Genomic DNA, 72,089 nt, shown 5'->3' on the forward strand with positions numbered 1-72,089 from the left:
ACAGCGCCTATGGCATGAAGTGCACCTCATGAAGGCTACTCTGAGTCCACTGCATCCACAGTGGCACAGTTCCAAATCAGGCTGTCCACCTCTGCTCTGCTGCGCACCTCCATCTAGGTGCCGGGCTGCTGGGTGATCCTCCTTCTCCGATGCTCTCTCTGGGAGGACATATGCAGTGCCCAGGCAGCTCCAATCGTGGTGGGTAGCCTGCAGCTCATGCAGAGACGGAGACAAGGCTGTCTCTATTTCTGAAAAAAACAATTTGGTCCATCAGGGGGGATTTATGGGTACTCAGAAACCACCCTGCGTGTGCTACTGCCCTGACTCAGTAAAAAGCAGGCAAAATAGATAACATTATCACTTTACTTAGGGTATCAGAACGTGCTTCATTAATGTGCCATCTGACTGCACATATGTAAGCACAATTTATCAAAAGAAGGTGGAATCTAAGTTGGACATGTTCCATTTAGCATAGAAAGCTAATAGACCGCTTCTAAAAATGTAGAGAGAGAGACTGCAGCAGATAATTTTGATATCTGCTATGGTACCACTGTTAGAGTAATCTTCCTGATACTCAAAACTATGGCATTTCCCCGAAAACAGAGATTTGCAGAGGCCTTGGCTTATCTTTATACTTGCACTTAGTCTAGACTGTACAGTTTTAGTATGTTGTTGTATCTAACTAAAAAGCTGATACACAAGTGGATTCTACAGTATAAATTATTTTAGTGTATACCCAATAAATAGTTTGTGACTATCCCGAAATGCCTGATTTCCAGAATACTATTTTCTCTGTCCACTCTTCTCTTTCCACTTTCAGCAGAATTTACATAGAAATCTAATGTATCACAGTAAAGAAATGTAATGATAGAGACAAATTTCTGTATACTGAATGTTATTCTCTGTGTAATGGGGATATGAATCTACACCCCTTCATTAGTAGAGTTAGAACATTACTTATCTGGTGCTTGTTGCTTCTGCTGAGAGATTAAGGGGAATTCAGATTCCATTTAGACAGAAGTTTGGAAAAGTAAAGTCTTCTGGGTAGAAATATACTTGGTAGAAAAATTAAACCTGCATAGTGTATATTGATATTTAATGTTTCTGCAGTATTTCAAATTGGATACTTCCACAAAGGTGAGGTTCAAATAGATGGTGCCTAATATGCAATGGGACCACTCTTCTATATTGCAGGAAACAACTCAATAATGTATTCAGATCCAGCAATTGTTGGTTTCAGTACTCTATTGATGCATAATATGTAATAATAATCTAATCAACAGCTGGCCTATGCAATGCACCAAGGCCTATATATATAAAAAATGTTCAGATTATCTGTACGATGTAGGAGTTGCCTTCACAGGGTAAAGTAGGTCTTGTGGAGGTTAGAACAGGAATACCAGTGTCCAACAATGAAGAACTCCCACCTGTGTAATGGATTATGGGATCAAAGCCAGGAAACAACCATATTAGTGTAGTCAATCACATATGAAGATATTGTGCAAAAGTGTAAACTTGGAATCTCAGGAAGTGCTTTAGTGCAAAAGGTGCAATAAAAGTGCATTAGTACTAAAAAAATGAGCAGCATACCGTATGAAACATTAAAGTGTTTATTACTTTGAAAAGTGCATGCCAGCCTGCCTCATGGAGCTTGACTCTCATTACTTTGAGGCAGGGTGGCTTGCACTTTTCAAAATGATAAACACTTCAATGCTTGAGGAAAAGATTGGTGAGATAGTCATATAGTGTAAAACTATTTGCACACAATTTTATTCAAAAACAAGAATATTGAATGAAGGCTTATCTGAGCAAACAGGAATCCAACAAACCATATTGTAAATAACAGTTTGAGTACAAATGCAGTTGATTGAGAAGAGGAAACCTCCAAGTCTCAACTCATTTTGTCTAAATTAGACATCTTCAGGGAATGAACCAATGTGTCTGAGGCCTATTATTTATACCTATGGATATTCAATTTTAAGTTTCATGTAATAGCCTAATTGGCTTAGTGACTTACGGTTGCATGCTTACCCACTTCCTGTTTCCGGCTGTTGCTATAGAATTGGTTGTAAACAGTATATCCAAGGGCTTCTATACTTGCGGTGCAAAACACCAGTGCACAAGTGCATGCTGTGCATATCAAAGTAAATAACAGCAATAACGCATGCGCCAGCAGATTGCCAGTACACAAGTGCCCATTTTATTTCTTTGGTATAAAAAAGGTCCATGGCACATGAGCCCACAAAGTGTGGTTTCTCAGACCATGCATCCACCCATTATATCTCATTGTATGGCTTCAATAGGGCTGTGACCAATTTATGGTTGAAACATAAATAAAACTATAGCAATACAGCAAGTACCTGCTATAAATACATTACTATAGCGACAGCCATGTGTAGGTTTAATTTCACAAGAGCATCAGCCATTTTTTAGGTTAAAACAAACATACAGAATGTATTCTGAAAATGGCACCTATAAGGCGGCGGCCATGCTTTTGGTTTGATTTTACTTTATATATGGCAATGTAATAGTGGTGGCCATGTTTTTGGTTAGATGGCAAAGTAATATGTTCTCAGAGACAATGTAAAATAAACAGTTATACAATGGCAAACAAGTAAAAACATGTTAAAAAGTATTTTTTATACCTAAAAATAATACGTTAACCTAATATGACAAGATTAAATAAAACACCAATGACCTTATAAGTCAATTGCCATATTAAGCATCTAATCAATACACCAATAATAATAAAATTATATAATATAATTAGTGACCTCTATAAAAATAGCGGTAAAAAACAAAAATAAGATAGTAAAGTTTAAGACTATGATTTAAACCATATAATATAGAAAAAGCAGAAGAAAACCCAATGTTTTATTTAAAAAAGAGTATCTAATGTGAATATCCAGTACTTTTCATGTTGTGATAGTTTCTTCATAAGGTCCTCACCTCTAGGGCCTAATTCTATCTGCTCTTTACTCTTGAAGCTTAACCAATCAGGGTTAAAATTGTGATGGCTGTGAAAAGGTCTTGAGATGGTATGCCTTTGGACTTTACATTTAATATTTCTTATATGTTTTATCTTGTATTCTTAGTTTCAGTGAGTGTTTAGTTTCACCAACATATTTAGACCACAGTCAGACTCAAGTAAATAAATGACTGATGTGGTATTGCAATTACTAAAGTTTTAATACAAAAATGTTTAGTTCATTTTTCTGGCTCTGCCTCCTCTTCATTACCTCTATCAATTGGAGTACCGCAAGGCTCTGTTTTGGGTCCCTTGTTATTCTCAATCTATACCACCTCTCTTGGCAAACTAATCCACTCTTTTGGATGTCCGTATCATTTGTATGCAGATGATACTCAAATCTACCTATCCTCCCCAGATTAATCACCATCTGTATTGGTCCGTGTCACTGAATGTCTTTCTGCCATTTTATCTTGGATGTCATCTCGCCACCTGAAACTTAATATTTCTAAAACAGAATTAATTATATTTTCACCGGCCAAGAACAGTTACCAATCTAATCTCTTGATAACTCGACAATCCATCCTGCTCCACAAGTTTGCTGCCTAGGTGTCATCCTTGACTCTGAACTGTCTTTTGTTCCCCACATTCAATCTGTCTCAAAGTCATGTTACATACATCTAAAAAACATATCCAAAATTCGACCATATCTCACACAAGACACTGCAAAAACTCTGATCCATGCACTCATTATTTCCTGCATTGACTATTGCAATAGTCTCCTTACTGTTCTTCCCAAAAACAGACTATCGCCATTACAATCCAATATGAATGCAGCTGCAAGGCTTATCTTCCTTGCCAAATGTTCATCGTCTGCTGCCTCGCTCTGTCAGTCCCTCCATTGGTTGCCGGTCTTCTACCGTATTCAATACAAAATACTTTTACTTACACATAAGGCCATTAACCAAACCACACTAACATACATCTCTTCGCTCATCTCAAAATATCTCCCAACCCGACCTCTCCGCTCAGCACAAGATCTGCGTCTCTCATCCACATGCATTACTTGCTCCCATTCACGGTTACTGGACTTTCTTCAGGCAGCACTGACTCTATGGAATGCCTTACCATGCACAATAAGACTTACATCTAGTCTCCAATCCTTCAAGCGTTCCCTGAAAACCCACCTCTTCAGGCAAGCTTATCATATTCCAGAACCACCCACATAACCTTCATAGCTTCCATGTCTAATTACATCCCCTTTCACAGTCCACACATAACCTCACACACTGTCTTTCTTCACATCCTCCTGCCATTTGGCCGACATTCCTGTGTGACTGGATCATGCAGCCCACCAAGAAACTCTGCAGCCTGGCTGGACAAAATTGGAATATATAGCACCTATCCTTGTGTATCAATGCCTATTTCCTTATAGATTGTAAGCTTGTGAGCAAGGCCTTCCTACCTATATATCTGTCTGTTATTACCCAGTTTTGTTCTATTAATGTTCCAATTGTAAAGCGCAACGGAATATGCTGCGCTATATAAGAAACTGTTAATAAATACAATAAATAAAAATTGTCAAAATTAAAGAAGGATTTCCTATTAGGACGAACAATAAATTTACATGTATTGCAATGACCACATTCAAAAGAACCTGTACATTTAGGAATTGTAGTGTCTTTTGAATCCTCTTCATCAATAGTTTTTAGTTGCTTAGAGGCAAGTATATCTATCAGGTTTCTGAATTTTGTATATAATAACAGATTGATCTGGAAGGACTTCCATTGAAACTTGATCCATTTTCATTAGATACCAAATGTTTAGAAATAGATTGTTTAATTTTCTTCTCATATCAATTGTATTCATTGACTAAGGTATTCTTTAGCATTTCATGGATGACATTCTAAAAGACTATTATCTAAGAGATCTCCATTGTTGGACACAAGAGTTCCAGCTATATCTTCCTGAAGATCTACTTTATCCCTTTGAAGGAAACTACTACATTACACAGATAAGCTGGACAGCTTTTTTATTTTTGGTGTGCATTCATTATATATAACAAGAGTGACTGTTACCATAAGGAGACACTGTTCCTCATTCCTTGAAAGATATGCTCCATACACCCGTGTTTCAATTTTGGTTCTAAATTATCATTATGTTTTGGTTTTGGCAAAACCACCTTCAAATCTTTTGGTTTTTAATTTGAATTATATTTCAAAAATTATAAAAACTACTTTAGTCATGTAATTTGGACACATTTTTGTTCCTTCATTATTATATCAGTAATTTTCGTTTTCAGTCAGTTCCAGCCCATTTTGACCAGCTCACAATATTGTTTTCACCAATATTGGCCAAAGGCTACAGCAAGCTATCTGGCTAAACTGAGTGACAGAGCAATGGCACAAACACAAGGCCATTTAAAAGAATATAGGACATCTATGAAACATAGTGGCACAGCAGTGGCAAAGAGGAAGGCAGTTTAATAAACATTATGAACCTATAGAATGTTTGTATTATTATTTATCAATATCTAATAGCCTAATAGTAAGAGCCTTGAAATAAAGATATAATATATCACCAACACACTTCTCCAAACAGTAAAGGCTAATAGGCAAGTAGAGGTGATTGCTGCCAGATTAAATTCTAGTACAAAACTAGATAATGATCAGACTTACTCCAGTCCATATAGCAAAGAAATGTACAGGTAATAGGAGGTTGAGTGCTTAGTGGGAAGCTAAAGCATTGAGAACTATAAAGAAAAGTATTTTGGATGCATGAAACAAACTATTAAAAACCAAGCTTTGAAATGTGAGATTTCATATGCAAACTGTATCCACATAGCAAATCACAGGCCTGAGGCCAGTATAGGTGATTGCCACTGGATAAAAGTCGAACATAAAACTAGATCATCATCAAAATTATTCCAAACAGCACATCATAGGCCCGAGGCAAATACAGGTGATTGGAGGTATAAAAGACACAGCAGACTATTTTTTGTCCAGCTATGTGTGAAAGCAGTACTGCCTCTGCCCTCAAGCACAATATATACAACAATACTCTGTAGATTAATACTCTTGTGAAAAACATTTGGAAGTACAGTAAGAGCAGCTCACTTCAAGTCCAAACAAACATACAAGGAGCTTGTATTGCAGATTGAAGTTGCTAGTTGCTAAAAAATATAACATACACGGGACTATTCCAGCATAGCTACAGCTCACAACCCTGCACTCTACCGTGTGAAATGTCACCTGAACTGATGAGGGAGGAACTTATAAGCAATCTAAAGCATGCAAGATCTGAGATTTCTGCGAAAATTATGTTTTGCCACACTTTAAGAACTAAATTTAGTGGGATGAACAGAACCAGGACTTGGTTTTCCTCTGAAACTCCAAATTTGGTTTTTGGATCTCTCCAAATCCAAACCACTGACCTCTTTTATATGTCGATTAGAGATGAGCAGTGTACTATTCATACAAGTATTGTGATACTGCAGGCCAGAAGTGTATCTTCCTCAAGGCAGAGGAAGAGACACTTGTCTTGAAACATGTTATCTGTGCAGTGATTGTAGACACATCTACACCAGTGGTACCAGGCACTAACAGAATGAAATAATCCTCTATGGGAGTCCAGTCCCACGTCGTACCATGAGTACTGGTATGCTAACAGCATAGTTTATTATTTTGCCGTGAATACTTGCATGCATTTATGCTGGGGGATATAAACCATTTTCCATCCACATCGCACCTGTAATCAGAGTTTAACACAAATTTAAAGATATTGTTATATACTTGAAAAGGGTGATAATATTGATAAGATCCCTTTATTGGTTAGATATCGTAAATGTTTTAAAACATTTTCAGTGGGAGTTTGGGTATGCCCATTATCCTTACCACATTGGTGTTTTAACCTGACCTTGGTTATTTTGAATCAGGCATCTTTTATTTACACCATTTACTTTTTATGGTATTTTCGTGTCCATACATCTAAGGATGGGAGAAATATAAAAGATTCAAAGCCAGGAGAAGACATCGCTCCCAATAATCAGGGATGTATTTTTCCTTCTATATATTGGTTTTATTTGCTTTGTGGGGGGGTTTAAGCCACCTTTTATATCACATTTTATCCCATTAAAGTACCGGGGAAGACCACCAAATATGTACACAACGTCTATATTTTTATATTATTTTGGGGAATGGAGACCCTTTTCGTGTTAATTTTAGCTGCACCTCATCATTTTTTTATATAAATTTGCAAACATCTCAAAAAAACTTTTTACACGTTGTCATTATGGGGTATTGTGTGTAGAATTTTGAGGACAAAAATAAATTTATTCCATTTTGGAATAAGGCTGTAACATAACAAAATGTGGAAAAAGTGAAGCATTTTGAATACTTTCCGGATGCACTGTAAATGCAAAATGTAAAAGAACAATGCTTTTAATAGCTAAAGAACCCAAATTTTGCTATTAAAAGCATAGTCCTTTTAAATTTTAGGCTTAAACACACTGGGAAGCCAACACTGTGACATCAACTATAAAACATTGAGGACAGACAAAAGCAGTTGCAGCAACAGCGTGGTTACTGGTTGCAACATTTTGCTGCTCTTGGTCACATTTAAAGAAGTTTTTAAGTTTGTCTGACCCAAGTGTGAGACACCAAATCCATGAGAAGGACGAAACATGTATGGTTGGGGTGCCGTTTATAATGTTCATGTTTATGTTCAGCCTAGGAATCCAAAAATCAAAGGATAATCACCAGGCTATCTCTATACCTTCATATTGGCATTATCAACGACACCTCTTTTTATACATTTGATGTAAGCAATTTCTTTTTATGCAAATTTTTTACATTTAATCAAGAATAAAACTATTCTGACATACTAATATTTGGCCATCCTTAATACATTCAATATTTTGGTGTTGCTCCTCTAAAGAACTAATTCCAAATAATATCCAAAGTATGGCAATAGCCAAATGAGGGTGCTCACTATTTTGCAGTCAAAAGATTTATTGGGTCACAATCATCAGAAAAAACGGTTGACGTTTCCATACCTCTGGTGCAAGAGAGGAGATCAGCACTGCAGGAAGCCAGGAAATGGCACCCTAAGAGATTGCAATAAACTTATTATTTTATTTAGTTGCTGAAGTGAAGTTTTGGATCTAGTAGAATCCTTTCTTGAAATATAAATATATATGGAAGAATCACACTAGATCCAAAACATCATTTCTGCAAACAAACACATATGTATATGTGTGTGTAAATATATATATATATATATATATATATATATATATATACACATACATATATATATATATATACACATACATATATATATATATATATTTAGCATTAACTCTCCGTTATGACTGCTACAATTAGAATTAAAAGAAAGCATACTGGCTTGGGTTCTTCTTTTAGAAGATGTTATGTATATAGTAGACTGTATTTTGTGTGTTTTTCCAATTAAGAATGTAATCTTTAAGAGTTTTATGTATGGTACAAATAGAAGTAATGTTTAATTTTGCAATCCTTTTCTATAGCTGTAGATATGCTGTACTTAACATTTAAAAACTATGAAACAAATGCCTGGAGGCTAGAGTTGCCTTTTTAGCTGCTATTTCCCATAGAATGGAGGACATTTAAAAGGTTTCACTCTCGGTACTTCCACATGGGTCACTAATGCTTTGACTAATTGACTTTATTTATCCCCAAGGCTGAATGTATCAGTTCTGTTGGCAAGAAGCCCAGGATGCAATGTTGCCCTTGAATTTTTTTGCAGAGAACAACACATCAGTAGACATTGACCAGATAGAATCAGACATCTCGTTCAAGCCACTTTGACCTATAATCCAATGCCTCATCAGTTCAGTTGCATTCAGTTATACATACAGAGAGTGGAAGTTGGCAACTTCAGTACAATGAAATATCATATGTTTAGTAATTTATAGGCCATAAAATGGTCTTGATTCATCCAAAGTCACCAAAAATTATTCCTACACTTAGGCTATCTTTTTAAATCTAGATCTTTAATTGGGAGGGGTAGTTGTGGATTGCCAATCATTTTAATTAGTCCCTTCTGTACATATTGATAAGTATTGTAATGAAATTGCACGTGATTAAAATAATAAGTGTTTCTTAGTAATCATAACCTAATGTTTGTATTAATTTCATGAGTAAATTCCAGACCAGTCACCACTGTGACTGCCAAACATCACTGTTGAGAGTGTTAGAGGAAAATATTATTAACACAAGGCTCAAACAACTTGAACACTCCAAAGAATGGCACTAATACAATGAGCTGTGAATGCATTCTCTCACATTCTTCCACATATGCTAGGATCATCCTATTAATTTCAAGAGGGTCATTTAAAACTTAATTCTTCTATGTTATATTCCCATGTATTCCTAGGCATTGCTAGTGCTAGGCACAAACAGTGTAGGGAAACACATTAGGTTAGAAGCTATGATAATCTAAGGACTTTTTTATACAGTTGTTTTTTTTAACTCTTTTCAAATGTCATGAAATACAAATAATTCCATTCTACTTGAAGTATATTTTACATATATAAATACAATACTGTACAAAAGTTTTTGACAGGTGTGGAAAACAGGCTGAAAAGTAAGATTGCTTTCAAAAATAGAAGTGTTAATAGTTTATTTTAGTAATTAACAAAATGCAACAAAAATAAATATAAATCAAATCAATATTTGGTGTGACCACCCTTTGCCTTCAAAACAGCATTAAATCTTCTATATACATTTGCACAAAATCAGTCACTTTGTAGGATTATAGTTTGGTGTATGATTAACCAATAATACCAAATAGGTGATAATGATCATCATTTTCATATGTAGGTTGAAAAACAGTAATTAACTGAAACAGAAACAGCTGGGGAGAAGACTTAAAACTGGGTGAGGAATAGCAAAACTCTGCTGCAAAGGTGAGGTTGTGGAAGACAGTTTCATGTCACAGGTCATACACCATGGCAATACTGAACACAGCAACAAGACACAAGGTAGTTATACTGCATCAGCAAGGTCTTTCCTAGGCAAAGATTTCCAAAGCTGACTGGGGTTTCATGATGTGTGGTTCAAGCTCTTTGGAAGAAGCACAGAGAAACAGGCAACATTGAGGACCATAGATGCAGTTGGCAGCCAAGGAAACTTAGTGCATCAGATGAAAGACACACCATGCTTACTTCCCTTCGAAATTGAAAGATGTCCAGCAGTGCCATCAACTCAGAACTGGAAGAAACAATGGGACCCAGGTACACCCATCTACTGTTTGGAGACTTCTGTCCAGAAGTGGCCTTTATAGAACAATAGCATCCAAAAAGCCAAATGTTCACTGTGGAAACAAGGCCAAGCAACTTAACTATGCATGAAAACATAGGAACGGGGGTGCAGAAATATGGCACCAGATGCCCTGGATGGATGAGTCAAAATTTGAAATGTTTGGCTATAACAGAAGGCAATTTTTTTAGCCAAAGGGCTGGAGAGTGGTACAATAATGAATGTCTGCAGGCAACAGTGAAGCATGGAAAAAGTTCCTTGCAAGTTTGGGGCTGCATTTCAGCAAATGGAGTTGGGGATTTGGTCAAGATTAATGGTATTGTCAATGCTGAGAAATACAGGCAGGTACTTATTTATCATGCAGTACCATAAGGGAGGCATCTGATTGGCTCCAAATTTATTCTGTAGCAGGACAACGACCCCAAACATATAGCCATTATCATTAAGAACTGTCTTCAGAGTAATGAAGAATAAGGACTCCTGGAAGTAATTATATGGCCCTCGCAGAACCCTGATCTCAGCATCATCAAGTCTGCCTGGGATTACATGAAGAGACAGGAAGATTTGAGCAAGCCTACATCCACAGATGATCTGTGGTTAGTTCTCCAAGATTATTGGAACAACCTCCCTGTCTACAGTAGTTCCTTTAAATACTGTGTGCAGGTGTACTGTACCTAGAAGAATTGATGCTATTTTGAAGGCAAAAGGTGGTCACACCAAATATTGATTTGATTTTGATTTCTGTTATGTTCATTCACTATGCATTTTGTTAATTGATAAAAATAAACCATTTACACTTCTATTTGAGAAATTATTCTTACTTTGCAGCATTTTTTTCATACATGCCTACAATTTTTGCACAGTAGTATATATACTGTATATATAGTTGACAATCAAAAAGGTCTTGGGTTGTACATTGAATAGAAGAAAAATAATGCAAGGGGAGAGCTAAAGGAAGATTTACATATTTTAAGGTGTCTAATGTAAGATGTTACAAGACTCTTAATGTGGGTATGACTAATGGCCTGATTCAGAGATGTATGCCAACCCAATGGTTAGTGCAGATATCCAATGGTGAGTGGTCTGTGCTTGCACAGGACCTGTTCTGCACATGTGCAAAATGGGTTCTGCAATGTCTCCTGCAGAACCTCTCAAGCCACTGCATATTTGACAAGCTGAGCCATTTGGGGGGGCAGGGACATTGCTGGCAACCATTCCTATAAACAGGGGCATGTCTTCCCCATTGTCCAGGAGGGATGAGGTCACAGCCTGCGTCAGTGGATTTTCCACAGGGTTGTTGGAGTTTCCAAAGGGTTGTTAGACACTGGAAAGTAAATATCCAATTTTCATAACTAATAAGGATGTGCTATACCAAATAATTTGATCTTGCTGCTGTCAATATCAGTTAAGTAGATGATACTCTTAAGAACCATGGTGAGAGGAGACATTTTAGAGACCATAGCTGCAGATATAAAATTGCCAGCTTCACTTTAGTCCAGGAGGTAACTTAACCATTGTCATGATAGAGGATAACTGGGGTAGTGAAGCTAGTAATACAAATTAAAGATAAAGAGCAGATGGTAGTGTCTGAAGGGACCTTTTCTTTTGGAGTTTTCCAAATGATTGGAGTAGGATGTAAGCAAAAATCCCAGTTTACCACAATGCAGGCAGAAATTATATATTTATTTGCTTCATCTTTCCCTAGCAGCAAATATAGACATAATACAGTACAGGTATCTACTCTCAGGGTAAATAGTAATTATAGCAGAAAATAAGAAAAAAAGAGAACAATAAAGAGACTTAGGGGTATATTTACTAAAGTGCGGGTTTATAGAAGTGGAGATATTGCCCATAGCACCCAATCAGATTCTAGCTTTTATCTTCTAGAAGGTGCTAGATAAATGATAAGTAGAATCTGATTGGTCACTATGGGCAACATATCCACTTCTATAAACCTGCACTTTAGTAAATATACCCTTTAGAGTGGGGAGAGGGGGACCATCCGAGAAGACATTAGGGTACGTATTGAGACTGATAAGCAGATTATCGACCACTGTGAAGTTCATTGAGGTCGTAGAGACTCTATGAACAGAAACCAAGGTCCCCAAATGTTGATAAACACTCTTTAGTAGCTCTGGACATCATTAAGTCATTCATGGTCATATAAAATTTCAGACCATTCTACTATGGTGAGAGGAACCATAGATTTCGATGTTTCAAAAGTGACTTTTTGTAGGATGACACAGGGCAAGTAATCTTATTTAGAAGCCAGAAGGCAGGTTTCCAGCTAACCTCTTTAGACAGAGATATCACCAAATCCCAAAATGGGCATAGCACTGCACAGTCCCACCAGATATGAAGTGGGAAACTACAGCTGAAGCACATCTCCAAAAATTGGCAGGGACTCCTGGTAACATTTTTGCAAGCACTGAATGGCATCTGTACCAACAGATCAGGATTTTAAACTGAGTCTGCATGACCAAAAAGTTAACCGAGCATGACATACCTGTAGTGGTCTGAAAGAATTTGTACCATTGAATGTCAACTGTGAAGCAAGGTAATGTGGAGAAAGTGTCTTCTATGAGAAGTGTTTAGCCCATGGAGAGAAATTGCTTGGGGTAAGCTGGGTATTGGACAAAGTGATTCAAAAAGGGAACACCTCTATAAACTTGCACTTTAGGCTATCATGTCCAGGTGGTATCAAAGTTCCTGTGAACAGTATGATTCCAGGAAAAGTGGCTGTTATTGGTGAAAAGCTTCTTGCACCATTGTTGTGCATAGAGTTTATCAGCCACTGAGAGTGAGGTACATAACAATGAATGACTGTCATTCATCCAGTGTTTAGGAGGAATGAGATAGATAGATTTTGTTATGTATATAGGATTTAAACAGACACACACACACGCACACAGCCTGGGCCAGCATACATAATGTGAGTTACCAACCATTCAGGGTTGATACTTGGGGCCCTCCTACAGTTTTGCTCCTGTTATAAATCACAAGTAGATCCAAATGTTTGTTTATTTAGGTAAGGCCCTACTGAGCTTCCCCGAGGATATGATTTGATTTCATATATCCATCTTTAGCGTGCACGATTACAATATAATCGGTTTAGAATGCTGGAATTCTGGCATAAAATAAAATATAGATGTTAATCCAAGAAACAGGTACTTTTGAAAATAGTATTTGCTAAATATTGCTTGGTATTAATATTACAAGGGTGAGATAGTAACAGAATATACAAAACATTTTTTTTAAATTAAACAATTAGATATGTCCAACCACACTTTCAATTGAATGGGTGAGGCTCCATTTAAAATTATATCATTTGAAAGTATGAATAGATTTACTGTATACTGGTATAATATTACTATTTATTTAGTAAAAAAAAAATTCAAATCTGTCTAGTATTATTTGTGTGAACTTAAATATAAATAGTATATAGGGAGCACAATTTGAGCACATATCCTTTGAAATTAAGATCTGACATTAGTATTCAAGCTGCTTTAGGGCATGTATCTGACAATTATTGTTTATCTATGATTTTTTTTCTTCAGACAACATGCACTGGAATATAAAAAGCTGACCTTAATGTATTAAAATTACAGTATATTATTTTCCATTGCAAATAACTGTAGGCCTGTACAGAGATGTACGCTAATACAAATGCAACTGCATTCTCTCACAGATTGCAGTTGCTAAAAAATGCTAATGCTTTCCACAGCCAAGCATAGGGATGCCCGCTGCTGCCTTATCATATCCATCTGATGATGTGCAACAGCATAAACATTGACGCACATCAGCCAGTCACATAGCATGTAAGTCAAGTCTGACCAGCAGCAAAAACTGCAGCTCTCATGCTGCACAGGACATCACAATGTGTAATTAGGAGATAGAAAAATGTATACCCAGATAAGAAAGATGGTCAGACTTCCAGACATATTTATATTTGATCTAAGTATTTGGAGCTTCTGTACTATGATAGATATGGGAGAGTACTCTTAGTTGTGTTCAATTTAATTTGAAGCTTCACTATAATGGAGGAGCATGTGATGCAAGGTCGGTAACGAGGTCTTTGGGCTGGTAACAAATGATAGTAAATTATCAAAGGGATATAGTCTATGTTAATCATTACCATAACACCAGGGAAATCAAAGGACATTTGAATCTTAGATGTCAACAATTCAATAGCCAGGAGAGCAGGCATCCCTGTCGGGTACCATTTGTAATGGAACAATCAATATAGGATGTACAAATCTTAAAAGCACTCTCCAGGTACCATGATTACATATATAATCACCAAGTTGTGAAACACATAGTATTTAAACAGTAACCACCCTTAGTCTTAAGACCACATATAAATCATTTTTCCAGTCTAAGAGAGTATTGTAGTAAGTTCACAAAGATCCTCTGTAATCAATCAGGGAGAGTTCCAATTCTCCTGTAGATGACTTCTTCTAATTATACTTGGACAGATCTGTAATACAACTGTGCCTTCCTGCCTTATGTACTAACTAAGCCAAATAGGACATACTGTAGGAAGACACATAGAAATAGAAGAAAATAGTGCAGATTCCTTAAAAAAGCAGCAATTTTAATCACAGGTTGCACTTACAATGTATAGAAAGATAAAAGCATGTAACAGGTCCCCACTGGCAAAATACAGCAACAGGCATCAAATGAGTTATAGTCCCAAGTCCCAGATGAATCAAGGGCTGGTCTGGTCCTTAGTCTGGATATTCAGGTTCACTATAGGGAGTACACCACCAGCGCTTCTTATACCAGGAGCCCACAAAAAAATGAGCCATGCTTACTGCGTTTCAGACACTGTGATCCTTTGTCAGAACGTACTTGGCTCAAGTAGATCCCTCCTTAAATACCATAACTTCTCAGACTCACAGCTGCTGGCACTTGCCATTAATCGGCGTCTTCTACTGGCCGTGGTGTCCCATTCAATACCGGAAGCCGGAAGCTAAGATGCTTTCCACGGTACCTGGAAGTTGTGCACTGCATTCAACTTGCAGTGCTCAGTGCAGTTACATGATAGCAACTTAAAGTGCCGATAACTTTATTAACAAAGCGGTTTAGCAGCCAGTTCATTATGTGTGAGTATCAGGTGTCCAAACATGTTCATACTGTAACAATAAGTCCAATCTGCAGAGACCCACAAGACAAGAGAGAAACATCTACAATTACCACATATAAATCACCTATACTAAACAGCAGCATCAAAAAATCACATCATAAATATTATAATATTAAATACTTAATCATAGAGATGTGTACAGCATGCATGAAAAGTGCAGATAGCAGCAAATAAATAATTTGAAATCCAATAAATATGGGTTAAAAGATAAATACTAAGATAAATGTGCATACAAATTATTTGATCAAACTAAACTATAATTTAGGTCAGAAAACATTTGATTTCAAACTCACCATTGAGCCCCTTGGGTACAAGGGTCCCCAACTGGTGAATCCTCCTCATTCCAGTTTAAGAGAGTCTCTTCTCAATGTCACGTGTCCTCCATTTGGGGAGGATTTGTTGGATGCCAAAACAGTTTTTATATTTTTCTCTTTTCCTGCATGATATTTCTTCAAATGTGCAGAGACTGTGTGTGTCTCCAGACCCTTACAGATATTAAGACATGTTCTGCTAGTTGAACCTTCAAGTTCTTACTTGTTTTTCCCATGTAAATGAGGCTACAATTACACTCTAAGATATAGATAACATTCCTGGAGTTACATGTAATAAATTCCCTAATTGGCTAATTTTTTCCTTTTACTTCAAAATCCATAATTTTATAATTAGTCAATTTCATAGTCCCCACACCATTGAAACCCTTTTGATCTTATACTCTGTCTAATTTTGTAATCCAGACTGCTATAAACAAGTTGATTTTAAAGTGTTGAGACTTCTTCCTTATTACATTTAAAAGAAAATTTGATAGAGCAAGTGTTACTACTTAAATCATTACAAAAGTAGATAGTTCATCTTAACTACCTCTATAGAAAAAATAATATCATATATAAAATGCTGCCAGGACACTAGGTTCGCCAAGAGACCACCACCTTTCCATATGTGGTGATCTTCCCAGTACGCCATAAATAAGTTTGTGTAACTGGGGGTGAATCTAGTGCCCATGGCAGTGCCAACTTGCTGTAAGTAAAAAGACCTGTCGAAATAAAAATAATTATAAAATAATAATAATAAAATAAACAATAAAATAAAATTGATGCTTTTAAGAATAAAAGATTTCATAATGTCTTCTAATTCACTTAAGTTTAAAAAAATAGGATACCTCTATCCAGCTTGATTATTGTATACAAAGTACTACCATCTGCTGTACAGAAAAAATTGCCTTGTTGCCAGGTATACCCTGAGATCTCACGTAAGACACCACCTGTATCTTTCAAGTAGGCTTTTGAGGTTTGCACAATTGGCTGGAGGTGATAGTCAACCATTGCTATAAGGTTACTAGTTAGGCTATTGCAGCCTGAAATGATAGGATGGCCTGGAAGGTGGAGGGAGTCCTTATGAATTTTGGGGAGGATGCACTTAGTGGTAATGAATGGATTCTGTATATTCAAAAAGTCACATTCCCTTTTAGAAATTACTCCCTTTTCAAAGGCCTTTGTAGTTAATTCTAATAAGGCTTGACTCATATTTAGTTTTGGATGACTCTTCAATTTTTTGTAGGTAATCCCATCATTTAATTGTTTATAGATCTCATCCATATAGTATTCTATTTTCATAAGTATCACCCCTCCACCCTTATTGGCAGCTTTAATTTTCAAATCCTTATCTCCTTTGAGACACCTTACAGCTGTGAATTCTTTTTTTCTCAAATTCAATTTTCTATTAGGATTTCTCTACTTCTTGACAGACTACAGTACTTTAATAAAGCAATCGATGTTACTTAGTTTCCATTGTAAAGGGTAAAAAGTGGAGGGAGGACTAAAACCCATTTTACTCAGGGGTCTCGCTACCATACCTGTATCATTTTCCTTGTTTAAAAAGAACCAGTTTACTGTCAATTTGTGATGTAATGGTAATGGGAAAAGGGACAGATAGGAAGCCATTGCTAAACACTCTAGGAGAAGGGCCCATATAGAGTGCACAAATAGATGTAAAAATATCCACATGAAAACCAAATTTATCTAAGACCTCATAGAGTAAAGACCAGCAGGTATGGACAAATGCCTTCTCCACATCTAATCAAAGAAGCAGCAAACTTTTATTAGTGTGTGATGCTATCTATGTAAAAGAAATATGTTGGCATTGTCAGAGGCCTGTTGTACAGTAAGGACCAATTTAGCATAGAGTTTAATGTTCATGTTGAGGAGAGCAATAAGTTTATAGTTTTTACTATCTACAGGATCTTTTCTGGGCTTGGGAGTAGTAATTACCATTGCTTCAAGAATTTCAGATGGAATAAGCCAATGGTCTGTGGCTGCTTTAAATAGACATGCAAGGGTACTATTAAAACATCTTGATACTTGATGACATGTCATTAATAAAACCCATATGGGCCAGGGGCCTTGTCTGTGGGCAGTGACTTTATAGCAGTCATGACCTATCCTTCAGATCAAGGATAGGTCATGAACCCAGAATAAGGTTTCATTGCAGGTACCATGAGAATGATGTCCCACTCCACAAGTAGCTTGACTTTCCATAGATGCTATAACATTTGATGAAAAATCATAGTAAACCAAAAGCTTGACTGGAATTCCCCACCTGTATGGGATGTTGTTGGAGTGTAAAGCTGAGGTAACTAGGTTGAAGGATCATCATTTAGCCAGTGTAAATGTAGAAAGGTCTAGAAAAATTAATATCTGTATCATGATCCACTCTTGCCTCAAGGATTGTCTTTTTTATATGAAAGAAATGGACCTGTATCCATATTTCCCTGGGGTAGATATCAGATGCAAACCAGGGTTTTCTTAGTTGTTGGATACAATCAATAAGCAAATCACAGACCTCGACCTTCGGGAGAGCCCTGCGGAAGATAGAAAGAGCATAGTCTTGTTGTTCAGCATTATGTGACATTCAGGCACATAGTGAGAAGATAGCAGCCAGAAATTAGAGTTATTATATTATCCCATGTACCTCTCATCCATACAGCAGAGCAGTCCAGAATGGTGGCCTTCACCTCCAAGGAGCAGCAGTAGGTGTTGTCCAAATGTGTCTAGCCCAAACTGCTGGCACTGTAGAGGATGAAGGAAGAGCAGTGTAAACAGCAGGAGCAGAGGTATAACCCAGGTAAGGCACCTTTACCGCTTGTTGCACCTCTACGGATATGGCTGCTGTCTCCATACAACGTTGTAGGCCTCAAGCACCAGCCAACATCAATCAAGCCTGGGGATGACACAGAGGTGTACAGAGGCAAAATCAGGTAAGGCACCCTAATGATGCCACGGGAGAGCCTACTGAAAGCTCACAGAAACATCATCTAGCCTTGGCTGCATCAAGTCTATGCACCACTATGGGCCATCTCTAGAAGCTGTATTCTGCAAGAAATTGTTGGTGCACACTGAGTGGAATGTGGCTGCACTAACTTTAATTAAAAGGTATGCCTCCCTTATACACCCTGGCCCAAAATGGACCCAAGGCCTGTGTACTTCAGTTTCATTCACCAAACCTTGCCACCACTGCACACCACAAATAACATTCACTATATGCACATCCATTCAAAACAAATCAGCCACCAGTCACTTGGTGGGACAGAGCAGGAACAACCATCGTGGCTTTAAACAAGTGCAACAACAACATAGAGATAACATCCAGCAGATGCTGTAGATTGCAGAAGCTCATATGATTAGTATTGTGCAGCAGACAAGCGCTATCCTCTGTCAATGCATTTTGTTCTTTTTGAGAAGTTTTTCAAGACATACTGTAGTTTGACTCCCTGGACCATCCTTTACTTATAGTAGCTTTACTGTCAAATTCTGATCAGTTTGGTCCAGTTAGGTTGCTAGCATTTATATTTCAGTCCCAGGTTTCATATTATATTCTTAATTTGTTATTTGATAGTATTATCATCAAATACTTAGGGAAATATGCAAGATATATCTAATTGATACACAAGGTATGCGTTCGGCATCCTGGTGGTCTGGATGCTGACACTTACCTTACTGGTGCCAGAATTCTGACCCCCAGGCTGCCAAAGGTAAGTAGTGGGGTGGGTGAAGGTTAGGGTTAGGTTTAGGGGTTAGGCTCTATGGGGAGGGTTAGGGATAGGCACTACGAGGAAAGGGTTAGGTTTAGGGTGCGGGGAGGGGGAGATTACATTTTAGGCACTAGGGGGAAGGTTAGGTTCAGGCACCAGGGAGGGTGGGTTAGAGTTAGGGTAGGGAGAGGATGAGGGTTAGCATACCAACCACAAAGTGTTGGTATGTTAACCTTGTCAGGATTCTGACTGCCTGTATCCCATCTGTCGATATCACATACTGATTCCCTACATAATTACAACAATATATTAAATATTTACATGGAATATACTAAAACACATGTATGATATATGTACACAGATTTGGTTTGTATCCATATACACATATATATATATCCCAGATTGTACAGGTAAACTAAATTCTATATATCTCATATGTGAATCCATATTTACATCATATATCCACATTTCTTATGTCATATACAATTATTAATTATATTTGGTTATATTTATTCCTTGAGTTCCCCGTTGCACTGCAGGGCACAATATTTAAAAAGTGCAGAGAGATCTTTCAGCTTATTTATGACTCAAATTGTGTGGGAAATCTCACAGAAACATGTATTTTATCTTCTGATATCTTCTGTGGTTACTCCATTTTCCGATCACAATAGCAGCCTCATAGATTTCGATGGGTGCTGCTATATTGTAAAATTTATCAAGCTCTGAAACGCAAAACATTCCACAGCTTTGTCCTGGTGGCTAAATCTATTTTTACAAGGAGAGGGATCAATATATTGATAACATAATTATAACTTGTAAGGAGGCAAGTACTGTAGTAAGCATCATATCACAAATTATATGTACTAACAATGGTATACTTTACTTCTTAGAAGGACAGGCTAACATAACCTATAACTAGGGGTCAGAATCACCACTTTGCCAGGTGGGTCATCCATTAGACATTAGCTGGAAACCATTGTTGGCACATTTGGTGTATGAGAGGCCAGTGCTGGATTGCAGGGCCTCAGAGCTGAAGTGTGATCTGCTTGTTTCTCCTTGCCTCCATACAGTTATATTATCAATATATTGATGACAAAATGTAATGCCAGCTCTTGTAACCAGGGCCGTAACTAAGGGTGTGCAACTGGTGCTAGCGCACAGAGCACAAGGGTCTGTGGGCGGCGCTGTCTCTGCACCATGGCTCTTGCTTCTGGCTAGCAAGATGCCTTTGGATGCAACAGGCAGGCACCCTGCCATGTGCACAGCTGCTCAGAAAGTCTTCAAGATGCTCCAGGCCCTGCTGTATTTCTGGATGCATTTCTGATGACATGGGCAAAGGGCATGGGTGTGACACAAGTACCATAAAGCCCAGTTACAGCACTGCTTGTAACTATTGTATGTGGTCATTAGAGTTTAATAATGTTATTACACTGTTTAGTAATAAATAGCTGGCAACTATTATTTAGGAATTTATAATGTGACTAGTATTCAATTTGTTTTATAGGACATATCCTATCTTATGCACCCCTAGGCCTGATGCAAGTTTACAAGATGATAATGCAGGTCACATTTTTGTGCGGTTCATATCAATACAGTGGGGTCTATGTACTAAGCAGTGATAAGAGACAGAGTGAAAAGTGATAAGTCTGTGATAAGGTGCCAGCCGGTCAGCTCCCAACTGTCATTTTTCAAACACTGCCTGTGAGATGGCAGTTGGGAGCTGATTGGCTGGCACCTTATCACTTACTTATCACTTTTCACTCTGTCTCTTATCACTGCTTAGTACATAGACCCCACTATGTCAGATTTAAAGTTTCAATTCAAAACATAGCTGGAACAACTAAGGTTAAGGGGTCAATTTAATAAGATGGGCGTTCTATTAAGAAGTGATATTGCCCATACCAACCAATCAGATTCCAGGTATTATCTTCTAGAAGGCGCTAGATAAATGAGAAGTAGAATCTGATTGGTTGGTATGGGCAACATCACTTCTTAAATAGAACTCCCAACCTAGTAAATTTACCCCTAAGAGTGTATTTTTAACATCAAGCCCATGACTTTGAGTTTTGGGCACTTGTCTATTCAAATTATAATAGGTAACTAGATACAAAGAGATAAAAATAAAAAAAGATAAAGCTTTAGTTGAGTTTTATAATTACCATGGATGATTATGTGTGATATGATCAGTATATCTGAACATAATACATTTATATATATGATTTATTTTATGACTTTTCTTTTAATTCAGTATATATTACAGATTGCATATTGGAATCTTTTAAAATAGTATGCCAATTATGTAATGCTTTGTAATACACAAAATCCATTTGAGATATTTTATTGTACTATAATGAAATATAATGTTAAAACCACTTAGCCTATAGTGAACATAATGATCCAAAACATATGACCAAGGCCTTTTTAATGGAGTTTTCCCTGTAGGACAATTTGAAATTGTCTTTTTTTCAAACTAAAGGGCTATGTAGCTATAGTACTCTGACATTACGTAGGTTGATAATGTGTTCCATGACGGAATACAGGTTGCCCTTTGCTCAGTTTATTTTAATATTTGAAAGTATTCAATTGCGAAAAGACAATCATCTGTTAATTTTCTATATAAATGAATGAGAAAGCTTTCTGAACTCCTTACATTAAATGTGGGTTTTTTCAATAGAAATCAATAAAACTGATCTTGTTTTTTTTAATATATAAGAACTTTACAGTAAAACCTTAGATCATAGGTTTAAGGAAAGTTGTTTACATCATCTGAATATACCTGCAGGCTAACAAAAAGCAATAGACCACTAAGGACTAAATAGTATTTGTGTCATGTGCTAATACTAAACAGTAATTTACTACAAACTAGTGATGCTTTACTTGTATTTAAAAGTTTATACCATCTCCATAGCCTTAAACAATTGGCAAGTATGCGGAATAATTGAAATTAATTCAGGGTTTCTTTCAAAATACATCTGTACTCTGAGTGTACGCTGGCAATTGTAATTGAAAATGAGATTGTAAAGTTTAATAATTCAACCTGCTTTTAAAGCAGAAAATATGATATTAGAAGTTACTTACTAGAGTTAGGTTTTCAGAGAAAATAGATGCAATCATATATGTCTCTTGTTCTGGGGCGTCTTTAGAGAGGAGGGAGCTTGTTTGCATTTTCCGTCCAGGGCCCCCTCCTCTCTTCCCTGTGGCGAGCAGTCAACTAATGTGGCTGACCGGCCGGCCACAGGAGTATTAGTAGACTCTGGGCACTAGAGTGTGCCCAGAGTCTACTGCGCATGTGACGGCTATTTTTCCGGCTTTTTGTACAGCCCTGAAACCCTGCACGGGACCTCAGAGAGGTAAGTTTTAAGTAATATGGGTGCAGGGTGTGCAGTGCGGGCCCCCCTGGACCCGGGGGCCCATGTGCTCTACACACCCTGCACCCTGCACCCATTATAGATGTGCCCCTACCCTTGTTATTCCCAACTTCCTGTAATTAATCAAGCACCCACTCTTATTTTTTTATTTGTTTAGACAAACCAGTAACATTTTTATTATATACATTTGATTATCATATATTCATGTACAGTATGTGTTGGTAATAACTTGAGATTAGCAATTTGATTCAGCAAGTTTAAATGATACATGTTGTCCAGTTTTCGATCTAACATCAGTTTTCTGAAAATGTTTGATAAAACTAGTTTAAAATAATCCATTATTATATTATTATGTATGTACTGTACGGACAATATCATATTCTGCTAAAATAGATAATTACAATGAAAGATATACATCACATGTTTGCAGATATCACAAAACCTTCACTTTGTTCAATTTGGCATTTAAGTACAGACTAGTAATAGCAAAGAATTGTGCCATATAAAAATCTTAGCTAAAGCAAGTGTTCTATAAATAATGAGAGATATTTCAGGTTGTAGAGAATAAGGAACATTTTAAGAGCTTTGGGCCTGATTCAGTCCCGCTTGCAAGCGCATTGCGCTAGCAGTGGGTCGATTTAGGGCCAGTGCGCATTCGTGAGCCCCGGAGCGAGCACAAAAAGCTCTCGCTCCGGTGCTTGCAAGAAACCGAGCGACTGTCGATGTTGATCGACAGCTCGCCCCATTTTGTAGGCGGGGAGGGGGTGGCTGGGCAAATGGAGGCGTTCCTGCAGAAATGCCTGCCATTTGTGGGTGGCCCTACTGACATCACTCATGATGTCAGTAGGTGGACTTCCTGCTCTATTAGAGCCCGATGGTCGCGATGGTCTTGACCATCGTGACCATCACTTGGCTGCTCGCATAAGCTGTGGGTGGTAACCCACAGCTATGCGAGCGGCCAGGAGGCTGCAACTAAAAAAACAAGTGGCTGCCCTGATTCAGAGCAAGCGCTCGCTTTTTGCGAGCGGCTCTGAATCAGGCCCTTTGTCCCCTTACTCCTATAGTGGAGGGTAATTAAGCTTTATGGAAGTTATTTTTTATTTTAATTTTGTTAATATCCTGTTTGGGTTGTCTTTAAGAACGGCAATACAAAAGCAATCAAACAATACTTTGCACTCTTGTGATAGAAAAATAAGATTATACCAGTGTGTCTAAATTTGATTGAACACCATGAATCTTCAATGCTCTTCGGAAGATTGACTGGTTTGGGAAGAATGAATGACCTATAGGGGCAGATAAATAGACATTTGCAGTAAAGTTTAATCATTCACAGTTTGGTTCTGTGGAATAAAAATGGTTATTATATGCTAACTATGGCCCTGATTCAAGCCCATAGTACGCAAACCCGATGATTTACTTACATCTCCAATGGCATGCAGATATGTCGCACTGCACATGTGAAGATCTTGTTCTGCGAGATTGTACAGAGGGCCAGATTCAGAGCCGCTCGTAAGCGGCCGCTCGTTCGCTCCGAGCGATGTTCGCACAACTGCGCATGCATATGGGTTGTAATACGCATGCGCGAACCAGTCATTCCGGTCGGAATTTTTGTGCTTGCAAAATAGCGAATGCCTGCTAATTTGAGTGACAGAATGAGGCATTTGTGGGTGGTAACTAGGGGTGTGCACCGGCCACTTTTCATGTTTTGTGTTTTGGTTTTGGATCTGGATCTTTCTTCGTGTTTTGGATCTGGATTGGTTTTGCCAAAACCACCCTTCCGTGTTTTGGGATCTGGGTTGTGTTTTGGATCTGTATTTTTTTTAAAAAAAGCATAAAAACAGCTAAAATCACGGAATTTGTGGGTTTTTATGCTCCTATTCAATTACTAACCTCAATAACCTTCATTTCCACTCATTTCCAGTCTATTCTGAACACCTCACAATATTGTTTTTATGGCCAAAAGGTTGCACCGAGGTAGCTGGATGACTATGCTCAGTGACACGAGTGGGCGGCACAAACACGTGGCCCATCTAGGAGTGACACTGCAGTGGCAGACAGGATGGCAGTTTGAAAAACTAGGCCCCAAACAGTACATACTGCAAAGAAAAAAAAGAGGTGCAAGATTGAATTGTCCTTGGGCCCTACGACCCACCCTTATGGTTGTATAAATAGGACATGCACACTTTAACAAACCAATCATTTCAGCGCCAGGGTCTGCCACATGACTGTGGCTGAAATGAATGGTTCGTTTGGGCCCCCACAAAACAAGCTGGCAATTAATGTGTCCCTGCACAAACTGGCTCTACGAAGGCAAGATGTTGTCCTCATCCTCCTCATCCACCGATTCCTTGGATAAAACAGGAAAAAGGGATTTAGATGTCCTTGGACTGCTTACGGTCTTAGCCAAAGTTTCTGAACTTGACAGTAACTTTTTATGAAAGCGCTGCAGGTGCCCTATAATGGAGGATGTTCCTAGGTGGGTAACGTACCTACCCCTACTTATTTCACCTTTACATATGGTACATATGGCAAAACAGTTGTTGTCCAGATTTGAATACAAATATTGCCAGACCAAAGAGGTGGAATGTTTGGTCTTCTGCCAGGCATGACCGTGATGGGCTTTTTCATCCCACGGACAACAACTGTCTCCCCCGAAGCCTGATTTAAACAAACCACATCACCATCAGAATCCTCCTCGCCAACTTTCTCCTCAGCGCCAGCTACACCAGTATCCTCATCCTGTTGTACTTCAACAGTGACATCTTCAATTTGCATATCAGCAAGTGGACTGTGGGTGCTCCTTTCAGCACTTTCAGGGGGCGTGCAAATGGTGGAAAGAGCCACCTCTTCCCGTCCAGTGCTGGGAAGGTCAGGCATCGCAACCGCCACCACACTTGGACTCTCCTTGGGGATTTGTGATATCTTCTTAGAATGCACAGTTCTTCGCTGTGTTTTTGCCAGCTTAACTCATTTGATTTTTTTAGCAGGAGAAGGGCTTCCATCGTCATGTGAAGCTGAACCACTAGTCATGAACATAGGGAAAGACCTTAGCCGTTCCTTGCCACTCGGTGTCTTAAATGGCATATTGGCAAGTTTACGTTTCTCTTCAGATGATTTAAATGTTTTTTTTAAGGTCATTTTCCTGAACTTTGTAATTTGGGATTGTATATGCCCTCTACTATGACATTGGGCATCGGCCTTGGCAGACGACGTTGATGCCATGTTATCGTCTATGTCATGACTAGTGGCAGCAGCTTCAGCACTAGGAGGAAGTGGTTCTTGATCTTTCCCTATTTTATTTTTATCGGAGAAAGTTTGGTCCTCCATTTATGTTATATTGATTTGATATATACGTGCAGCAAAGGAGCACACAAACACAGAATTTTTTTTTTATTTTTGCTGGAGAGTAGTGCACTTTGTGGGTTACACCACCCTTTAAGAAATGAGCCAGCTGGCTCTTTACTTATGGAACACAGGCGCACGCTTGGCGCTGCTCCTTTGTTGATGCACGTGCAGCCACAGTGCACACAATTCACAAACACAGAAAATATTTTTTTATTTTGTTTGGAGTGTACTTTGGGGGTTACAGCACCCTTTAATGGACAAGCCAGCTGGCCCTTTACTTATGGGACACAGGCGCACGCTTGGCGCTGCTCCTTTGTTGATGTAAGTGCAGCCACAGTGCACACAATTCACAAACACAGAAAATATATATTTTTTTTGTTTGGAGTGTACCTTGGGGGTTACAGCACCCTTTAACGGACAAGCCAGCCGGCCCTTTACTAATGGGACACAGGCGCACGCTTGGCACTGCTCCTTTGTTGATGCACGTGCAGCCACAGTGCACACAATTCACAAACACAGAAAAAATATTTTTCCTTTTTGCACTTGGGGGGAGCACCGCTGATGGACAGAGCACCCCCTGGACAACACTACAGCACCCCTTTAGGACTGGGACACTGAACAGGACTTTGGAGTGGACACAGCCCCTATGGACAACTGACTGCACAACACAGTCCAGCCAGCCCCTATGGACTTTGAAGGAGTGGACACAGCCCCTATGGACAACAGCAGCACAGCGCAGCACAGCACAGCACAATACTACACTGCACTACACTACTCTACACTACACAGCCCAGCCAGCCCTAACTCCCACCCTCCCTCTTCACTGTCCACAGCCGAGTGAGAAAATGGCGCCGACGCGGGTACCTTATATAGGATCCAAAACCCGCGAGACTCGGAAGGCGGGATGATGACGTTTTGCATCGATTTCAGATCCGAGTCAGGCGGGAAAAGTCGAGCCTGACTCGGATCGGCCTCGGATCGGGGGGGCTTGGGGGGGTTCGGATTTCAGAAATCCAAACCTGCTCACCCCTAGTGGTAACAAGGGAAGGTGCTTGAAAACGGGGAGTGGAGATCCGAACACAGGCATGCCAAATGGACAAAACGGGCGTTTTAAGGGTGTGCATAATTAACAAAGCAGCGTCATCAGCCATGTCACTTGGTTGTTTCTTAGCCAGAACTGTTCGCATGATTGCGGTAGGAAAATCCAACCACAAGCACTGCGAGCAGTTCAGACACCTTTCGATGTACTCGATGAATCAAATAAATAGCGGAGATGACATAGGATGCGAGCGGCCAGGGGGCGTTTTTTAAAAAATAGCGAGCGCATATTTCGTTCACTCACTCAGACATAGAGGCGTCAACAGACTGCAAAGAGCGAGCGCTCAATTTAAATAGCCGGCCCCTTTTTCTGAACGACCGTTCGCAAATAGCGTCCAGCTCTGAATCAGGCCCAGAGTGCCCCTAAGCCACTTCCTGCTAGACATGCCTCAACCATTTGGGTGTGTGGAGGTGGTGGTGATGCCCATCATTCAAAAAGAAGGGTATTTGAGGAGTGCTGAGGTCAGTGTCTGCATCTTCCAACTTCTCTTCACTGGCCCCAGTAGCATGAAAACACCATCTATCCTGTGTAAGCTGAGAGTTACTCAGAGGGCCAATTGCACAACTACTGCATACAAAGTCGCAGTGGCTGTGCAATAGCATCCATCTCCAAACAAGACATTATGTGAATGGGAATATATTTAGTTAAAAAATATATATTTCTGTATATTATATTATTATTATTATTATTATTATTATTATTATTATTATTATTATTATTATTATTATTGTCAGTGCAACCCTTAATTACTAGAGGTTAAGTATAGTAATTTAGTGATAGTATTTAGAATTGACCAGCAGTCACTTTGCCACCAGGACCCTCTTCTTCTTTCCTTCTTTCCTAATATGATATATAACCTTTTTACAACAATATTTCAAGTATTAATATGCATAAGGAACAATAAAAAATTATTCCACGCATGGTCTTCTGACTTTCTCAGCAATGTGCACTAAACATTTCCTATGTCAACATAAAATGAATGCCACTTTTGCGTTTTTTTTATAATGAATCATTATTACATTTGTAAAATTCAGATGATACACAAGACAACTATATGAGTCATGGAAATGTTTTACTAGATGGGGTATTTGCTCATTTCTAGCATTAAACACAGAGAGTTACCAATATTCCAGAGGTATATTGTCAGATGTTGATCAGCCACCATACTGCTCATTCCTTCCATTTTTGTAAGGTGCTTATACACAGTATACACTAGTAGCAGGTTAAGTGATGTGTAGTGGGCTGATAATATTATAACCTTAAACAATTTGTGCTGCACTCAACAAATGTATCAAGATGGCCAATTAAAATAAATAAGTTATTATAATGAATTTGCAGAATGCCTAACTATACTTGAATGTGGAATATTTACCTTCTTTTTCTTCATAAATGAGGTGAGATAGTGGAGAAGTGAACTGAGCTAGAACAACCTTTAAGCAGATCATTATGAGAGCATTACAGGTCAGCCTATTCCAACATATTCTTTACTAGGCACAGTAGAAGAGAGAGTGACTAGGTCAACATACAGCAAATCAGAATACAATACTGAGATGACTCTTTACTCATACTGATGTATTACACTTCATGACACATCTATAAAATCTGTTTTCTAGAGGAGGTTTATTAAATGTAAATTTGGCATACTGAGATATGCGGTATAATACTCATAATGTGGGAAGTATGTTATTCCACCAAAGCTATTAATACATATTGGCTACGGAATCCCTGTTGACTGTGGAAGTACGTTGAAAACAGGACTAGTATCTCCATCATGCATCCACAATAATTGTATATACATTTGGGTTAGCAGATCCCTTCATATTATCTATGTTTATAACAGTTTATTTTTTTATTTCATTTCTTAGCACTACTTACTTTATATTCAGGGTGCTTGTATACAAAGCCTGTCCTGCTGTAATCAATTCCACAGCAATGCTCTTCTTCAGCTGTCTATAATGCAGGAGATGTGACTTGTTAGTTCTGCCCTCTCACTCTAGAGAACAGGCCATGCTGGTAGGAAAGGGAATTCCCCTGGCATCCCAATGGGCCTGTCCAAGCCTGCTGCTATTTGTATATTACAGTTTCATTTCCGACATACCTTGCCTTGACTTGCTATAACATACTGTATTAAGTTACTTCCATCACACAGCTTTTTTAATAAGAATAATCATAAATGACTTATTCTCTTTCATGTGTGTGTCCATTGCTGCAAAAAAAAACATTTTATACTGTAGATATGAAAAGGCAATTACTTTTCCTTTCATGTCCTTCTAATTATAACACACGTCATGGAAAAATGGAAAACACAGACAAGCTGAGCTATTAGGATTATACACAAATGAAAAGTTTGCAAGAGGTTTTTATATGAATGTCAATTGTCACTGAAAACTGCAATGATATATACAGTATAATAGCACAGGCACAAAACATTATTCCCTTCAATGTGCACTCATAATATACTGCAGATCTTGAGTGCCAGTGTCAATAAACTTATAGATCTAAGAATTATGCTTAGCCTACAAATCTTATGTTCAAATGCATTTCTAACCAGAACTGCACATTGCTCATTTTACTATATGCCAAGATTATTGTAATACAAGTAAACCGTACCCCAGAGTGCACCGTAATTGTTTATTGTAAATCATAATAATATAGAAAATCTCCGCCAATTATACTAAATAGGAAATATATATATACACACAAATACATATATATATATAGATATATATATATATATATATATATATATATATATATATATATATATATAGTCCTGAGCTTATGCACTTTCTTTTCTTCACAGGGGTGCTCTTCAATTGGGATACCAAAATGTAGTACTCGCATCAATATGTCCAAATAGAATGAAGGCACACCTCCTTAATTCCAATGTCCATTACACTGTTGCTTTTAATATTCACCACCCAGTAAAAAACACCTTTGCTGTGTGTATTTTCAGCCATCAAGGTCATTAAAGACAGTTCAGATATCCAACATAATACTAATGCTTGTCTGTCAGCATGCCACCAACACCACAGCTTGGCTCAGGAGCCATATCTGTGTGCTAAGCTGTGGTGTTGGTGGCATTTTGGTACAAGTCTTGAACGGCCCTGTTTGGACCGAAGTCGACAGACAAGCAGAAGTATTATGTTGGATATCTGAACTGTCTTTAATGACCCTGATGGCTGAAAATACATACAGCAATGGTGGTTTTGTACTGGGTGGTGAATATTAAACTGAACAGTGTAATGCACAGTGGAATTAAGGAGTTGTGCTCTCATTCTATTTGGACATATATATATATATATATATATATATATATATATATATATATGTAGAGATGTGCACTGACCCCGTGTTTTGGTTTTTGGTCTGTATCTCCTTCGTGTTTTGGATCTGGATTTGGTTTTGCCAAAACCGCCCTTGCGTGTTTTGGTTCTGTATTTTCTTTCTAAAAAAATCATAAAAACAGCTGAAATCACACAATTTGGGCCTGTTTTTGTTCCTACAGTACTACTAACCTCAATAACATTTATTTCCAGTCAATTTTGACCACCTCAAAACTCACAATATTGATTTCATCCAGTTTAAGCCAAAAGGTTGCATCAAGCTAGCTGGCTGACTAAGCTAAGTGACAGCATTGGGCAGCACAAACATGTGGCAGTTCAGCTCCAATATGGCACAGAGTGGCACTGCAGCGGTAGACAGGATGGCAGTTTAATAAAACTATATGAGTTGCAGCAATAAAAGCTTATTAGACTACAGTTGGAGTATATTCCATTTATGACACCGCAGCACCACCTTGCCACACATTCATCACCAAACCTTTCTCACCATCTGAACAAGCACTGGGACTGGGAGAACCAGCAGGATCTGCACACCGCATGGGGTAAGTAACAGTTTTCCTTACCTACCTGTAACATAGTGTTCACCAAGTCCCTGATACTGTGCCCATGTGTTGTATTTGAGGTGGAGAGGAAAGCAAGGAGGTGCACATTACGGTCAAGTAACACCATAAAGAACACCCATCTGACAGATAATATGGGGTTAACCCATTAAGACTATAAAAACTTTAGGGACCATTAACACAATTCTTTACATACAAGAAACTTATGCGTTTGTGGACATTGGACATTTAAGAACACCCAACCTACAGATTCAAAGTCGGGATGTTTTTTACCCATTTGGAACATTAGGAACATATAGGTTTTTTCATAATAATATGGTCACATCCCTTAGTCAGCACACACTAAGATTGCCCCAAAGCGCACCACTACTATCTCTACTCATTGTATTAATTAGAGGTTGGGATACCTCTACAAGTGGAGCAGCTAGGGAGGACCTTGAGATAAGACCAAGAGCGCTGGATACCCATACCCTTATAATAAAACTATATGACCCCCAAAGGAAGTTTAAAAACCAAAAATTTTTTCAATAATCAAGGTCAGAGGCCCATGGGAGTTGGAGTATGTTAATGGACTTAAGACAGGGAAAAGACGGAAGGATTGGTTAGTTTGTAAATGTATTTATTTTAATGTTTTGATCTGAAAACAATTTATGAGGGAGGATCAATGTAGGATCAAGTTCTTCAGTTCCTGAAAGAAATCTTTGATCTGGAGGAGGTTTTTTATACATATAATATAAATGTGGTGGCCATGCTTGTGGAGGTGCTGCTAAATAGTACACACTGTAAACATATGTTTACTTTGTGCTCAGGGAGGTTGTTAGGGATAATGGGACCAATACTTGCTGTTTAAATCATAGTAAAGCAGCCTATAGCTCTCCAGCTTAACTACAACTCCCAGCATCTGTGCTGTTTGCCAGGCCAGCTGGAAGTTGCTTGTCAACAATGGGTGGCATGCCTCAGGTTACCATGGTATGTACCATATAAATATGTATGTATGTGACCAATATACACAACTAATTTTTGTAGTAAATGTATTTGCACTATATTGCACACATCCTGGCAGGAAGATGTGCTGTGCTCATATTTCTGTTCTCTTGCATGACACCCACCATCTATATTATCCAGTTATTCCACTTAGACACACCTACATACAAAGGAGGAAGGCATTTGTTGAGCTGAACCGTTATTTATAACAGCCTATCAATCCTTTGGCATCCAGTTGGGGTTGGGGGGGAATTAAAAAAACTGGGGAAATTTTAAAATCTACCATGTTTTGCCCATCCAACCAACTTGGTGGTTCAGAATTTTTTTAAAACCTGAAAGGGGCATTCAGGAATTGCTGTCTGTTGTCATAAACATTTCTGGCCATTTTCTGCATTCAGCAACCGCATGTTGAAGATTTCAGTGCCTGTGGCAGACCAACTTCCAACATGGCACATCAAGAAACAAATGTTTTTATTAATCAAGACTGAGGCCAAAGGGAGTTGGAGTATGTACAGTATGTAGTTGAAGGCATGGGAAGGAAGGGTTGATTTGTTGTAAATTTAATTAACAATTTGAATTCTGAAGCAAATTTATGAGAGAGGCATTTACAAAAGATTTTTTAATCATTCACATCAGTCTTTTCCCCAGTTGAGCTCTCTGATGGTTACACAAAAATGAAAGGGGCATGCAGGAGATGATGTCAGTGGCCATAGAAAGTTTTGGACATTTTTTGGGTTCAGCAACCGCATGTTGAAGACTTCAGCAGCTGTGGCAGTTCAATTACAACATAGCACATCTAGGAAACAGAATGGCACTGCAGTGGCAGACAGGATGGCAGTTTAATAAACTATAACAATAATGTTTGTCATCTACACAAAAAATCTGTCCGCAATACCCCATACAGCGCATATTGCAAAGAAAAGAGTTGCCTGATGGAAAATCCTTGGGCCCTCCCTCCGACGGTAGTAATGCCTTTGTCGCACCTGCCCATTTTGATTCTTGAAAGGTGGATGAACTATTAATGTGGCAGCACACAAAACGGAAGCTCTAACAAGGAAGGGGGCAAAGGGATTAAAAGTCTGGTACTAAACGTCTCTTAGAATTGTGCTTCTGGGATTATGTACAATATGGGAAGGCTGGGAGGGGAGGAGGGAGAACATCTCCAGATACCATCACAAAATAGTCTCTCCATTTGGTCCTTGAGTTGCATCTGACCAAACATGGCTGTTATGATCATTGAGAGTCAAGCCCACCTGTTTGGTATCTACAAATCAAGGTTGAAAAATGGCTTAAGAGTGTTTTGCAAGTATACCTATATGTGATTTTAGTTGAAATAAATACAGTATGAAACAAAAAAAGTAAGAATCAGAGCAGCAGCACAAATGCACAGCACAAACTCACAGTGTTTATATGGATACACTGGGGTATGGTCTGAAGCATCACATTATTTGTATGGATACACTGGGGTATAGCCTGCAGCATCACAATGCTTATATGAATACACTGTGGTATGGAAGAATGGGGTGCAGCCTGCACCATCACAGTGCTTATATTTATACACTAGGGTACAGCACAAAAAAAAATCAACTTTTTTACTTATTTTTACTTATATTTTTACTTATTTTTTTAACTTGGATGGACAGCACACCCCTTGATGGACAGCAAAGCAAAACCTGCACACCCCTGGATGGACAACACAGCCATCTGGATGGGGCAGAGCACACCCCTGGATGGACAACACAGCACACCCCTGGATTGGATATAACAGCCCCCTTGATGGATTACAGCACACTCCTGGATGGGCAACACAGCCCTGTGGATGGAGCACAGCACACCCTTGGATGGAAAATACAGCCCCCTTGATGGAGCACAACACAGCCCGGGACACAGCAAGGAAATGGCGCCAATCACCACAGGGAAGGATTTACTGTATATACAATCCAATGCGGGATTGATGACATTTTGCCTTGATTTTGGATCCGAGTCAGATGGAAAAACCTAAACCAGACTCGGATCCTACTTTGCATAGCAATGTTTGGGGTGGGTCCAGTTCTTTGAGATATTTGGACCTGCTCATCTCTACAGTATATATAAGATTTAATATTTCTATTTTATTTAGGTACTAATCAGAGGAACTGTAATTTATTAATTAAAATGTGAAGGTAAAATATAGTCCTCCCCTGGCATTACACTGTAACTATTTAAGATGAAGTATGTTGTGGAACATTGATCTCTTCATTGCAGGCAACTGAATCCATTTACCACATGGTGAAGTATATGTTTTCTTTTAAACACAAACATCTCAAACAGAATATACTTCTACATAGAGATGAGCGGGTTCGGCTTAGCAAACTTTGTATATCCAAAGGGATCTGAGCCACTGCTCAGATCCTCACGCCATTTTCTAATCCAAAAACAAGGCACAATGGCCCTGATTCAGAGCCGGACGCTCTGACCAGAGCGCTCGCTCTGAATCAGGGCCCTCCTCCATAAATATGGAGCACCCTCCTGGACGCTCGTATAGCTGTGGGTCACCACCCACAGCCTATATGAGCGTGCAGGATGATGGTCGCGATGAGAGCCAAAATCACTCCCACTGACATCACTAGTAATGTCAGTGGGGCCGGCTTCTGACGGTAGGTGTTGCCTTGGGAACGCCTCCGTCTGGCAGGCACGCCTCCGGCATGCCCACCAAAGGGGGCGTGCTGTCAATCAACATCAACAGCACACCCCCCCTTTGATCAGACACAATGAGCGAAGGAAAGTCCTTCACTCGTCGCGTCTTGCACATGCGCACGACGGGGCTCCCTCCATCGTGCACATGCGCAGTGCACACCATCGACCCACTTGCGAGCGGACAGCCGCTCGTGAGTGGGTCTGAATGAGGGCCAATGTCATCTTCTCAGCATCAGATCTTGCGAGTTTTGGATCCGATATAAGTCCCACCCACAGTAATACTGCCCAAGCTATTTTTGTCGATAGGCAGTTAGCAAATCATTGTTTTTTTTTATAGTGCAGGAACATCATTTCATATAATAATAATATAGTTGTATGTGTGGCTTAAAAACTTTTTTTTATTTGGCGCTTTAACTTCAGTCCGTAATACCATATATCAGTCAGTAATAGTCAGTACGTCAAGGGCCACTATGCAGTGTGTCACAGTCAGTGGGCAATTTCTTTTTTTTATAAAATACAATCATTTTGTTTGTGATAAAATTCAAGACGTGATACTGCATGTCTGAGATTTAACAGTCAGCAATGATCATCAGATCAAGGACTATTTGTGAAAAAAAAATTGTGAAAAATAATTCAAGCATCTATATTGAACACGACAATCAAAAGAACAACAGGAGTAGCATCAAGCACTAGCACTGCAGCTGCTGTCACCACCAGTTATCATGATGATACTGCTTCAACATCATCTAGTAAATCTGATGTTCAAGGGTATAGCGGCTTTCAGTCAGGACATCTAAAATTCAAAAAACAATATTTTACAGTGGTAATGAAAAGAACACCTCTAACAAAAGGGAGGTTTAGTGCAGAAAAAAAATTGCCAACATGCCATTCACCACACGCAGTAGCAAGGAAAGGCTCAGGACTTTGCCTATATTTATGAGTCATTTCCCCTGCAACCCTGCAACCCTCTGAGAACTTGCATCTTTACAGTACATAGAAAACATTGCCAGCAATATCGGCTGCTCATTGGCAACTTGTTTTTTTTTGGCCCAAACAAACCAATCACTTCTGCCACAAGTGTCAGTCCCTGTCGCTGAAGTGATTGATGTGTTAAACTGTGCATTTCCTGTTTAATATGTACAACAGAAGGATTGCACCTCTTTTATTTGCATTATGTGGTGTTTTGGACATTGCTAACTGACATTTTTATTTTTATAGTATATTAAACTGACATCCTGTCTGCCACTGCTGTGTGGCAAATGTTTCATAGATGTCCTATGTATTTTTAAAATGCCGTGCATTTGTGCCACTGCTCTGATGCTTAATTTTTTTTCATACTGTATTTATTTCAACTAAAAGCAAAAATAGGTATACTTGCAAAATACTCATGCATTTTTCAACCTTGATTTGTAGATACCAACCTGGAGGGCTTGGCTTTCTTTGATCATAACAGCCATGTTTTGACAGATGCAACTTAAGCTCCAAATGGAGAGGCTATTTTGTGATAGTATCTATAGAAGTTCTCCCTTCTCCCCTCTCAGCATTCCTATACATAATCCCAGAAGCACAATGATGAGAGAAGTTTAGTACCAGACTTTAATAATCCCTCTGTTCCTTCCTGTTCAGAGCTTCCGTTTTGTGTGTTGCCACATTAATAGTTCTTTCACCTGTTCAAGAATCAAAATGGGCAGGTGCAACACTGGCATTACTCCCATTGGTGTGAGGGCCCAAGGACAATTCCATCTTGCACTTCATTTCTTTGCATTATGTGCTGTTTGGGGCAATGCTAAGTGTCTTTTTGTGTAGTTGACTGTAGCGATCAAATTCAAGATTGTTCACCAGAAATTATATTTTGTGAATTATGTGTAATGAAGCAGCTACATTTGATGTCCTTTAATTGACCTCGGTGTGTCCAGAAAGGGCTGCTGGATACTTCCTGGTTTACGACTGGAACACATTTTGAAGCCAGCCACACCAGGAAGAGGGGATGATAATGATCTATGACAATTCCGGCGTTTTGAGGAATGTTTATATAACTGTGTTGTCTCCTAAACAGACAGTTATGGGGTCCTTTGACCAGTTGAGGAAAATGGGAAATTGTCTTGTGTTATTTTAAGAGCAGATTGTGTATAACTCACATAATTTATTAACATCTGGCACTAGGACAGTTAATCAGAAAGGTGGGGGCTAGGAATGCTCTTGCAGGAGCATTAGAGTACAGCACTTCCAAAACAGCTTTTCACTCATTGGGGATCAGAGGGAAGTGCTGTAAGTGCACCAGGATATTCTTGAGTGTGAAATTTCCCACCCCAACAGCAGTGTTAAGAACTTTATTGTAAATTGTCTTTGGAACGCTGAGTTATTTCTCTTTTATAATAAGAAAATATTTGCAGTATAATCTGCTTGTCATTTTATTCATATTTTTGTAACTAAGCATTAAAATTTAATCTAGCATATTCTCCATGATTCTTATTGACCTATTGAGCCTGTGAGGCCCATGTTACATATCCATGTGTAATTGAATGTGATTTATTAATAATCTGTATGGAGATTGTAGAACTCTAGAAAAATCTACGTGGTGGCAGAGGAATTGGTAAGTAACTGAGGTACACTGGCATCTTGACCAGCTGATCCAGATAGTAGTATCTGTGAATCAGTCTGGGTTCATGACATTGACAAACATTATTGTTATAGTTATTTAAACTGCTATCCTGTATGCCACTGCAGTGCCCATCTCTTGCCTAGATGTGCTATTATTAATTGAACTGCCACAGTCACTGAAATCTTCTAAATGCGGTTGATGAATGCCAAAAATGTCGAAAAATTTTTATGGCCACAGACTTCATCTCCTGCATGCCCATTTCATTATTAAAAAAAAATTCGGAATCACCAAAGAGCTCTGATGTAAATGATTAAAATATTTTTTGTAAATGCCTCCTCTCCTTCCTCATTAATTTACTTCGGAATCCAAAACTTAAATCAAGGTTACTATAAATCAACCCTTCCTTTCCCTGCATTCAACTACATACATACTCCATCTCCCTTGGGTATTGTAGTTCACCTTTCCTCTGATGTAAACAGCAAGTCTTGGTCTCATTATCCCCAACAACCTCCTTGATCCCAAAGTAAATGTCTGTTTTCAGTGTGTACTATTTAACACCTCCACAAAAAAGACCACCACATTTCTATTAGATGTATAAAAATCATACAGCGTATATGGGCTGAATCAATATTCAATCAGGATGTGGCACAAAATGGCTGCTCTCACAGTGTGTTTGCGATAGGTGCTCTACAGATGTCACTCAGGTGATCAGGTTTTAGGTAATTGGTTCACATAGGATTGGACACAAGTTTCACTGAACCTATTCCCATATAAGTCCCAAGCATCTCTGTGTGATGGTACAGACACTGCATAATATCTTATAACAAACTCTGCATGAGTGAATAACGAGCTGAATAACTTGATCCTACATTGAACCTCCCTCTTAATTTTCTTCAGAATCATCAAAATAAATTAAATTTACAAACTAATCAATCCTTTCTTCCTTTTCATGCCTTCAACTTCTCCATAAACATACTCCATCTCCATCAGGCCTCTGACCTAGTTCTTGAATAATGAAAACATTCTTGGTTTCTCTATGGGGTCGTATAGTTTATAAAACTGCCATCCTGTCTGCCACTGCATTTCCACTTTGTTTCCTAGATGTGCCATGTTAGAAGCTGAACTGCCATATGTTTGTGCCACTTACCGCTGTCACTTAGCTTAGTCATCCAGCTAGCTCAGTGCAACCTTTTTGCCTAAACTGGATGAAAACCTTATCGCCACCTCTTATTAGAGGAGGTACCCAATCAATCTATCTCATTTCAATGTAGCAACCTGATGTTTCATCCACAAAAAATGTGAGTCGACATGTTTGTCGGTAATGCCAGTGTTAAGGGCTTGGCAAATGGAGAGTCGATGGTTTGCCATCCTTTCCCGAAAGCACCTTGATGTCATTCCCACATAAATGAGTCCACAGGGACATGTGAGTGTGTATATAACATAATCCATGGTGCAGACCAGTTTACACTTAATATTCACTTTACAACCTGTCCATGGGTGTGGGAAAAAATAACCTAGTTGCATCGATCCACATGTCACACACCCAGTACACTTGAAACATCCCGGTTTTTGACTATACAACCAGGTTTTCATCTTAACAGGACCTGGTTTAACCATTGGTCTCATCAAAATCTCTATTAGTTTCGGACCTCTCCGATAAGCCATCAAAGGGGGATGCTGACCCATAGATTTCAAGCTGTTATCCGATGACATAATCGGCCATGTTGTCTGACTGATTTCTTGACCAAATTCGATGTGCCATCATATGTACTTACATAGACTATCCGGTCTTTAGTTTTAGTATTGCCACCGTGTGTGTTTCCATTATTATAGTGTTTTTTGGCTTTGGTGAGGCACTTTTGTTTGGTCTTTTTTCTTGTAGCCATGTTCTAAAAATCTTCTGGTCATCTCTGCTAATTGCACCTCAGTCTTCGCTTTCGTCTGTATTATTTCTAAACACCCGAAGGAACTGTGATGTTAGTAGGCTGTCCTTCAGGTGGACTGGATGAAAACTAGATGCATGTAGAAATGTATTACGATCAGTATTTTTCTTGTATAGGGTAGTCCATAGTTTAGAGCCATCCTTTGATACTGTCATGTCCAAAAAATTAATCATAAACTTATCAATATTACAAGAAAACCTAAGAGAGGTGTCAAAACAATTTAGATAGGTCATCATTTAAAAAAAAACTTCTTTAGTGTCACTCCAGATTAAAAAAACATTATCTATAAAATGTTTACCGAATATAATCTTGTTCTGGAACAGCGGAAATATATGGGTCATTTCATATTCTGCCATATATAAATTGGCATACGACAGTGCGAGAATAGATCCCATCACTGTCCCAGAGCATTGTCTATAATAATCAGTACCATACATAAAGTAGTTGTTAAACAGGATTAGCCTCGTTATTTCCAAGAGGAATTCAATTGGTGGATGATCATTATGATCATTGTTAATAAGTGCTTTTTGTAGAACAGCCAATCCACCCTTATGGGGGATAATAGTATACAATGAACATACGTCCATGGTTACTAAGTATACATCTGGTGGGAGAGTGGTTAGACTCTTTAATTCAGGGGTCTTCAAACTTGGCCCTCCAGATGCTGTGGAACTACACATCCCAGCATGCACTGCACATAGTTTTAGCATGCTGTTATATCAAAAAGGTGGCAGCGTATGCTGGGATGTGTAGTTCCACAGCAGCTGGAGGGCCAAGTTTGAAGACCCCTGCTTTAATTGGTCCAAAAAATCTCCAGTATCTCTAATATAGCTAATAGCTTTGGTGACACTATGTTGTAACATAAAATCGATATAGATAGCCAGAGACTAAAGTACTTTGTCTCTGGCAGAGATGATTGGTCTCCCCGAAGGCCGCTCCAAATTCTTGTAAATTTTTGGGAGCGTGTATATTATAGGGCTCACCGGGAAGTCCACACTCAAAAAGTCAACCAATTCTTTCACCAACCAGTTATTAAGTCGCCCCAATTCAATCAGATTATCTGCCTTCTTTTTAATCAAATCAATAGGATTCCTATTAAGTTTCTCATACTGTATGTATTGGTATCTGAAAGTTGTCACATAACCTCATTATTGTAGTCTGCCCAATCTTGAATAACAATGGCCCACCTTTATCGGTGGACCAAAACACTAGATTAGTGTTCTTTCTGAGGGTACAAAGGGCCTCTCTTTCACCTTTTGTTAAGTTATCAAAAATATGTGTACCATTATTATTTGAGATCTCATTGTCAGTAATTCTAAGAAAAGTTTTCAGGCTAGCATTGCTTGAAGGGGGATCAAAAGACGATGGTTTTTTAAGATTAGTACATTGTTGTCGTATATCACTTGTGGTAGAAAAATGTTCCCTCAACCGAACTTTATGACCAAATTTATAATGATCAATACCCCATTTTTAGGCATTGTGTCTGTACATGGGAACTAATTGCAAACCTCTGGATAGTAAACTCATTTCTGTCTCTGATAGGGGGGAAATAGAAAGGTTAAATACCAGGTCAAGGTCCTTCTGCGCCTCGACCTTCTTCTTGTACCCCCCTCTCCGCTTGTATGTTCTGTGCCTACTGTGGCATTCGGAACCCCTAAAAAACCACTTGGTCATTTATTGTCAGGATTGTCCATGTCAGAGGTAGACTGGGAAGATACAGTGTCTACCATAGACAAACCAGTGTGTTTATTGGGTCTAGGGAATTTCTGCATTTTTCTGGATCCCTCCTCTCCAGTTAACCACCTATAAACAGTGTGATTTTTGTAATCATTGTTAACTGTAGTGAGTTTTTTTCTTTTCAAAGCCACCAGCTCCTTTTTATAGGTATCAACCTGGGCAGAGAGTTTATTCAACCATTTATCTGTTTTATCATTCACAAATGTATCATCATATGTTCTATTAAATAGTACAATTTCACCCTTAGTTTTTTAACTTCAGCACCTACCTCCTCAACTACTAAGAGAATGAGGTCTAGTGAACACTTATTAAGTACTGCACACCAGCGGCTACAAAACACTGGATTATTGCGGCCGATGGTCGGCAAATTGTTTATCCTGAAGCCATGAGGGATTTGTTTGGTTCTAAAATATTCTGACAGGAACTGTCTATGCAGTTGTAAATCAATTTCCCATTTCAACCTCAAAAGTCTATAATATAAATTAATCGTGGTTTCAGCTGGTAGCCCCTGAAATTCAACTTGATCAAATAGGCATTTCTCTGCATTGTCATCTGTCAAAGACAGGACTCCACATTCAGCCTGTGTTAACAGTTCCTCTTCTAAAAAAATAGAGGCACCTTGAGACATATTCAGTCCACAACAATCAAGATTGGAGAAAAAAGCAGAAACAAAAAAATATCTGCAGTGACTCACAGAGAAGACATATAAACAAGCAACATATAATAATTTAATACATCACAAATATCAAGTAGTATAGCAACATGTAAACTATGACAGCTAGGTGACTATAAGCTTAAATCCATGTAGTCCAAAAAAGTAGATGGGTGTCAGAATAAGCATAAAATCCATAGGTATGAATCCAGCCAATGAGTATAAATTTTAAATTTTCTGCACTCACATCTCCAAGTCACATCAGTGGGGTGCAGCCTCCAAAACTAGATAAACTGGTTCAATTGTAGATCCAAGATAATCCACAAAGTAGGAATAAAGAGGGCACTCACCAAAGCAGTAAGCTATATCATTTAATTAATCATATGAAAAACAATCCAAGCAGCATCATAGTCCTAGTCGACGTTTCGGTCCCATAAGACCTTTGTCAAGACTGCAACACCATAATCACCAGAATGTCAGCTTCAACAGTAGCATCCAGCAGTGTGTTTCTCGCATGCATGTAAAGTGCTCCATTTATAGCCAACCTAACCTCCAATCTCCAGAAGTCAGCTGCATCCTATTCACATAATACCAGAGTCAGTGCTCTCATTAGCGCATCACCTAGACCCGTACATGTGGAGTCAGGTATTTAGTTGCCTGAGAGACACAAGTGCCCAGTTTGGCACTTCATCAGACACAGACACCGGCGCTCATTAATGTGTCACCCTGTTAGGCTGAGAACAGCATCACCAACTTCCGTTGCTAAGCGACAATAGCTAGTACAAAGCCAATACAGCATATAAACTAGACATTTAACAGTGTCAGTAGGGAGTCCTGCAACTTAACTCATGATGAATCGGATGTTAGTGTACAAATGGAGATACCTTTACAATATAAAACACATGTATATAGAAAAGACATTACATACTGTACATAAAATCACATCACATGACCAGTCTAAGTGCCTATAGACACCCATTAAAAGAACTTATATACTATCATTTAAGGAACATATTCAAAGGATTAGATTCATTCAGTCCCCGTGGAGTCATAGTATCCAAACGGTTTATCCAATAGTTCTCAAGCTTACGTAAGCTTGAGAACAGTTAGGCTAATATGGAGGGATATGTACTAAGCCTTGGAGAGTGATAAAGTGGAGAGAGATAAAGTACCAGCCAATAAGCTCCTAACTGCCGTGTTGCAGGCTATGTTTTTAAAAATGCCAGGAGCTTTATTGGTTGGCACTTTATCACTCTCCCCAAGTCATAGTACATCTTCCCCTGAGTGAGTCTAAAATATATTTTGTAGGGTTTGTGGGAACGATAATTTTATAGATACATTTCTATCAAATAATAAAACCAGCTTCAATTTGTCTTCTTCCTTCTGCACTTTTCTTTACCTTTGACACAATCTCTTTTCTGTTCTTACTTTCTTATGTGTTAAATCTCCATTCACTTAAGAAGTATTCTTCTTGCACCAGCTTAACTATTAAATCGATCTCATTGTTACCAGATTATCTCACATCATTAGAGCATTAGGTCTTCTTATGTTTTCAAATGCTATGCAGGTACCATAGTTTACCCACAAGAACAGAGCAACCATGACTCTTTATCTAAAGTGAACTTGAGTATATGGGAAGAGATATTAAAGAAACTGAATTGGCACAAAGGTGGGACCACAAGTTCAATGTAAAAACTTGTTTATTATATTGAGTCTATATATTATTTAAGTGATTTGTCCAACATCTATAATAATTGTTTGTACTCATAAGGTCTTTGTACACATTTGATCATTTGTTTCAATGTTCCATGTTTGTTTTATAGAAAAATAATGGTGAAGCCCATTTTGATAGAAGCCTACTTGTAGTAATTGTCACCTGTCTAATAGTACTATCAGGGCCGTAACTAGGGTACTGAGCCCACTGCCATGGCACAGGGCACCGTAGGGCAGGGGGTGCTGTTCGGGCCTGTCAATTTTCCTGTTTATTATCATTCTCACTTGTAGCTTCCTCTTCTTTTATCCCCAGCATCTCCTGGCTGCCCCTATCTCTTCCCTGTCCCTGCCCCATGAGACCATGGCCCTTTTTCTGGTGCATTATCTTATGTCCTTATTAAAAAAATGGGGGGAGGCACCAATGCTCTCTCTTGCACAGGGCACCACAAAGTCTAGTTTCGGCTCTGAGTACTATAGATTGTAGATTGTAGGATAATATTCCTAAAACATTTAGATGAGCATGACACTGCCTGAATATAATAAAAAATTTTGCTTATATCAATTTAATGTGCCTTCTCCAAAACAGTTGAAATGTTTGTTTTAATGGAGTAGGCAGTTAGGTGCCAGCTTGTCTTTTTATACAATAATGACCATTTTCCCAGGTATTACAAGGTAAAAACGAAATCCACTAAAGGGTATATTTATCAAGTTTAACACTTTCTTTACAAAAATGACCACAATTTTTTTGCTGATTGACATATCTGATTTACCACTGCATTTATCAATATTACCTTGCGGATACAGATGTTTATGAAAAACACCTGCCTTGCAAAGTCTTTGTGACCACCAATGTTGTTTTTTTTACCATTCTTTCACAAAAGCAAAAGTTTCTATTCAGTTTCTATTGAGCACACGCACCATGCATTTAGCATGTCACCATCTTCTCTCCAGCTTTGTGAGGAAAGTCAGGAGGGATTTGCTGTTAGATTTTACACTGGGGGACAAGCAGACAGCACTGTCTCATGATGAGTGGCCCATTCTAAAAATAGAAACCACACCAAATACTTCCTCCATAATCACACATTTTGGTAGAGGTGATAGCAGTTACCCCTGGAGGTGGTACAAGTCATACCACCTTGGCTATGACTCTGTTAGTATATAATATAGTACATTCCATTTTACTGTACTTGGTCTTTGAAATACAATAAACCTTCCAATCCCAATTTTTGACTTGACATATGTTATAAATTGTAGACCTATCAATTCCGGCTTCAAAATAGATGTTGCCATTCAAGACACTTACATTGCATTTTGTTATATTATGGAGTGTCTACTGCATTTATTCTGTGGTTCTGTCAGTGCAGGTTCCAATGTCTAAAGACACAAAGGTAAGTGTCGCTGCCTGTACTACACTACCTCTCCCTTCACAGAGCAACACAGTGATCACTATGCAATACAGAGAGCACTACAGTGACCACCATACAGGAGGGAGAGCAACTTAAAGTATTATAGTTTTATATTTCTCTGATGAAACTGCCCCAAAGTAGGCAGAGGACCTGTTAGGATGTCTGTGATATGATGTTATACTGCAACTGGCTTACAGCTTTTCATCAGGAGACAGATGTTCTTTTAGCCCCAGTGGCTACTTTTTATTTTTTATTAAAGTGGTGATAAATGTTTTGGGGAGTATTCTATTTGATTATGTATATTGTTTTTGTGCACCCACCATAGAGGCATCATCTTTGAACTGACCAGCGAATTATTGCTTTCCATTATAGAAATTGACTCTTGTGTTATCTCTGTAAAAGTCAATGTAGTGCAATCTGATGGAGCTGGTTGAAGTTTTAGAAGCATACTGACTTTTTATTGTTTTTTGTTCATAGTATAGTGTGTATGGGAACCATTTTTAATATTATTTATTTGGTTACTAAACTAGTGCTGATTCCAGGAAGCCGTGAATGCCACTTAGTACTGTGGCATTAGACATCATGGATTAGGCTGTTTGTGTTAACGATTTATTGGCAGTGGTATTTTAGTGATAGCCCCTTGCCAATCAGCCCTCCTATGTACACAAGAAGCCACATTCTCAGGAGGGTATTATTTATTCACTGTTTGTTTTTTGCCCAATTGAGAAAATCTTACAAATTGACAGATAGGCTCTGAAATTCTACCAAATTGAATAGTCCATCTCTTATTAGCACTCTGCCATTATACTCCCTTATTAACATAACCCCCCATTTCTGTCATGCCATTGCTTGAGTTCTCATATGTGAAAACTTTATAGGTCCGTCACTAATTGTTATAGCACTTGGACTCATACAGTTAAAGTGGTTGTATGATGCAGTGGTCTAGCAATGTAATCTGCTGTTGTAAGCTTTGCATATTGATTTATCAAATGTATAGGCTCAGTTTCATCATAGAACAAAGTTGCCCAAATAAATGGATTTCACTATGCATACATGACTATGGGTTATTGCTATTTAAGGCACTTTTTATATAGTTGAATTATTCTTTTAATGTGTCCTGAGTTTTTAATAGTGATTTTGAAGCCCTGATAATAACTCAAAGACAAATCTTATAAAATATACTGAATGTAAGTAAACAATATAGAAACAACATTGACATATAGTTAGTTATATAGAGAATACAATCTTGTGACTTTATTCACCTGGAGCTGTAAATGTCAGACTTGTTTCGGATTTATTGGAGACAACACTAAGCATCTGTCCCATATAATTGACAGAGACAAATATTGCAACTAGCTAGAACAAGCGGCTGACAAATGGATTCATGTCTCTGGGAAGTTGATAATGAATAGAACAGCAGAGAAAAGATGAAAAAGAGTGATATAGAATCTTAGATAAATCACAGACAATAGGAAGAATCAGCGTTCTTCTAAAAGAGGTGAGCATTGAATACAACACAAAGCTCAACTTGCTGTTTAATTAATAATATAGTATATCAGAAACTGTATCATTTGAAAAGTGTACTCACTTTCAAATATCTTGCAATCCACTTTGCTAGAAATTATGGTTTGCAATTGCCAACACCACAATGCCTATATTATATACAGATGTGTTCTGCTACATTTTTGCTGCGTATGCAGCAAATCGCGCTACGCATGGTGCAAGGCATGTGCCCGTGAGCAGATATGCGCACTGCATTTGCAACTGCGCCACTATAGCGTAGCACAGTGTATGCTGCTTCAGGTAATCACGTGGTGCAATGCACATTGGTAGTGCGATCGGCAAAGATTTAGCAGGACACATCTGTAACACTGCAAATATAGTAAATAAACAAATAATACATTAAAAAGCACTAATGATTAAAAAAGGAATGACACTATTTTAAGACAACAGACCAGTTATTGAAACTTTTTTTACCACCTACAGAGGTTATTAGTTTGACTAGTCTAAAGTAGTCTAAACTGTTAAGAAGACAAAAAAAATGAATGCATTATGTTTTTATAGCACATTCTATCTAGAGAGTATGTCTGTAGACAGTCTATATATAGGGCAGTGATAGAAGCCATTCATATGTTATAATGAAGTACTGACAATATGGGGTATCAAATGGTAAGAGCCAAATACTAATGGCAATTAAGGGCATCACTTTCATTCTGCAGCACCAACTACCTACATAGGTGCTCAAAAGGAACTTTAGATTCATAAATATGGTTGACATGTATAATCCTATATATGACTTATAATAAGTTCACCTATGTAATAAGATGACCCGATTGAACAGAATATGTTACTTAGGTTCCTATTTTGAGTGATGTCAGTATTATGTGTTACTTAAATGTTTGACCTCTTTGTCCGATATTAAGCATAATGCAGATTGCAGAACAGCTAATGACATGCACTCTTTACAGGATTTAAACCATCGTAATACTGATTAATGGTCATTATGTTTAGATGTGGTGTCGGTATCTTTTGGGACCAGTATATGTATACTCTACAAGCATGTGGGGTAAACAGATACTGGTGTAGGGTATACAGACACTAACTCAGGCTAAATTAATGCTGAGGAGTGGGGAAGGGAATGGACTGGAGACATGCAACCAAAAAATAGAAAGGCAACTCCTGACACCAGCTGCCCTGGAGTCTGGACCACAATTTATATATTTGTTCTTGTCATCAATGATGATTATTTTTTTATATTTATAAACTAATTAATATATTTTTATATTACAATAAACAGAAAATGTGTGGTTATTCACATCAGTCCCAGCCATTAAGGAGAAAAATACATTACTTTCAGCCAAATATTGGAAAGCTACTGCTGGTACCATCTGCCCTGGACCACCAATGGGTGATCTTTTTATAGCATTTACAGTGTCCTAATTCTGATTACTGGTCATTGTGACTGGAAGGTGCCAAGATGCCAGGAGTGGGACAGGTATTAATTTGCCTTGCTGCAGACTGACAGCCAAAATAAGACAGCCAGTAAGCTGCACAGTCTCCTCCAAAATGTAATGAACTATTATAATTTTTTAATCAAATCTATTTTTTTAATTTATTTTCTCATCAATTAAAAATTGGACTAAAGCTATACTTCTGTCTTCATTTTTTAAAATCTGTTTCCTATATGTCCACTACAAATTTTGTTTCTATTATTAACTATTTTTGTATTCTACTCATCATCATTACAATAAAAACATCAGTATCTACTTTTTATGTCAATTGAATTTATGTGTGTTGCACAAAAGGACCTCACATATATTTATTTATTTTGTATTCTATATGTATCATATTTCATATTAAACTGCTGTGTAACAGCCAGCTCTCTGCAGCTTTTGGTCAATGTTGATTAAAATGAAAATATTTAATGTTTTGAGATGTTCATTTATAAAATTGACACAAAATGACTACAAATGAACACTAGTGATATTATTAGTAATGTAGGACCAAAAAAATTACAAGATTTTACCTGTCTTTATTATTTTTAACAAAATCTAAAACTAATACCAAAACCATGGGGGTCTGAGCACATCTCTAGTCCCTCATGCTTAAAGAAAATATACAGTAATTGTGAATGAGATCTTGTGTTTTTTATAGCATCTTTGTGTAAGGTATGTTTGTGCGTGTACATGTGGTAGGGAATATAGATTGTAAGCTCCACTGGGGCAGGGACTGATGTGAATGTCCAGATCTCCTCTGTAAAGCGCTGCGGAATATGTGTGCACTATATAAATAACTGGTAATAATAATAATAATAAGGTGGACCTTAAAGGCATAAGAAACTATGGCCCTCATTCAGAGCCACTCGCTATCGGCAGTATGCTCGTTCCGAGCGATGTTCACACATCTGCGCATGCGTACGGTTTTTAGTACGCATGCGCGAACCAGTCAGTGCGGCCGAAAATCATTTGTACGCAATATAGCGAGTGCCTGCTATTTTGAGTGACAGAATGAGGCGTATGTGGGTGGTAACAGGGGAAGGTGCTTGAAAACGGGGAGTGGAGATCCGATCGCAGGCGTGCTTAAAGGTCAAAACGGGCGTTTTATGGGTGTGCATAATTAATATAGCAGCGTCAATGACCACGTCATTTGTTTTTTTTTAACTCAGAACTGCTCGCAAAATAGCGGTTGAAAAAAACAACCACAAGAATAGCGAGCAGTTCATATGCTGTTCGATGTACTCGATTAATCTAATAAATAGCGGACATGACGTATGGTGCGAGCGGCCAGGGGGCGTTTTTCAGAAATAAAAGAGCGTATGTTTTGCTCGCTCGTTCAGACTTAGAGGTGTGAACAGACTGCAATGTGCGAACGGATCATTTGCATAGCCACCCCTTGTTTTTGAACGAACGAACGCAAATAGCGAACGGCTCTGAATGAGGGCCTATATTGCTATTATCAAGTTCAATAACAGAGTTAAGAGCATCTGGGTACTTTTACTGTTGATTCTTAGTTGTTTGCCAATTGTCTTTAATAAGCAGCATTATAAATAATGGCCTAGATGCTCAAAACTCCATCAATGAATTTAAATAAACTTTAACAAGTTATAAAGGCATCTATGTACTAAGCCTTGAAAAGAGATACAGTGGGTGGAGATAGAGTACCAACCAATCAGCTAGCAGTTAGAAGTTGATTGGTTGGTACTTTATCTCCACTTTTTCTCTTTTCAATGCTTAGCACATTGCCCCCTAAATCCTTTAATGCAGGGTTTCTCAAAGTTGGTGCTCAAGGCAAACTAACAGTCCAGGTTTTATGGATATCCATGAATATGCACAGATTGTATAATCAAACCGACTGAGGTTATAACTAAAGGTCTAATTTAGAGATGTACATTCATCCATGGTGGGATGAAGCCAGGGTCTGCGTCGGCATATGCAGATTTTTTGCCTCTTGGGTGACCAGGCACCAGCCAGGCTCTGGGAAGCTCCAGCTCCCGCAGCTTCACCAAAGGTGCAACCATCATGTGATCCCAGCCTGCGACGTTGGTCACAGTGCTGGGATCACAAATGCAGCAAGGAGGTGTCTGACACCTCCTTCTGCATTTGCATCTGAGATGGACGGATTTGCCCCGCTGCTTACGTGTGGCTCTGAAAATCCATCCATCTCTGAATCAGTCCATTATTTATTAAATACAAATGTCAAACATCTCTGAATGCAACTTACTTCAAGTTCACTTCTAAGAAAAATACAGTACACAAGAACATGTTTGCACAAGATTACAGGTGCTAGCTGGTGTCTGACAAACAAACATATACAGTGACCAAGATGCCTGTAGCTTTTTACGTGCTTCCCACCCACTCCATCTACCTATAACTCTCTCAAATGGTAACTAGCATGTAGTATTGCAGCATGAACTATAGACCACACCCTTTCCATACACTCTGGGCCTGATTCAGAGCCACTCGCAAAAAGCGAGTGCTTGCTCTGAATCAGGGCAGCTGCTTTGTTTTTAAAAACCCGGCCTCCTGGCCGCTCGCTAAGCTGTGGGTGACCACCCACAGCTTTAGCGAACGGCCAGGTAATGGTCGCGATGGTCGCAACCATCGGGCTTTCGACGAGACCCTTGTGGTAGTGTCTCATCTGCTTCAAGCCCCAGAGAGCTTCCGGCTGTAATAGAGCCGGAAGCTCACTACTGACATCACTCGGGATGTCTTTAGGGCCACCCACAAATGGCAGGGGTTCCTTCAGGAATGCCTCTGTTTGTACAGCCACCCCCCCTCCCCGCCTACAAAACGGGTCGAGCTGTCGATCGACATCAACAGCTGCCCCATTTGTAGCGAGCCCTGGAGCGAGAGAATTTCTCTCTCACTCCGAGGCTTGCACACGTGCATTGCGCACGCCACACGTGCATAACGCCGCATCATCAACCCGCTTGCGAGTGCATAGCGCTTGTGTGCGGGTCTAAATCAGGCCCACTGTGTGAAATGGAACCTGAAATCACGAGGGATGGACTTACATGAAATTCAAAACACACAAGATCAATTTTTGAGATCTGATATCTGAACGTAATGAGTAGAACCAAGTTAGGACTCGGTGAGCCGAGTCTCAGTTCGACTCACCAAAGTTTGCGCGTGTTCAGTTTTCAGCAAAACCAAACCACTCATCTCAAATTAGAACACAGCTTGACATCTCTTGTCATATAGTTAAAGGCACAATCACCCCCCAAAAAAGTTGTAGTTTTTAATATAGGTTTTATTTTATGGCAAAACATACCTGCATGCACATAAAAATATGTCATTGCACAGCCATGATTAGGCACCACAACAAATATTTTTTATATCTATTCAAATAGGAAAATATTGAAAAAAATAGGCTTTATTAATGTCTTTTTAAAATCTCAATAATAAAATGTGTCAAATATTTCAGTTGATCTTTTGATGTTAGTTTATTATTGGGTACTAAGAGGACTATTATGAACATTAAAAAATGTACAATAGTGTTTGTTGACAATGTTTCTGCTTGCTTGGCCTTGCCCTTAGCCTTTCCTGGCTTTGATAGCTACAAATGCTGGCATAACAGATTTCTAGAATTCAATATATCTTTTTGTCCAGCTTTAAAGTAAGGTTTTCTATAACTTCTGGTGCTAGGAACAGCTTTAGTCATTTCTGTACAATAATAAAGCAAAAAAAAAGAACAAAGTGTGCAGTTATTAACAAAGTAAAAAGAAACATCTACACTTGGATGATCAAAGATCACCCACATTGCTTTTTTAAGCTCACTGCAAAGGTAAGAAAACAAGAATATAATAAAAAGAATGCAACTATAGGGTATTATGGTTTGTTAATGTCATTTTTCTTATAGGAATCTATTAAAAATAAGACATCACAAAATCTGTCTTTATAGAAATTATATATCGATAAGTTTATGCACAGTGGCCCTCATTCAGAGGCACTCGCAAGAATCAAGCGCTCTCTCTGAATGAGGGCGGCCGCTTGACTTTTCAACTGCGGCCTCCTGGTCGCTAGCTAAGCTGTGGGTTACCACCCACAGCTTTAGCGACCCACCAGGTTGATGGTCGCGATGGTCAAGACCATCATGACCATAGAGGCTTGCGACGAGACCGTAAGGTTGGGTCTCGGCAATCACAAGCCCCAGGGAGCTTCCTGCTCTGATCAAGTAGGAAGCTCCCCACTGACATCACTGCTGATGTCAGTGCGGCCGCTCACAAAATGTCACCCGTTCCTTAAGGAACGCCTCAGTTTGTGAAACCACCCCCCCACCACGCCTACAAAATGGGGCGAGCTGTTGGTCGCATCGACAGCCGCCCCTTTTGTAGTGAGTTCCAGAGAGAGAGAATTTCTCTCTCGCTCCGGGGCTTGCGCACATGCAGTGCGGCCGCTGCACGTGCACAGACCCTAAACATTGACCCGCTTGCGAGCACTCAGCACTTTCGAGCTGGTCTGAATGAGGGCCAGTGTCTCATACATTGCATTAGATGCTCAAATTGACACTCATGTTTTAAGTCTCAATAGTTTGATCATTTATATATACTGTAATGTTCATATAGCTATATTATATGAATTGATATAATATGTTAGTAATAGGGATGTTAGGGACCGATCTGATGGGGTTCATCGTGACATGGTAGATGGCCATGTATTTTTTGCCAATCATGTGCTAAGGACCTCACTTATACTTCATATTAATTGTAGAGTTTATCATAATTGTTTTGACTATCTAATGCTACTACTGGGCATACACTATACAATTATCTGTCAGATAACTGTCCAATCTGGCTGATTGGAATGAAAACCTGGTAATGTATGGGAGCAAATGACAGATGATCATATTGTCTTAAACACTGGAAAACAGACAAAAAACAATTGTTCATATTGGTTAAATTTGTGAGTTTTAACCAATTTGTCTGAACAACCATTTGTGTCTGTTTTATGGTGCATACACACAGTCAGATTTTCTGTCAGATCTGTACGATAACGATTTTAAAATCGTTCATATCTGAAAGAAAATCTGACATGTGTGACTGCAACAATGAACGATGCATGTTCCCGTTTGTCAGATAACGATATGTGACATCTGATGTGTTTGCAGTCAGATTTGGATGATTCCATTCATTTTGTCTGAAATCATTCAATTGTTCAAATCGTTCAATCATTCAATCGTTCATCTGACAGATCTGACCGGTTGTATGCACCATTCCAGTGTTTGTGAGCAAATGATGTATGTAATTTGCTCCCATACATCACCCGGTTTTCATTTCAACCAGCCAGATTGGACAAATATCTGACAGATAATTGTTAGTGTATGCCCAGCATTAGAATGGGCATCTGCATTATTTTTTCCTGCATGATATTACATTACAGTTTACCTAAGAATCTGCAAAAGTTTGGGCTACTACATTGGTATTTCATTTTTATGAATTTCAAGATGTCAGTTTGTTTTTTCCTTATAACACTGTGTGTAATAATAACCATACTCTTTACCTATATTAAATGAATTGTGAAATCAGACTATATTTTATTAAGTAATGTATAAGTCTGTGGTTAATCCTAGCACTACCAGCACTGGTACTAGTACAACTACTATTAGAAATTCAACCTATTTTACTAGTGGAAACAAAGTTCATGTGGGAAGAAGAAAGTATAAGCAAGGCTATTTCAAATCACATAAAAAATGTCAAATAAAACATCAGCTCAGCTCAAGGTGATGGCAGTGGTGATTTAATTGATAAGGAATGTAGTGGTTTAGCCAAAAGAAAAAATACATAGCTCGACATTGTACGAGTAGAAATAAGCCCAGATCAAAAGTGAGAGATCAACACAGTCATGCATCCCCTGCAACTTCCCAAGAATTAGCTTCACTCTAGGTGTAGTACTGGTAGTGTGACTGGTGTCACCTCCAAAACAGACATCTATAACTGAAAATAACACTGAGGCCAATTAAAAAATGAGTGTTCATAGAAGAATCCATAGGAGAGCCCATGGGTGTCAATGAGTGGCATGTGTGTACCATACAGATCACATTTTGAAACTGTGATAAGTTCTGAGCAGCATCATCGAGTAGTATTGAGGTAGATTGAGAAATAGAGGATATAATTTTAGATGTTATTAATCTGCCACAGGATTATAGTGATAATTGTGTATCTGATAATGATAGCAATGATGATGACTATATTGTGCATGAAAAAGTTGAATTTGATAATGACGGTGATGAATGTCTCCAAGTAAGGCAGCCACAAGTGGTACCATCACATGCCCATGATAAGCACATTGTTGTTATGTCTGACCAACAGACTAAAAAAACATCTCTCAAGTGTGGAATTATTTCATAGCACAACTCAACATGTCAAGCCATCTGTAGCCTTTGTGATACCAAAAGTCATGGTACTGTAGAAATGTTAATCATCTAGGGACTTCCTTACTAATTAATCTTTTGTGGTATGATCATGCAAGTGGTTCATTCCAAAAAGTGAAATCACGTGCGATCAGCAGTCAAGTAACAGTTACCAGTAGCATGGTTAAATTCCTCATGCAATCTTCACCACCAAGACCCCTATCATTGTCTTCCTCAAGAACAATATTAGGTAGTCCTGTATCATTGGATCAAATGCAATCTGACTCCCATAAAACATAATTTGCAAAGGAATCTAGGGTGCTAGGGCAGCTGCTGTAAAGGGTAGACTATCATCTAAGAAGGAATACCAGATTAAGCCTACTTTCCAACAATTGCATGTCAAAGAATCATTTGAAAGGGGAAGCATGCATGACAAACATCATCCTGCTGCAAAGCATGTCACCAAAGCCATGAAGGCCATGTTGGCACTTTGTTTCAACCAATTAGTAGAGGTCATGTGCCCAAGCTATCAATTTCGATCTCAATTCTATTTAGTTTGAGTAGCAGCCTCACAGCTATACAGGGAGTTCAAAGCCAAAGTCATTACTTCACTTGAAAAGAACATTGTAGTCACTATACACCTAACTATGGATATGTGGGGAAGTGGCACTGGTCATTCAAAAGAGTGCATGACTACATGACTGTGACAGCCCATTATCTGCAAAAAATGACCTGTCATATCATCAGCTAAAGCAAGAAGTATAAACAAGGTTGAATTCCACACTTTACTGTATATGCATGAGCAGCTATAACCATAAAGAATAATACATCTAACCATAAAATATGGAGGGGGACATGTTACTTTACTGCAGCACACTGGATAATCATTGAAGTTGTATGCCAGCTACTAAAGCAATTTTAAAGTGTCAGTGTTAAGTCATACTCCTAATAAAACTATTTGAAAAGCATTTAGAGAAGCTGAAGAAGGGTATGATTACATCAAGTGATTCTGCAAACTATGTAGACCTAGTAGATACTGTAGATCTCTACATTTAGTTTGAAATAACCTAGCGGTGTGCAAGATCTTGCAAATTGATGACTGCTCTTTGTCAACCATACTTGATCCTACACAAATTAGCAACTCAGAGTGTCTATTGGAACTTTGGAAAAGAAAGAATTAACTTTGGAGCTGCTTGTATTAGCTCTGAGGTTTTTAAGCTGTCCACCCTCCAGTTAGTACTCTGAAATAGTATTTAACAAAACAGGGAACATTGTGAGTGATTGATGTACAGTATTATGCTACTACCTAAAAATATAGAGAAAATGCTGTTCTTTAAAATGAAGTACAAATTGTTTGAGAAATACAATAGTCGTCCTTCAAAAATGGGTATGCAAGTCTAGATTCCAGGCGGATGAATTAATATTGGGGAAAGAAGATGATGCTTCTCTTGACATCAGCGATGAGAAGGATGATGCCTATGACAATTAGGATGAAATTGACAATATTGACAGTGACGAAGATTGCCAATGCGAAATACATACTTTAAAAAAAATGTTTATACAATTTTTTTTATATTACTTTAAAACCATTATTGGATGTTTGTGTTGGTCCAATTTGCATAAGCAACAAAAAATTTCAAACATATTTTTTATTTATTTTGTGGGGGCCCAAATGAAAACCAAATAATGTTTTTAATCTAAAAAAAAATCCATTCACTTTGTTTTAGGAAAAGTGTTTGGTGATTTGTAAATTAGAATTACTTGTCCTTTTTAAAATTAAAAAGGGTGGAGGTTCCAATGACAAATCCAATCCATAATGAGCATTTATCAGTTTGTTTGTTGTAACTTTGAGGTATACAGTTTTTAATAGTGATGAAAAATTTTAATATTTTATGTTATGATACAAGTGACTGTAAATGATTATAAATAAAGCACTATGTATGAACTAAAAAACAACAAATTACAAAATTTTGGGCAAAGTCAAAACCAAAGCTAAAACATAAAAATGGTTTCAGAGCCTAAACCAATACAAAAACCAAAACACAGGGGACTGCGGACACCTCTAGTTTGTTAGTCCAGTCTGTGGTGCGTAAGTGCCGAAATGCATAGAGGACGGTGTGACACGGCGATATAAACACTTTTATCTGGCTGTGCTGAGCTGATTGAGATAAGCAAACTTTAAAGACTTCTAATTGTAATTGTGATTTTATTCATTTGTTTAGTGTGGTGTATGTAATAAATGCTTTTAATGCTGCACAATGAGAGCATTTGTTTTCTCTCTATGTGTCTATGAAAATTAATCTGAATGTGCAATTTGGGATCCTGATGGGCATTGAATAGATGGGGTTCCCCTGGGTCATCTTTTCAGAGCGGAGAAGTCTGGTGTGGAGATCCAGGATCAATTGGTTATATGCTTATGTATATAACCGTGTGGTACACATATATATATTACTATTAGACATTCTGAATAATCATAAAATTATCACATTATAAGGGACTGTGTTCTCACCTTTTGTTTTTCATAAAACTTTGGGCTATTCCAACAACAGCCTCCTTAGAGAACACCCAGCTGCCACCTTTGTTGGGAAAGTGTATTTGTGGAAGGACTACTTTGAATATATTCTGGACAGTCAGAAAACTCAGGGTGTAGCGCTATATTTAGTACCTATTTTTACAACATAGAGATATCTTAAAGTAATTTTCTGCACACACAAGCCTAACTATACATTTGCGGCCCCCATATCAAAAGATAGTAATGGCCCCTATGTAACACCTAACAATGATTACATTGCATAAACATTATTCTGTGTGGCCCATAACAGCTGTACCTATGTCAGTTATGCTGTTGTTTGCATGCTCAGCTCACTTGTTTATACAAGAACCAGTGTTGAAGTTTAGCAAACAGGAAGAATTATTTACTTCAAATCATTTTAACATTTTAATGTTTGTTCATTGCTTATTCGCAGCTGCTATTAGCTCATGTCACTATGGCTCCAGGCTGGGGAATCAGGCAGAGATGTGGGAGAGGGTCTTCAGGGCTGCCATGACCTGGGTGAGATGGTGGGAGAACATTGGATGTGTTATGCCTACTAATCTAGAGGTTTCTGCCTGGAAGGAACCAGTGGCAGAAAATGCACAGCATCCAGCAGCTTGTGCAAGCTTAATATGATTTATGACCTTGCCATGCCTGGCTCTAAATAATCCTGGATGAGGTCGTATAGGTTCATTAATTTGCAACAATTGAGGTAGATCTTACCATCAGATACGGCATTGAGGTTCTCCTGTCCACAGAAGAATATAATCCTGCATAGAATCTGCAGTACTTCATGAAGCTGCTGATCTTCCTGTGCTTTGGCCTCCTGGGCCCTTCCAGTCAGCTTGTGGAGTGCTGCATATCTCATATAAGTGGAAAGCAGTGCAAATACATATTTCCTACAGTCATTATTGTAGCACCTGCTTCTGTCCCTTTTTATAGGCATCATGATGAATCTTTGATTAATAAAAACTAAAAAAATTTCTATGAGTTTTTGGCCAGTTTCTTTCAGTTTTTTTTACCAAATGCTTAGTAAATAGGAGGTCTCTATGCAGTACAGAACTTCCAATGGGCTAAACATCAATTAGTGGTCCGATATAATATTAGAGTCTAAAGTCTGTATGTTCTGGCTTTAGTAAATCAGGGGATTTCAAAGGGCAAATCGATGGGAAACTGATAAAAACCAGAGCAAAGGCAGAGTTTAGAAAACAATTGAACATTGGCAGAGCATTAATATTTTACACATACAGTACCTAGGAAACACATGGGTCACAAATGTGTACAAAATTTTAATTTCACTCGGATTATATAGCCAAACCTTCTCAATTATCTTTTTTTATGTATGTGTCTTCAAAAACCACCTGTCTTACTGGTTAATTGTTGAAATTTTAAATATACATTGTTTGTTACTCTGCTATTGAACATAAAATACTTTACTGTTTTATATTAGAATGTTGTATGTAAAATAATGCATCAATAAAAAGGTTTATAAAAAAAAGCAAATTTCTTTTTATGTTGACAGACAAAAATGTATGCTATTACATTAGCCTGACTTGTAAAAATAATTAGCAGGTTACAAACCCAAAACTTGAATGCATTGTGCATGTATAAATTTATGTGTTTGTGTGAAAGTGCTTAAGGATAAATCATAATTTACACTTACCGTGCTGTTGCTGCTTACGTGAGGCATCAGAGTCGTGGACATTGATCCCAAGTACTAACTCCTTCTCACCTCCTCTCCTTACTCAGTGTACTCCATATCAAGAGGGGGACCACTAAGTGTCTTCAATACACTCTTCTATTACTCAGCCATTTTCACCTTAAGCCTCCTCTTATATCACCCAACAGCATTCACAGAGGTCACCACATTATTTAACAGTTGGCGTTAATGCCTACTCAGAGTTATAGCAGCCTTGTTTCCCTGATTTAAGTCATAACAAGGGACAATTGGCAAGACAAATGCAACAATCTCTTCATAAGAAAAAAAAAGTTGCATCCACATTCTGTATTGCCCCTGCTTTCCTCTTCTGACTCCTCCACTTCCTCCTCACCACAAATACCCCTTTCAGACAGAAAACCAAATTACTGGGTCAAACATTTCTAGCATGTAATTTGCTTAACAACACAGGTCCTTTTTGTGTCAGAAAGGGTCAACCTGGGTCAAATTTCCCGGGAGTTCAAACTATGTTTTTTACCAGAAACACCCGGGAATTTCGACAAATGCAACTCTGAATAACACAAGACACTTATACCTCCACTCTGATATTGCCAGTAAACTCCAAAAAATGCCAATTACCTCCACAAACCCACTCCAACCACCTCACTACAACCTATAAATGTTTTTTTGCACTTTCCAGTGTTGTATATGGTATTTGTGATGTCAGAATAGCATGTGTTATGTAGAAACCAATAGAAAAGTACTAGGAAGTGTTAGTCAACTAGTATCCAATTTCCATCACTTCATGTTTGGTTTCCATCAGTTTCACAAGTGAATTTGTCAGCTACCTCCATCAGAAACTAGTAAACCAACAGTATTTTTAGACCAAAATTACCTATGTACAATCAAAACAATATATGTCACAGCCACCTGCGCCCCAGGACTGCTGCTTAGTCCACACTCTGGGTCACCAATCCTTTACAAACACATATACAATATATGAGTGATCCACAAGCGCAAAGTCCCTGTCAAAAATCTGGTTCTTATTCTTGACCTTCTCTTGCATAGGATCTCTCTCCGTCTCAGAAAGAATAAAAGTAAGATAGTCTGTTACATTCATATGTAACCTCTCACCCGGTCTGAGTTGGGCAAAGATGTCTAGGATAGATGTAAATACCAGAATTCCTCAACTGCATCAGGGTCCCCTATAACATCAACGCGTTTCTGACAATGGTCCTACCTCACCCATTTAAGAGGAGTTCAGTGTTTGAAGTAGATACTTATGTGGATGCATATGCTGACCAGACTAGAGAGAATATAAAAGAAACATTTATAGGTACACATCTCATTAATGTGAGGTGAGTTTAAAGGGAAAAGGAACCTTCTGAAATCTAATGGTGACATATGAATGTAACAGACTGTCTTACTTTTCTTCTTTCTAAGATGGTGAGAGATCCTATGCAAGAGAAGGTCAAGACTAAGAACCGGATTTTTGACAGGGACTTTGCGCTTGTGGAACACTCATATATTGTATATGTACCTATGGACAATGCTGACAGATTTAAAATGATAACCAAAACCTATGCTAAGTAAATGCTGTATTTTCATTAACAAAATTGATCAGTTTCAATTTGAGGCACAAACCAACACTTAGTAAATTTACCTCATAATCTCAAGTTATATGCTCATATAGCACTATTCTAATGCATGTTATGTTTATTAAATATAGATCTTTATAGAAAGATGTGATTTATTCAAAATATTGTCTTTTATTGAAATGGGGTCCTTACTTTTAAAACAATCTTCTTGCTCTATATTGTAACCAGATGACTATCACTAGATTTCTATGGAAAAGGGAAAAATGTTTTACTACTACCCTTTAAATTTAAAGTGCTGACATATACAGCACCATTAAATATATATAACAATGAACGGAGCATGACACAAATAAGTAACATACAATGACATGAAATATAAGGTAAATGTGGATCTGCCCAAATAAGCTTAAACATGTGTAGAACAGTTGCGTCAAGGTTACAAATTAACTATTGTAGCTTTTGGTCAGGAAAATGCCTTTAGCTTCTGCAAGGCAGCAAAACTATCAACCAATAATAATAAAGCAATCATTTTGTGCAAATACTAGCAGTTCAACATGAAACCAGAAGAGGTAGAGACATGGAATAGCTGCTGACATGGTTGCTGCTGTCAACCAAAACTGTCAACAGCTTCTGCCAAAAATCAGGCAGTGGAGATCAACAAATGAGGAACTTGGATGGCAATAACAGTGACAGTTGAACTCTTTGGGTACAGCAGCTGAACTGAAATGGAATTGAGTAGATCTTCTAAACAAGTATAACTTGGTTTGTTGACACTCATTGACACTACCATCTAACCTGCTACTGACTTTGTACACATTTTTTATATTTGCAGGAGCATGAGTATGAGAGAGATAAAGCACATAACATCTATAAAATGCAGTATTCATTATCTGCCACCCACATGTAAAAAATATTAGAATATCTATCAAAAAGTTTCCAGCATCTAGTCAAAATATAGTCATCAATTAGACAATACTTAAAATAAACTATATTTCTAAATGTATTTATCCTATATTTTATGGTTGTGAAAGACAGAATAAGGGTTAATTCATCTATAAATATTGGGATCAACAAAAATAAAATGTTTTATTTACCAACTCTCCTGGACTGTCTAGGAGAGTTCTGAAATTCAGAACTCTCCTAGGCAGACTCCCAACAGTCAGAATCCCAACAGAGTTGGTCTACTTCCCACATGCTGCCCACTTCCTGGGAGAAGTGGGTGCTTCAAGGGTTGGATAATGCGATTCACATTGATTTGCATCATCATGACCCCTGACAACGTTACCATTCTCCCGTACATCGAACATACAGTATATACCCCTCCAGGACTTGCCAGTTAAAATTGGCAAGTCTGACCATAGCATTGCTGTTTGCAATGAGATATGAAATTGCAATGTTTGTAATTTACTCAATGTAAAATAGTTGAAAGTAAAAATGAAACCCAATTGGTGAAGTGGCAGTTTGGGATATAATTGACCAATTAAGTCAAAAATTGTAAAATGTATCCTGATTAAAAAAACATTAAGGACTAAATGTGAGTTCTCTTGACAATATACAATTATACTGTATATTGTTTTAACAAAATATGTTTTTGTGCTTTGTGACCAACTTACAAAAAAACCTTCTACATTTTAATTATATACTTTTTATATTATAGTGTTTCATGAACCTTTCTCACATAATATCAGAAATCTATATACATCTGTTTAAGTGTTGGAATCGGTCAGTTTTTACTGGGCACTGCATTTGCAGGAGCAACTGAAGTAGGAAACATTGTACCATGTACCACTTCAGCTGACAAGGAGCTCTTTGCATCTCTTAAAATCTGTGTCAGTTGGAAAGAAAGACATTACATATGACAAAAACCTAGGGTCAAGCATGTTTGCCAAAGAGCAGTGATGCAATTTTGCAAACCATTTGGTCCTGGTGAAGCGAATAAAGAACTTGATCTAAACATTATTGGAATCACTTAATTTAATCTCCTGCTTCAGATTCTTTATCTGCTTTGCCAGTAGATTAATTAAGAGTACGATCTGACTTGGGCTGGCAGTGTCTGAACTCATTTCATAGGTGACAATTTCAAATGGTTTCAGTACTGTAGCTTGCTTAAAACCAAAAGTATTCTCCAGTTTGCTGCAATAAGGTAACATGTCTTCACTCTCACTATCTTATGGTCCAAAGTGTATGTCTTGAAGGCTTGTTACTGTTCTCCAATCACTGAGGCATACAAAGTGTGGAATTCCACCTGGTTCCTACCTCTAGCTTCAGTTGGTGTCATGGAAAATAGATATTTTCTTTCAGGTGCTGCGATCTTCTATGTGCAGTTGCTGAATGCTGAAAATGCCCCAAATTTTAGAGGCTACAACCAGCAACTCCTGCATGGACATGTCATTTTTTAAGAAATTCTGAAGCACCAAGTTTAATGTGTGCACAAAACAAGGTATGTATTGAAATGCATCTAGTTGTAATGCTCATTCAATGTTACTTGCATTATTGTAAATGATAAATTCTTAGGAGAGTCTTAGCAGCATAAGCCATTTTAATATACTTCCCTGAGTTTTTCCAACAGATTGACATCGGCATGCTTCTTAGTGAAACCAATGATATAGAGAGTAGCCTGCTTGTAAATGAGCTGGCATTCTATTTTAATTACTGCTGCTGAAGGTGATACACCAACCACATAGGCTGTCACAGTTATAAGTCTTTAGTTTTGCCAGTACCATTTGTCCACATACAGTACTTGTAGTTAAGTGGATAGTAAGTACAGTGGTATTTTCTAGACATATAATAACTTTTTGTTTAATGTCCTAGTGCAGTTAAGGAATTGCTCTTCTTCTAAATTAGAATTGAGATGGAATTTGGTAATGTGGACATACAGTATGACCTCAACTTATCAGCTAAAACCAGATGGATTGATGGCAGACATTGGATGCAGGTCCACTGATAACATATCTGTCATGACTTCATTGTTCCATTGTGCAACAGGATGCAGCTGTCATACTGTACTTGGTTCCTCTCACAAATGATTGTTTCACAGACAAGTGTTGTTTAAAGCTACTAGTTTTCTTGGTCCCCTTCTATGATGATAATCCATTCCAAAAAGCATGCCTGGCTTTTGCAATAAGCATTCTAGTGCATGAAAGGGCAGTATGAGGACCACAACTTGCAAATAAAGGCCATGGTCTAAGCCTTTCTTTGCCTCTGCGTGTGGTGTATGGCATGTTGGCAATTTTAATTTTTTAGAAGTAACTTTTCCCTTCATAGTTAAAGGCGATATATTTTTTTCTTAAAGATTGTAATTTTGTCAAACATTGTTTAGATTTGGAATTCCCTTTCTTACACCTTATCCTTATTTAACAGTAGATGTTGAAGAAGTACTATTACTGTTAGTGCCGACATTAATACTGGGTTGCTCCTGTTCTTCTATAGACTGATTCATGACTGATTTACACCAGTACAGGAGTAAAGCTATTGTACTTGAACTTGTAACTGCTACCACTATAAGTGAACATACAATGATATAGGGAAATGAGGGACTGTTCTGTTTACCATCCATTTGTAATTTTAGCAATTTTTTTTTAGAAATACAGATCCAAAACCAAAACACATGACGGTGGTTTTGCAAAACCAAAACCAAAACACAAAGATGAATCTGAATCCAAAACCAAAACACGGAAGTCAGTGCACATCTCTAACAGTAATATATGCTACCTCTTAAAAAACACAATCATCCATTGAAATAGTTACATTGAATTATAAAAATACTTGAGTTTTTTTTTTAAATTAGAAAAAGATGTCTTCTTTGCGGTGCAGCTCTCTGAAACACAACTCACCATTTTTTTGTCAGCTAAGCTTCAGTCACAGTACTGTCTATGCCCTCATACTGTACACAATATTTACTACAGTGCTGTGTTAACAAAAATACCCTTGTGAAAAACAATTGTACAGTAAGTAAGTGCAGCTCACTTGAAGTTCAAACAAACTTACGTGAGCCTGTATTTGCAGATTGCATTTGCTGGTGTCTGACAAACATAACATACACAGGAGACTGTATTGCGAATTGCTTGCTAGTGTATGACCCTCACAGACACACAGATTAAAGTTGCCTGCTTTCTTTTTCACCATTCCCACCCACTCCAACCAGCTACTGTACAACTCTCTGTAATGGCGACTATTGCATCACAACTACAGCAATACCCACTCCATGCACTGTCCTGTGTGAAATGGTGTCTGAAATTATCAAGGAGAGACTTATATGCATACGAAAATACATAAGATCCAAGATTTTGAGAACTAGGACTCGTTTATCATAGGAAAGCCCAAATTAATTTCTGCCAGATGTCTGTAAATGTGAACCGTTCATCTCTACATTAGTAGAATGCTCAAATAATTTGAAATTATTTGAAATTTACTGGATTTTATCTGGTTTGAGGACTTCAATCAAGTACAATCAATGAGTTCAATCTGTCTGATTGTACTGCTCAAATAATACCAGAGTGCTAGTTACATAATCATTTCTGTACATGTGTAGAGATCGGTAAGTGATGGAAGTGCCTAACAACCACTTGTCAAGTGTTACTTAAAGTTTAAGCTGGGAACTGTACTTAGTGTAAATAATTTCCTATCATCATAGCTATTAACTTAAAGCAAGACGAAATATACTAGCACTATATAAATAATTAATAACACCGTAAGTTTATTTTGAATGTCTCTACTTTGTTTTGAAAGGTGACTCTAAAGCCAGGTACGCATTGGACGATGTGTGTACCCAGCGATGTCGGATGCGACAGGGCTTGGCGGGAATATGGGCATCGGCAAGTGCATACAAACTTGCCGTTGCCAGCAACAATTAACGAGGATGGGGGGTGGGAGTGGGGCCATGCTGCATTCGGCAGCATGGCATCGCTAATGATATCCCCAGATTGGACTGCATGTACAGATGACTGGGGATATCATTAATGACCAGCGGGAGCACACATCGTTCAACGGTAAGTGCATACACACTGGATGCTATATCGGTCAAAAATATCGTTATCGTTCAAATAAATCATCCATTGTGTACGGGGCTTAAATGGGTTGACACTAAAGGACCTAACAATGATTTTTCAGGACAGATAATGATTGATGTCTAACAGGAAAACAAATTGATCACTACACTGACTTGAAATGAGATGATCATTTTTATAAATTATATAGCACTTACAGTGTAACTTCTCTAACACATATGTGCATACTCACATACATTATGTTATATATTTAAAAAGCAGACAAGTAACCTATAAGTATGTTTTGGAGTGTTGGAATAAACTTGAGCACATAGAGAAAACAAACAAACCCCACACAGACAGTGCCCAGGTCATAAATTGATCCCATGACACCACTGCTATGAGGCAGCAGTTCCAACCACTCTGCCACTGAGCTGCCATGGAAGCCAAAACAACTATTTCTATCGTTAGATCCTTGTTAAAGAAAATGAAAAGTATAGTCAAGGTCAATTTCAAAAAATAAAGAAGCCAAATTACTTAATAAATAACAACAAATTGTGACTGTAAAGTGAATTTGGGAATTAAGGGCCTGATTCATATTGGTAGGCAATTGCGATTTTGTAGGCTACGGAACTGCTAATGTTTGCAAGTGAAGCTGCCACCCATAAATGAAAGAGACAAAGAGACTCCCTCCGGAGCTATCACAAAATCATTCGCAATTGCGTAGACATTTGCAGCCTATATGCACCAACGAGGAACATGGAGCTTAAGGGTAGACCTATGGTTACATAGGCTGGACAAGGCAGTTGCGACACAATGTTTTTGCAAGTGCGAGCTCACAGCTTATGGAGATACATGCACCAAAAATGGCCATGACATGCCTGCATCTTTACAACCACTCCCCAAAACCACCTAGAAACATTCTCTTTCTGTCAGGAACTTTGCAATGAAATCCTCACTGCAAACAACATCACAAAGGTACTTTGGCACTTGCACAGTGTGATTGCAACACATGCACAGTCGGACAATAATTGCTCAATTGCGTGAACATTGGCATTGCGTACAAACATAAATCAGGCCCTTAGTGCTGAGTTGTAAATCCTGCATGGCACCCCTCCAACAAAAATAACCCCCAGGTATAGTCGTTTAAAAGAATACAAATAAATACACATTATTTAATTTATGTTAATCTTGGTATAATAATGTATCTTATGCCATATTAAAAGGTTAGGAAATAATACAAATAAATATAACTCCATCAGTCTATTTTTTTTTAGCATTAATTAAAATTTGTGAAATATATCTAATATATATTTATATTAATATAATATATATTAATATTTGCGAAATTCAAGAATTCAATACTATATGAATATCTGCGCTAATGAAAAATGAGTCTCCAAGAGAATTGATATGAACAGATCGCTACCAACACAAAAATAATGTTTTGTAAATAATCTTTAATAATATAAATGCAATTAACCAGTCAAAAGTTTAAAACAAATAAACAATCACATAAATATTTCAAACATATAAAATCAATAGACACATTATATCAATGTATTTATAAACTGATCTATACAGCAAAATCACTGGAGGAGGTGGATCCAAATTTATATATATATATATGTATTGTAAAAACATTTAGTGTTCCATATGTATCCACTCAGGGCTGGTTTATGGTCTGTGGGGGCCCCTATATACCACCATCCCCTGTAGTAATGCTCCTTATGCAGTGACCCCAGTAGTGGTCCCCCTATGCAGTGCCCCCAGTATTGCCCCTTATATAGTGCCCCCAGACCCAGTAGTGGTCCCCCCTATGCAGTGCCCCTTATATAATGCCCCAGTAGTGGTCCGTCTATACAGTGTGCCCATTAGTGCCCCTTATATAGTGCCTCCACACCCAGTAGTGCCCCCCCTATGCAGTGACCCTTATATAATGCCCCAGTAGTGGTCCCCCTATACAGTGCCCCCAGACCCAATAGTGGTCCCCCCCTATGCAGTGCCCCTTATATAACTCCCCAGTAGTGGTCCCCCTATACAGTGCCCTAAGTAGTGCCCCTTACATCATGCCCCCAGACCCAGTAGTGGTCTGTCCCCCCATGCAGTGCCCCTTATATAGTGCCCCCAGTAGTCCCCCCTTTTGCATTGCCCCCAGAAGTAGTCCCCCCTATACACTGCCTCCAGTAGTAGCCCACCCCTATTCAGTGCCGCCAGTAGTTGTCCTATGCATTTCCCCCAGTGCCCCCATGAAGTGGCCCCCTCTATGCAGTGCCCCTTACACACACCAAAAAACTTACCTGAATCCCCACTCCTGACATGACTGCCGCTGTCTGCTCTGGCTCCTCTTCTCCTGCAATATGGGAGAGACGTTACTCCCATCATCACCACGGTGGAGCCGTCCTCCCTCCGTTGAAGCAGCAGCCAATGAGAGTCTGTGTGACTCTTATCGGCTGCTGTAACATACATACAGCTGCCGCCGGCGACTGTGTGTATGTCACTGTGTAGTGTGGCCACGCTCACTGCACGGTCTACACTACACTAATGGTGGGGACACTAGCGGCGGTTGAAGCCACCGGCTGCACTGCTGCTAGTGGGGGCCCCTCTGTGTGTGGGGGCCCAGGGATGACTGCCCCTGTTGCCCCCCCTTAATCCAGCCCTGTATCCACTAGTGATTGTGAATATCACCAGGAACATTACCACTGCTGTCCGAGCCTAATCAACTATGTGCAGCTGTATATCCAGGGTGATAGTATCATGTGCATTTGACTTACAGGTAGCTTAATTCACGTCCACACAGGTATGGAGTTATACAGCCAGCTGAGGGGGCAGAGGGGGCTTGATGCCACAGGAGAGACAATGGCAATCATTTTTATTTTAGACCATAATTATTTTTTATTTGAAGGGGAGTTTTATATACAGTTACTCGGAATGGCCATGGGCACTTGATTTGCGCCAAGTTTTGCCAATTTATACATGGGACTATTTGAGGATGAATATTTCTGGAAGGGCCCTTTTGGTGCAAATCTAGTATACTATGGCCATTTCATAGACGATTTATTTTACACTTGAATGCTAATGATTATAATCTTAAGTTTACACACACATTTAGTTACACATTGGTGAATTACTTGGATCTGACTATCTCCTCCAAGGGGGGAATTATCAAAACAAAAAACTACAAGAAACCAGTAGATACTAACAACTTTTTAAATTTTTCAAGCAACCATTGCAAATCATTGCTACAGAATGTCCCATTTAGTCAATTTAGTAGGCTATGTAGAAATTGTTCCTCTGTAGAAGATTTCCAATTACAAGCAAAATCATGTTTCAGGTTTTTTCTACTAGAGGTTATCCCAAAACATTATTGCAAGCAGCCTATGGAAGGTTAGAGAAAAGTGAAAGAACAGAATTAATTAAGATGAAAACAAAAGCCAGAATTTATAAGATTCATGATAAATCTGAAATCACTCTAATTTTATTTCAAAATTTAATAATCAATCGACTAATATTAAAAATATTCTACAAGAGAACTATAGGATTATGCAACATGATCCTTTACTACAATCCACCCTTGCACCTCGATTAAAGATTGTTTTCAAGAAAAACATGAATTTTAAATATTTGTTGGCACCTAGCATGCTTAGAAAAATCCCTAGGGAGAATACTATCAATAAAACTCTCTCATGGTTACCTGCTCCTACAGTAGGGTGCTTCAAATGTGGGAAAACAAGATGTTTGAACTGTATGTATATCTCACACGACCAGGGAGACTTTCCCTATACATGAATTCATCAACTGTGACACAAAGTACTGTGTCTATCTACTGCAGTGCCCATGTGGCCTGCAGTATGTAGGCAAAACCACCCAGTCCCTAAAAGCTAGATTCAGAGAACATAGAAACAACATTAAAAAAGGTTTTACAAAACCCAGTATTTCTCAACACTTCCTTGTTAAACACAATAGTGACCCGAGTGGTTTAGTGGTAACAGGTATACAACATGTGGAGAACACTAACAGGGGTGGAGATAGATTTAGACACCTGTGTGAAAGAGAAGCATTATGGATATTCAAGCTTGGTACTTTATTTCCGTCAGGTCTGAATGACAATATAGAGTTAGAATCCTTTGTTTAAAAATATTCCAGGTTTGTCATATCAGTAATCTCTGTATATATCCTTGCCACATCAGTTAACCTTTACAATACTTTGGGGGACAGATGTACCATGGTAATATAATTTTTTTTTTGTGGTGATAGGAATGTATTATTGACCAGTACTGTGGAATCTTAGATCATTAGGGTGGGAGGTCATATTCACAGGGTTCAGTGTAATAGGTCTGATCAAATATTAGATTATGGGTTTACCTACATTAATTAGTACACTTAAATAGATAGAGACTTCCTCCTAGGTTACTACATGGTATATAGGGCCTGATTCCGACCCAATCACAAGCGCTGAGCGCTCACAACTGGGTCGATGGTGGCCCAGAGCATATGTGTACGACGGAGCCGGCTCCATCGTGTGCATGCACGAGACCCAGATAGCGACGGGCAATCCATTGCTCCGGGTCTCGCACCAAAGGAGATGTGCTGTCGATGTTGATTGACAGCACGCCCCCTTTAGTGGGCGGGCCGGGGGGGTGGCTGCCCAGACAGAGGCATTCCCTGAGAATGCCTACGGTGTGGGGGTGGCCCCACTGGCATCACAAGTGATGTCAGTGGGAGAGCTTTCGGCTCTGTTTGAGCCAAAAGCTCTCTAGGGCTTGTGCCACGAGACCCTACCACAAGGGTCTCATCGCAAGCCCGATGGTTGCGATGGTCTTGACCATCACGACCATCATCCTGGCCGCTCGCATTAGCTGTGGGTGGAAATCCACAGCAATGCGAGCGGCCAGGAAGCCGCTCCATAAAAAAAAAAGATGCCCTGATTCAGAGCGAGCGCTCTGTCAGAGCGTCCGGCTCTGAATCAGGGCCATAGTTTGAACATGACTTTATTTGAATGAACAATATGAAGAATGAACATACAAATAGAATATTATATATTTGGGGGATGTTACCTGCTGTGCCCTCGTTTACAAATAAGAGTAATAGTTACAATGTCTAGGAATAATTTCTCTATCAATTTACATTTAATTGTAAATTAATGTAATTTACAATTAAATGTAAATTGCACAATTGTATAATTGTAAACTTTAGAAGTGCCTAGACATGTGCTGGCTTAAGCAGGGGGACCATTTCAGGCGCTGCAGGATTTGAATCCATGACGACGTAGTGTGTTACTAATGGTAACCTTTGTGACTGTGGTCCCAGCTCACTTGAGGTCATTGACCAGGCCCCCCACATGTAGTTCTGGGCTGATACCTCACCGTTCCCAAGATCATTGATACCCCACGAGGTGAGATCTTGCATATGGAGCCCCTGGTTGAGGGAGATTGTCAGTGATCTTGTATTTCTTCCATTTTTTAATAATTGCGCCAACAGTTGATCTCTTCTCACCAAGCTGCTTGCCTATTGTCGAGTAGCTCATCCCAGCCTTGTGCAGGTCTACAATTTTGTCCCTGGTGTCCTTAGACAGCTCTCTGGTTTTGGCCATGGTGGAGAGGTTGCAGTCTGACGTCTTTTATACAGTTAACCAGTTCAAACATGTGCCATTAATACAGGTAACGAGTGGAGGACAGATGAGCTTCCTAAAGAAGTAACAGGTCTGTGAAAGCAGGAAGTCGTGCTGGTTGGTAGGTGTCCAAATATTTATTTTCCGCAAGAATATACTAATAAATTGTTTAAAAATCATACAATGTGATTTCTGGATTTTTTTGTTCTGATTCTGTCTCTCACAGTTAAAGTGTACCTATGATGGAAATTACAGACTTCTCTCAGCTTTTAAAGTGGAACAACTTGCACAATCAGTGGCTGTCCAAATACTTTTTTGCCCCACTGTACCTAATTAATAAGGAGCCACTCCACCTTTGTCTCTCCTGTGGCATCAAGCCTCCTCCACTGGCTGTATAACTCCATACCTGGTTGGACATGAATTTAGCTAGATGTAAGTCAAATGCATATGACACTATCCCCCTATTCGATTAGGCTCAGACAGCAGTGTTAATATTCATGGTGATATTCACAATCACTAGTGGATACATATGGAACACTAAATGTTTTTACAATACAGATATATATATATATATATATATATATATATATATTTACAAATAACAGCGGCACTCACAGGACTTGTAAAGAAGACTCCAGACTCCCAAGGTCAAGTTCAACGTTTCAGTCAAATGACTTTTATCAAGAACCATAGAACAGTGAAATAGTACATACCTATCTACCAGAGTACATCCCATAGTGACAAATCGTGCAGCCTGTCCAGCGTCTCCAGCCGGATGCAGTGACGTCATCAAGGTGGGATCCGCCTTCTGAGAATGATGCGGCTGCCGGGCGCAACGCTTCCATGGTGATGCTCCATAGCAATGGAGCTCACAGCGTGCGGCCAACTAGCCGATCATGTGACCCATCTCTCACCTACCGAGTATGGTCCCAATGCTGTGTGTCAGATGCCGTAACGACGACAAACATGACCACACTGTCTATATGGTGTATATGCCAGATGATCAGTAACTGAAATGTACTAGGAAGTCCATAGCCTGAATAAAGCTGGAAACAAGGTCCGCGTATACAGGCACAATTAGAGCAAAAACACAAAAGATGTATCTATATATGTAGGATCGGATGCCTGGGCAGGCTGTCATAATATATAAAAAAAACAAAGTGCAATAATAATAATAATAATAATAATAATAATAATAATAATAATAATAATAATGGTGGTGGGTGCCAATAAACTATAACAGTGCCAAAAAATAAATAAAAAGCACATGTACACAAATATGATGAAGTGTACAAAAGTGAACATAACACCTACAATAGAGCTGCAATGAAACATCAGATGATGTATGTAAATGAATGGAACTAAAAAAAACATGTAGTAAATAAAATGTATACTTGAAAATGATAAATACTGGAAACACAAGGATTTAATCACAGAGATCAAAAATTCTCCACCTGTGCTAATTAAGCATATAGAGAATGTATGACCTCAT

The sequence above is a fragment of the Taudactylus pleione genome, unplaced genomic scaffold (assembly GCF_031769625.1).
Source record: "Taudactylus pleione unplaced genomic scaffold, aTauple2 ptg000042l, whole genome shotgun sequence".
NCBI classification, from domain to species: domain Eukaryota; kingdom Metazoa; phylum Chordata; class Amphibia; order Anura; family Myobatrachidae; genus Taudactylus; species Taudactylus pleione.